Source organism: Benincasa hispida, chromosome 5 (assembly GCF_009727055.1).
Source record: "Benincasa hispida cultivar B227 chromosome 5, ASM972705v1, whole genome shotgun sequence".
Classification (NCBI taxonomy): Eukaryota; Viridiplantae; Streptophyta; class Magnoliopsida; order Cucurbitales; family Cucurbitaceae; genus Benincasa; species Benincasa hispida.
This window is the reverse complement of record NC_052353.1, coordinates 46,307,226-46,379,314: the sequence shown is the minus strand read 5'-3', so window position 1 is coordinate 46,379,314 and position 72,089 is coordinate 46,307,226. Positions and strand designations below refer to the sequence as shown.

Sequence of the window (72,089 nt, the reverse complement as noted above, 5' to 3'; positions counted from 1 at the left end):
TCTCCTTTCCCATCAAAATTTTCAATATCATAGCTTGCTACTGTCATTTCTTTTCCTTTTAATTTCGAAAAGTTCCAAGATTCACTTTCTTTTATGATTCTTTGAATAATCTTGAAGTTTTCTTGCAGGCTCTGATACCACTTGTTGCACTGATGGGCTTAGAAATGAAAACAAAGTAATTGATTTGGGCTTTTGCAAAATAATCAAGTCTAGCTCGAAGGGACAAATACCATTTACTGCTTTCTTCAGCTAGAAATTGATATTATGTGCTAAAAGCACAATCCACTTGAAGAGGAATCTTAACCATACACGTTGACGACCACAATTAATCTTTAGCATTCACAGAAATTGGAAGAATTTTGAAGACTAACAAAATTATTCATTTCTTACATAATCACACCGAGAGAGAAAAGAAGAACAATGGAGGTTCTACTGAAATGCTGCAAGAATGTCGATGGAGCTGAAGATTTTGAGCAAGAAGATAAAAAAGATGAAGATGAGAAGCAAGAACACCGAAGATTTACGTGGTTCGGCCCAAAATTAGTATACATCCACAGAGAGAAGCTGATCATTAAGAGATGGGGAGCTACTATTGTTTACAGAGATGAGTTTCTATCTACTTTTCTTCTGTTGTAATTTTTTCTCTTAAGTATACAAGTAAAAAATTACAAGTGTATTTATAGACAGTTCTGTGTTTAACTGAATCAACAACCTTTGAAGTTGATTTCACTACTTTTGATAACAATAATAGTATGTATTTGAGGTGTAAACTATTTTAGTTTGAGAAGGAAATAGTAAATACTATAGTAAAGAATAAAAAAAATGATGAATGTAAAATAGTAAAAATTGTAGCTACCGTGGGTTGTGAAATAGTTATGATAGTTTTTGCCCCGACGCCTCCTAAGTTTTTTCTTTCTTCAAATATTTGGTACATGAATTCTTTAAAAAAAAAAAAAAACAGAAAAAACCCTTACAAAATGGATTCATAATAGTTAGACATGTTCTTTGTGATTGACAGTCATACATGATCATAGACCATACTGTTTTTTAAACCATATGCTTGAAATGAGTCCGTTTATTTTTTGGGATGTTATATTGAAGCTTTTGGCGTCAAAGATGCCAATCAGACCTCTCATCTAATCCGTTGTTGTTAAGGGTATTCAAATGATTTGATAATTCGAATAATTTAGACTATCCAATCCAAATTATAAGAATTGGGTTAGGTTAGTTTTGTTTTTTAGTTGGATTGTATTGAGTTCTTTCTATTTTTATCAGGTTGGTTGTATCTTGGGTTGAATTTTTTTTTCCAGGTTAACTCAATCCAACCCAAATTACATATACATTAATTAAAAAAAATGTATATTTCTTTTAGAGTGGATGAATTTGTGAATTTTTAATGTTTTTCTTTTAGGAATGTTTTCTTTGTTTAAAGTTTATAATAGATATCATGCATATTTGGTACTAAACATTTAAATTTGATGAGATTTTAGTTATCAGACATTTGTTGTAGATAAATTTAAATATTTTAAATCAATAAGGAAAGAAACAATAACCCAACAACCCAGCCTAAATTTCGAGGGTTGGATTAGAGATCACGGGTTTTTTTAGATTGTCAATCCGATCAATCGAATTTTTACATTGATAAAAAAAAAAAAAAAAAAAAAAAAAAAAAAAAAAAAAAAAACTCTACAATCTAATTCAATCCATGTACATCCCAAGTGGTTGTTCTAAAACTTCATGGTGAAGCCCAAGTTAATGTAATGTTCCAAATTCATAAATTTGTGTCAATATGATATAATCAGAGAATTTCTTTCCTTTTTCCAGAATAAGACGAATCAGTCCTATGACTTTTTCTTTTTTCATAACAAAGATGTCATGTGATGGTGTTAAAGTAAAACTAGTAACATGCTTTTGCTTATTTTAACTTTTATTAATTCAATGAAATGACATCCATATGCATCATGTATGCTTTTTTAAAAAAAATAAAAAAATAAAAAACTTTTTTTTTTTAATTTTTTTTAAAAAGAGATAAATTACAATGTAGTCCTAAACTTCAAATTTGGTATATAATTGATTCTTAAAGCAATAAGCCTAAATACTATTTTATAAGTAATATGGTTTTAGCGGTTCTAGAAACATCAATGATTAATTTTTACAAGTGTCTACTATATTTCTAAACTTTCAAAAATTTGTGTATAATAAGCTATTAAGTATACATGAAGAATGACATATATGCTTTAATATAAATTTTTGAAAAATTCAAATATTTTACAAATTAATTGAACTATTAGATATAAATTCAAATTTTTGTATTCATTAATCTACCATTTGTATCATTTGTGAATTTTAAAAATTAGAATATTCGAAAACTAAATTTATAATTTTGAAAGTTTGGGCACTAAATAAACACAAATTTTAAAGTTGAGGTACTTTATCCGTAATTTAACCTTCTTTAAACTCCTTTTTTTAATTAAAATATTATATTTGATCCGTGTACTTTGAAGTTTGTTTAATTTTAGTTTATATACTTTCAATAAATTTTAAATTTATTCCCTATTAGTAATCTATAATTGATTTTTGTAAATTTTTTATATCTATTAACATTTTCACTATAAATTTTAAAAATATATTCATGCATGAAAATTATTATTATTATTTAGTTAATTTTGATAAAAACTAATTTTGAAGAACAAAATTTAAGATTCATTAAAAGTACACATACTAAAATCAAGGAAAATTGTTAGAAATAACCATTTTTAAGTTTCACTTTTCAAAACTAGCACACTTTTTAAAAAGTCGTTAAACTAATTTTTCTCTGTCCTTCCTAGCCGAACTCAACTATCGAGATTTAGTTTTAAAAAATTAACTTTTTCCTCTAATCGATGGTTTTGTGAAATCTAGCACGATATTAAATCGAAATTCTACTAATTTTCTCAAATATTATTTAATATTTCCAAATCTTATTATTTAATCATGCTTGAGATTTCACCGAGAAAGCCCAAGGATGAACACTGAGATCCACATAATTTTTTCAAATATTATGGAGTCTCCAAATCTTATACCAACTCTTACCTCTTCATAATTTTTCTTATATTATCTTGCAAACCTTAGATTCAATTTATGTTTCCACGAATTTTCAAATTGATTTACCAATATCTAAATGAATTTATCAATTATCTTTTGAAAAGATTAGATAAGATTTGGAAAAATGATGTGGATCTCAATTCTCATCCTAGTCGAGATTTCACTCAGAAAGCCTAAAAGAATCTATAATTTAAAAAAAAAAGTTAATTTTTTAATTAAATGCCTCTGATCGATATTGACCGAAATAGACTGAAAAAATTAGTTTAAAAATTAAAAAGAAAAAAAAAATGTGAAACTCAAAAATGGTTATATCTAACTAATAACCCTAAAATTAGACCCTCGAAATTAAAGAGACTAAGAAAATAATTTAGTCTTGATTTCTTTTTCAATTTAAATAGGAATTTGTCAGTAGATTAATGGCATTTCTGCCATTGACTTCATTTGACTAACAATGCATCAAAGTTCCGACGATAAAAATTTTCTAATGAACCACGTGTAACTTTTCATTTCTGTTTGCCATTTTTTTAAATAATGTCTTTTCCTTTTCCATGTCGTGCAAGTTGCGTATTCACTGTGACATGGGCAACCTTTATTCAATGCTCTCATTTCTTTAACAATTGGTTCCTGAATTCCACGCTTATTATCCCATTCTCAATCTAGGAAGTGGGCACCCAGTTCCCCTTAGATTGAAACACAACTAAGCTAATTATCCTGTACCAAATTTTTGGTCTTTTTTATTCAATATCATTCATTCACAAGAAACCCTTTATAGTTGAGGGCATCTTTGTGAATTATAGAGCTTGAATGGTTAATTTTGCCGCTCTGCCGCTGCTTTTGCATACTTTGATATGGCTGTTTCAGCTCACTGGTCCGATCTGCTGCCAAAAACCTACTGTGGTAAACGTTGGTGCGGTTTTCACTTTCAATTCCGTCATCGGCAGAGCAGCAAAGCCGGCGATGAAAGCAGCAATTTCCGACATAAACGCTGACCCCAACATCTTGAATGGCACAAAGCTTAACTTCTTCATGGAAGACTCTAATTGTAGTGGCTTCTTGGGCTCCGTTGAAGGTATATCCGCTTCTTTCTTCTTCTTTTGCTTCACTTTTCCTATTCAAACTCCCTTCAATGATTCTATGTCCTGTTCATTAGTACTACCTACCTCTAAATAGTTTCTTTTGCGATTTGGGTTGATCTAGTCTAACCCAAGCACGATGTTAAAATATTGATATCGTTAAATTTACTGTAACTCTATCTATTTACGTAAGCTTTTTGGTTGATCGGTGACTCAACATATCATCTTTCACATTTTCTTGGAGTTTCTGTAATCAGTACTCTTCAGAGTGGAGTCAAGGATAAAAAGTGGTCAACCTTCCATTTAGAAGCTTTTCCACTCAACTGTCCTCCTTTCATTTTTTATTTTTATAAGATTATATATATACAAAAAGTTAAAAACATAAAATTCTGCTTTCTCTCCATCCTGCTATTGTTTATTCAAAGTTTAGAAGTTATTGTTTGAGTTCGTCCTTGTTTCTTGTTAGAAATGTGATCAAAATTTCACGTTAGCTGGATAAGGAGAACAACGTAGGTATATAAACAAGGAACAATTTCAAAAGCAAAGTCAAGTAGGATTCTACCTAAAGTGAAAAATATCTTATATGTTTGTTTGTTGTCTCTAACAAGTGATATCGGATCTATGCCATTGACTTCATCCATGATAAGAAATTAACAAATAAAGAAAGCGAGAAAATGTAAATAATAAAGATCGACACATAGACTTACGTAATTTACTAATAGTGTGTTAGCTATGTTCACAAATAGAGAGAGATAAATTTATTATTAGAAAGAAATGTCAGATAATACAATACAGATTGAAGAGGTACTTCTAGGATTAGAGGGTTTATATATAACGCACCCTTCTATATCCACTTGTAAATCACACATAACAATCCACAACTCAAGCTGATCTACATATTGAAAATTTAGATGAAGACATATTTACACATTGGGATGTAAAGCATTTTAGTTAAAATTCTGCCTAAATCTTCATTTCATGATTGTCTCTCCTTGGGTGGTAGCTTTGCAGGTACTTGAGAAAGAAATTGTAGCCATGATTGGCCCACAATCCTCAGTAGTGGCTCATGTGATTTCTCAAATTGTTAATGGTTTACAAATTCCTCAAGTATCCTATGCTGCCACTGATCCAACATTATCCACTCTGCAACTCCCTTTTTTCCTCCGAACAACTGTAAGTGACTCTTACCAAATGGCTGCCATGGCTGACTTGATTGATTATTATGGCTGGAAAGAAGTCATTGCTATATTTTTGGATGATGATTATGGTAGAAATGGGATATCTTTTCTGGGTGATGAACTTCAGAAAAAAATGTGTCGTATTTCTCATGAATACCCTTTGCCTTCTCTGGCTAATCTTACTAAGATCACACAAATACTTAACAATTCTAAATTACTTGGTCCTCGTGTTTATGTAGTTCATGTAGGCCCTGATCCCCAATTGAGAATCTTCACCATTGCCCATAAACTTGGTATGCTTACAAGTAATTACATTTGGTTCGCAACCGATTGGCTTTCTACAACTCTTGATTCTTCTTCACCAATAACCAATGGTGCTTCGCTTGATATACTTAACGGAGTCGTGGGGCTGCGCCCTCATACTCCAGAGTCTAAAAGAAAGAGAGATTTGTGGGATCGGTTGAGAAAAACGCAGCCAAAAGGTTTAACAAATTCTGTGTTGAATGTTTATGGACTGTATGCTTATGATTCAGTATGGATTGTTGCAAAGGCAGTGGATAAGTTTATCAAAGAAAATGGGAATATTATCACATTTTCATCCACAGGGAAAGTTTTTGGCTCTAATGAAAGTGGAATTCAACTGGGTAAGCTTAAAGTGTTTGATGGAGGAAGTGATTTACTTAGAATTCTTATGCAAACAGATTACAATGGTTTAAGTGGGAGAATTCAGTTTGGTGAAGACAGAAATGTTGTTAATGGTAGCTACGATGTGATTAATATTGATCAAAGGAAAATTCGTTTGGTGGGTTATTGGTCTAATAACTCAAGATTTAAGCTTGAGAATGTTGTTTGGCCTGGTGGGAAGTCAGAAATACCAAGGGGTTGGGTGATTGCAGATGCTGGAAAACCTCTGAGAATTGCATTCCCAAAAAGAGCAAGCTTTGTTGATTTTGTTACTCAATTGAACAACACTAATATTGTTCGAGGATATGTTATTGATATATTCAAAGAAGCACTCAAGTTTGTTCCATATGAAGTTCCTTACAAACTTGTGCCTTTTGGGGATGGTCGAGTCAATCCCAGTTATGATGAACTTGTTCAATCGGTTGCAAATAATGTGAGTAGAACAATGTTGTTCATTTCAACTTATTGTATTTCTTTGTTAATTTTCAGGTAAATGGTAAAAACCACTCTTAAATGATGGTGGTAGTTACAATTACACCATCTAACTTTCGATTGTAAAAATTGGGCCTTTAAACTTCTAATTTAACTCTCAAACTTACAATAGTTGTAGAAATTAGACCCTCCAAATGATAAAATTTGAACCCTCAAACTTGTACAATTGTTACAATTCCTACACTTATCTAAGTTCAAAGGTCCAATTTCAATATTGTATAAGTATGAGAGCTCAATTTTGACAATTGAAAATTTAAAGGTCTAATTGTAACTACCACCATATTTTCGAGATAACTTTTGCAATTTGTCCTTAATTTTCTACGTGAGCAATACTTATCTGGACCCATTTTTTACAACTCAGTCCAGAATGCCAAAATATTAATTTAAAAAAAAAAAAAAAGAAAGAAAAGAGAAAAAGTTGTCGCATGGCAAGCTGTGGTTGGGTTACTAAGCTTAGCTCAACCCAGCTAGTTATAAAATATAAAGTATTTTTCATTCTATACTTTATGGCTACGAGAACATACATAGAACTTTCTCATTTGTTTAAAAAATGCTTATATTCATTCAGAAGTTTTCAGTATTTCTCTTTAACCTTTCATAAAGGTTTCAAGACTACCCTTGGAGTAAAAGTCTCAAACAAAAAATTGGATTCTAAAAAGGGCATGGTGTTGACCTAGAATGAAAATAAATATTCTAGATCTTTGCCACACCATTTTAGGGGACAATCATCTAACGTTTGAATGGATTTATACAGCAAGGATAGATTTGAAACATTCATGAAGACGATAAAGACGATATTGCAGGGTCTTTGTTTAAACAAAGTGATATATTTGATTAGTCTAACCTAGATTTATAATTCTGGAAAATGTTGGGTGGTGTGGTAGGTGTTTGATGCAGCAGTTGGGGACATTGCTATCGTCACGAACCGAACAAAGATAGTCGATTTTTCTCAACCATATACCACAACAGGGCTGATCATGGTTGCACCAGTTAAAGATTCAAAATCAAGTGCTTGGGTGTTTCTTAAACCATTTACAGTGGAGATGTGGTGTGCAACAGCAGGTTCATTTGTGGTAATTGGGATTGTTATTTGGATGTTGGAGCACAGAATCAACGACCATTTTCGAGGCCCTCCCAAAAGGCAGATTATCACAATGTGTTTGTAAGTAAGCCTTTTTATCATCATAATCCTGATTCCTTCCTTCCACTATTTCGCAACATTTACAACGTAATAAACCTTGTGTTTCTTTCTGTGTTGCAGGTTCAGCTTTTCAACTCTATTCAAGGCTAATCGTAAGTCCTTTACTTTACAGAGCTCCTTATATTTCTCTTTTCCTTTTTGTCAAAGAGTCATTCATGTGTTTCAAATCAAGTGCTTGAAACTCCCACCAAATTGTATTGAACATAAAATTCTCTTAACAGCATGTTATCAGCTGCATCATATCCAGCTTTTTTAATATACAAACTTTCTATCTACATCTGTTATACCCTAGAATAGTATGTGCACATTTGAGAGATTTTTAAAGCTACTCAGAAACACACATTCCATCACCCAAAATCAATTCAATATGGAATTTTACACGTTTAATCATATTTTTCATAGTACTAAAATTGATTTGAAAAGGATTAAGAGTCTTTTTCGAGTGATTTTGAAAATAAAAAAAAAAATGATTTTGACAATTTCAAAATCATTTCCAAACATGTCATAACACATTAATAAAGTAACGAGTACAAATTTTCTGGTTACATTATAAAACAACACTTCCAAACTTTCCCCATTGATTAAAAAATACTCTCTCATACATAAGTTGTAATATTATTCTTCATCTTCCATAAATGTTTCAAAACTATTAGGGTATATATCCTTCAGAATTTTAGACAACAATTGAGATATAGAATGGTGTATCGGTAGCCTAAAACAAAAGTCTTGATCGTCTCATCATTCTAGATCATTGTCATATTGTTCTGAGTCTCAATTTCCATATGAAATTTTAAAGGATTTTTATTTCAATGGTGGCCTTGAAACGTTTGTGGAATTTTTGAAACAAGTAGCAAAGTTAAGTATCTAATCAAAACGGACTTCAAAATGCCTCTATATTAGTTTGATTTTTCATATTCCAAAAACTTCATGGTGTTTTTTCAAATCTTTGGTCAAAGAAAGTGAAGAATGGAGTATATTATCCTTTTTTCTTTCTTCTTTGTTCAAGCATGGCAGCTGAAATTCCATTAAAATTGAACTGTTGTACCTTTTGATTGAACATAAACAGAAGAAGCAACAATTAGCCCACTTTCTCGACTGGTGATGTTGGTGTGGCTGTTCTTGTTATTGGTAATAACCTCAAGCTACACAGCAAGTTTGACATCAATCCTTACGCTTCAGCAACTTTGGTCTCCAATACGAGGAATTGATGACTTGGTTGCAAGTAACTTGCCAATTGGGTATCAGGTAGGATCCTTTGCTTATGACTATCTTACACAATCCCTTTTCATACCAAGTTCCAGATTGAAAAAGCTGGACTCCCCTGAAGACTACGAGAAAGCACTGCGCCTTGGCCCAAGAGGAGGTGGTGTGGCAGCCATCATTGATGAACTTCCATATTTGGAGTTGTTTCTGTCTAAGACTAAAGAATTTGGAATGATTGGTCAACCTTTTACAAGGAGCGGATGGGGATTTGTGAGTACATTTCTATCTTCTTCGAAAAAAAATACCATTTTGATCATTGAATTTTGCATACAGTTTTCATTTGGTGTGTAGGTCTCAAGATGTCAATATTTTACTTTTGAGTTGAGTTTAATATTCATCTGCTATCTAAATTTCAAAACATTACATTTTTACCTTTGAGTTTGGAGTTAGTTTCAATTTGATTTTAGGTTTCAAGATTTGTGTTAATATTAAAATTAGTTTTAAAACAATCCACTAGATGATTAATTTGAACTAGTGAATTTGAAATCTAGAGACTAAATGAAAACAATACTCAAAACGTAGAGAAAAATGTATTTTTTTCCCCTGATCTTTTATATACATAAATGCCTTTGTTTACTTATTCATAAATGTCACACCTTTCAATAACTGAATATGAATATAAACGACGGCTCATATGCAAGGTGCCATATTGTTTGAAATGTGATCTCCCATCTAACCTACTTATCCTTGTTATGAGTCCAGGCTTTTCAAAGAGGATCTCGACTTGCAGTTGATATGTCAACTGCAATTTTGAGACTCTCGGAGAGTGGAAAGCTCCAAGAAATACACAACTCGTGGTTCTGTAAGCTAGGTTGTCCGGGAAATCGGGGAGGAAAGTCAGAGCTAGACCAACTTCACTTGATCAGTTTCTGGGGTTTGTATTTGCTTTGTGGAATCATTTCCCTTGCTGCACTCTTCCTGTTTCTTTTAAAACTAATATGCCAGTATATCCGCTATAAACGGCACCATCGGCGTCGTCATTCAGAGGAAGTTACACCATTCCCTGTTCCATCCAACACTAGCTGTACTCAGACCATACAAAACTTTATAGGCTTTATTGACGAGAGGGAAGAAGCCATCAAGAGCTTCTTCCGAACATCACATGGTGCTCAAAATGGGAACCAACTCCCCATTCGTTCCCAAAAGGCCAAGGAGAAGGCTGATTCCGAGATAGAGGTAGGGACCTCGGGTATGAATCGGGGATAGACTTTTGCCTGCCATTTGGTTCTTCATAATTTCTTAGGTGGATTTCTTGGTGAAGCATGTACATTAAATCCCATAATATCGAACTAAAATTGTAGCATAGTAAATATCTTACCTTGTATCTAAATTGGTCAAAGCATCTCAGAAATTTAGATTCTATTAGATAACTATTTTTGAGCCATTACAATTTATAACCCTCCTTTTTATTCTCTTTCTAAGAACTACATATCTTTCTATATGTATACATACAAGAAGGGGGGGAGGAGAGAGATTTTTCCATCATTTAAAAAAAAAATCATCACAAAACTTTAGACACATAAAATGATATTTTGAAAATTATGACATCATTTGATAACCAAATTAATCTTTTATATCCTGTTTGATAGTGGATTCCATATTTAAAAAAAAAAAAAAAAAAAAATACTGGACTTTTTTTCTCTCAAACTTCTTTTACTATGACCTTCACCTCTAAAAAAAAACCAATTGAATTCTTAGCCAAATTTCAAAAACAACATTTTAAGAACTATGTTTTCTAATTTTGGCTTGGATTTTCAAATCAGGTAGAAGATAGATAAGAAAATAAAGAAACTCATGAATGAAAGTTGTATTGATATGCCTAATTTTCAAAATCATGCATGATTGGTAATATTTTTTGGTTTTAAACATTTTTAATAATTGTGTTTTCTTTTAGAAAGTTTAGGGGAAAAAACACAAAAGTGATGGAGATGGCTAGAAGATAAAGCCGGGAGGGAAGATGAAGTAAGAAATGGAGAGAGAGGGCGAGAGAGATTCAGGGTGAAGTAAGCTGGGGGAGAAATGTCAAAAAGTAAATGTCGATTAAAAAATATATATATATATATATATTAATTTTGATCTTTAAAATCAACTTACAATTTCAAGGTTTTTCAAACTTAACTTCACTCATCCTACTATCTATAAAGCTTTAGAAAAACCTTAATTAACTCATCCTACCATCTATAAAGCATTTCTCCCAACTTTTCTTTATCCATCACAAACTTATTGTCTATATAATTTGCTCTCCGTTTCTCTATCCCATATCACTCTCAAATATTTTTGTCCAATAAAGTTTGAAATCCATACTCATAAAATATGATTTTATTAGAAGATCTTCAAAAATAGAAAATATGAAAAACTATTTACACAAATAGCAAAATGTAATCTTATTTGATAAAGATAAATAGAAGTCTATTAGTATCTATCAATAATAAAAACCGAATTTCTATCAGTATGTGATAAACACTTATAGGAGTCTATTAGTGTCTATCAATATTTTTTTTTATTTCTATTTCTATAAAAATTTGACGTTCTATTTGTAAAAATTTTCCATTTTATTATTATTACAAAAGGCTAAATCACAATATATGATAATTATTGTACATTTGATGGTAAAAACATTATTAAACAAACTTTGGTTTCCTTAAAAAAAACAATATTAAATATGTTTTGCTTTATCCATCTTTAAAAAAAGAAAAAGAAAAGAATCTATCATCATTAGTTTTGTAAGAAAAAAAAAACTAAAACTAAGGTCCTTCGATTAACCATTTGAATTTTAAGAATCACTTATAAACACTACTTCTACCTAATAATTTCTTTGTTTGTATCAACTTTTTAGAAGTGCTTTAAAAACCAAGCCAATTTTTTAAAATCAAATGAAGTAGTTTTAGAAGTTTTTTTTTCCTTTTTTTTTTTTTGGAATTTGACTGTTAATTCAATTGTTTAATTGGGAAAGATAGGACTATTGTAAAAAAAATGGTAAAGAAACCAGCATAATTTTTAAAAACCAGATGGTTATTAAACATTGATTATCAAATGAGATATAAAAGAAAAAAAACGAAATTAAAAAAAGGGCTTTAATTTAAAGTTCTTAGGTCAAAAGCATATATGACTCGCAATTCGAGCATCACATCAAACATTTGCAAGCATGTTATTCAGAATTCAGAAAGTGGGTCTTTTCTTTATCTCTCTTTTTTTGGGAGGAGTTTCTTATTAATGTTACTGACTATTTACCATGCAAGCTGTAAAAGGCATCCGACATGAGAAGAAAATATACTGCAGCAACCACTAACCAATTCTATTCAATAAGGTCAAAAAGCATACAAGCTATTTCATTGTACTAATTATTACTGCTATCCTATCGACAATTTAACTGACCTATCAACCAAGTGCTCATTGAGAACTCGCAAGAGACAGTATCAAAGCGGAAATTTTAACACTTATGGATAGTATGCGTTCTAACATGGATTTTGAATTCTTACTCGAGTTTCACCTCTCTCTTTGGAGGATCCAAGTCCAAGTATGTAAATGGCTCCGTTGGTTCCTCCCTGCAAAACCAAAAAATCCCATGGTCCATAACTTACAAAAATACCATTTTGTTAATATTATTATCAGTGCCAAGGGATTTTTCTCCAACTTCCTTTGTTTATCAGGGTTAAAACAAAGGATCACTAGAAAATAGTCCTAACGATGGGAAAAGAAAACTATCATTTCTCGATAATATACAAGTGTCTTATCAGTCTATCACCATCATGCTTAAAGTGTTGTTTCTGTTTTCAATTTTATTAAACAAAATGGTTTCAGAAACTATTCTACAAATGTGATGAGTTCAAGACGGTTTTTAGACTTTTAAAGCTAACGTCAGAAAAGAGATGTTTGAATCAACAGCAATCCAGCAGCTGAAATATTTGATTCAGCTAAAACGACTAAGCGACTATAAGGAACCATCATTCTGCCAATTCCATTAGCGATATCTCTTGTAAAGTAAAGCTAACTCCACATACTGATGAATTAATGAATCTATCTTGCGCCTAAACAAAATAGAACTACAATAATTACAATCATACCCAGGTTTAGAACGCATGCATTGCCAGAACAGCTTGAATGGTCCTGGAACAGTCTTAAACGGGTTCCCTTCAAAACAAGCCTACACAAAAACAAAACCATATTCAGTTGTCACTCATGAAATTCAACCACCTTCACGCACTCTTCACCACCCAAAAAGAGTAATATTCTTTCTTGAAGAGGATACATTTTATTGGGATATAATCTATGGTTTGGGTCATTCTTGTACATACGCGATAATTTCACTGCACTTATTTACATCATATGTGCCTAGTTTGGCAGCCATTGGCCAAGCATCACATATGTGCAGTAGTGGGTACCAAAGGAAGATATGATTTGCCTTCAGAAATGCAAGCGGAAATAAACTATTCTTATTTCCATAATCTATTTAACAGGAGGAACCTTATTTTTCAAATTATCACCTTCGATGGATCTAATCTAGCCTTGTGATGAAGAGTGGAATTATCTATGAGGTTATCTCATTTGTGGGAGGCTACTCTCCTGTAAACAGGGTTCAGATTCATACCTGTTCGTTTAGCCCAGGGTTAGCTTAGCCATTATAGCGGCAGTCGAGCTCTCGCTTTGACAGACATTGATTAATATTACCTTCCTTTGAAGAGTAAGCTAGTGCTGCAGTTTCTTCTCTGGGTTCAAGCCTGTTGGTTTTTCAACTGAAGTCTGTAAAATGGGTGGAAGTGGAACATCTTCAAGCCTGAATTTGCGGAGTTCTTCCAAATGTTTGTTGTTGAGTGAGGGAATTGTTGATGTACACTTAACTCTATGAAACTTTTCCAATGAATTGTCGACAGAAGAGTAAATGGCATCCATATTACTATTGGCAACCTAATAAACCAACTTAACCATTTGAGTCGATGAATGTTGTTAAAGTTTTAAAAGAGAGATTGAAAGAAATCGCCACTTCCGTCAAGTAAATTACGCAATCAGCTTTTATAGGTGGGAAACAAATTGTCGACCACTATTCTTATAACTAACGAGGCTGTTGGCAAGAAAAGGTGACAAGAGAAAGGACTAGTAGTTTCCAATAATAAGCTGATTTCTATTTCGATTGAACCATTTTTGATAAATTTCTTAGGCTGAAATGTTCTGGCCCAAGGTGGAGACACGTTTCTTTCTAGTGCTAATTTCTACTTACTAATTTAATGGCAGATCTAAAGGTAAGATCAGCAAGATGATTTATTATATCCTTTAGAAGATAGATGGATAAAGGGGTCCAGCACAGGTTTATTGAAGGCTTCTTGGTCGAGAAAATGAAGTTATATTATTCCATCAACAATTTCTGATGCCATCCTCTTAAAATAATGCTAAAAGTGGAGAATCTTCTAAACCTACAGTCAAGCCTTTGGAACTCCCATCTGGTTTTCCAATCAGTCTTCCAATCAGAGTGGTCGTTGGGATCAACTCGTCTCCTAATGGAGCTGAAGATTGTGAATCTTTGGGGACGCAAAAGTGGTGTCTCACCTTTACAATATTTGTTCTCTCCTTAAGAGGTAAACTTATGAGCATCAAATTTTTAAAGCCTTTAACTGAAAAGGTGATGAGTTGTCAGAGGTAATGGAAGAAACAAATACCTTTTCTAGAGGTATTAAGTAGACTCTGGTCTTGCCAAAACATCCCAACCAGTTGGACTCCTAGGCCCTTATTTTCCCACTATTCCTCAAGAATGACTACAAACAGTGCGTTATGGAAACAACAAAAATTACCAACAGGAAAGAAAGGAAATTGAGGAAATACAACAATTAACGAACTTGCAATACAATTTTCCTCTTGAGAGTCTTTTTTTCTTTCTTTCTTTTGTTTCCTTCCAGCCCCTCTAATAAATAATTTAAGACAGACTTATTTACAGCCTATTCAAAACTAAAACGTATGAAATAATAATTTGCTTGGCAATATGATAGCCTATTGTAGCGACAATGATTAAATGCTAACGAAATTCCAGAGAACATTACAGTATTGGAGACCTTTCCTACCTAATATCTTTGTATGTATTGATGTTGGAGGAGAAAGCGCATTGATGAGGTGAACACGATTTCTATTTTCTCCGTTTCATCCAGAATATTGTTAATTGCAGGAAAATCTAATAGCAATAGTTCACTGAAAGCTTTACTTTGAAGAGTAAAATTCACTGAATGCTCAAATGATAAAGGAACCTCCAACAGAAAACTATTTCCAGTCAGTGCACAAGCTCCGATCTCCTTGGCCATTCAATTCGGTCAGAATTTCAACTAATTAACCTCACTGCTACTTAAAATACTGCAATTACCTTTCTAGTGATTTTTCTGTTAACTTAAACGAGATGTTAATAAGATCCGTAATAACTAGCGCCTAGCGGCCATAATTTGTAAGATTAAAATCAGAAAAATTCCATCCAGCTCGCTTCCAACTTCTCAAATTCACTCCTAAAGTTCTCAGCGATATGATGCACAACCAAAATCCACAGAAAAAGCACATAATAATCCAATTCCTTCAGGAAACTGAACACTGAAGAGAATGCTTAATGTCGACTCAAGAGATCATTGAAATAAATCTCATCCTACCTAGCGACGACAAACTCCGGAATCATTTCGACATCAATTTTTCAAATCAGTTCATTAGAAACAAATTGAAGTCAGAATAAACAGGAAGAAGAGTAGATGCAATAAGGTGGAGAAGGACGCGAACGATGCTGATAAACAGAGAAAAATTGAAGAAGTGAAAAGTTTACTTGGATGACATCCTCAGCTCTGTCATTGCATCTGTGAGGTTTAGGTTGGCGATCCTCTCCCTCCGGCATCCCCCATGGACTTTCTCTCCTTCTCACAGGACTTGCCTCGCTCATCTTCTCTCCCGAATTCGGCTAAATTATGAACAATGCAAACAGGCGGAGGTAAGGGAAATATAGCTTTTGCCTTGCGGGCATTGGCAATGGCAATGCTGTTTCATAAGCGTCAAGGTCAAGTTCCATTTCGTTGCGGACCTAAGCAAACGACGTCGTTTGGTCTTTTTAAATTGATTTGAAATTACGTCTCTCTATAACATTTGCTCATATCATTCTTTTTTGGGGAAATTTGGACCAATGATCTAAAATTTGGGTCCATAATGTCAGATGATCCATTTTTTTTTAAAGAAAATGGCAAAGGACCCTCCACTGAGGTCGTCACCATATCAAATTACAAAAATGTCTTCCTTTTTGTCTCTCATCTACAAAATATCATTTTCTTCAAACGTAATAGTATTCCCAGAAGGTGTTGCTCGATATTCTTGTGTGGAAGTGTCGCTCAATCTCGTTTTGTAAAATCATCGTCCATCTGTTGTAGCATTTGAAGCTCTTGGATAAGTAAATTTAATCTTCGTCGTGCATGTTGTGTCTGTTTAGGTTTCATTGGGTTGGAATCGATCAACATGTTTTGTGGGTTTTGGGGTTTAATAATCGATCATGTCTGTTTTTATTTTGGGTTTCAATGTGTTCTGTATGGGTTGAGGGTAAAGATGATATAGTTAAGGCCAAATAAGATGAGAGCGAGATTTGCGAGAGTGAGATGGGCGAGAGCATAATAGGCGAGAGCGAGATTGACGAGAGAATAATAGGCGAGAGCAAGACAAACTAGAGTGAGTATAGATAGACTTTAACAGTATGTATTGTTACTGATTCTTTTTAAGAACCTGTTAATTGATAGATTGAGTGTTCATTTCATGCAGGAGTAATTTAAGATGTCAAAAGCTTTGAAATACGTGAAGTTGATCAATTTCTCGAGCAAGTAACAAGTCTGGCCCGCATTGCGAATGCCAACAAGATTGTGAAAGAGAAGCTTACCTAAGGATAGTTAGAGATATTCAAGAGAACAATTTTTTGGTAATTTTTAGACATTGACCTCATATTCAACAACCCACTTATCCACCATATGTTGTTGAGTGAAAGACAGCGAATCTGAGGATGATATAAATATCCACCAGTCCACTTACACCCCAGTGAGGATATGTTTTGTGATGTACTAGTGGACCACATATATCCTGAGCCTAAGGAGGAACGTCCTGAGCCTGAGATTTCAGGCGTAGGGAGGGAGCCAATGTTGATCCTTCTGTATATTCATACTTGCAGAGTATTGTTATAGGATATACTAGCATGCAACGGAAGTAAACAAAATCAATAAGCACTCTAATTACTTTTAATTTAAGTCCTAAAGCATGCTTTTACAGAAAGTCACAAGTGGGTTTCAAGTTCAACATACCTTTGATGAATTCTCTCTAATCCAAGCTGCTCTTCACATCAATTCAGCTCCAAATTGTTAGTGAACCCCCAAGAGATCTTTTCTACTATTCTCAGTCTTGAATTTGAGTGGTGAAACTCGAATTTAAGTGAATTTATGAAGTTAGAAATGTGGGTTTTTGTGAGGAAGAGGATGAACTTAAAAAAACTATCTTCTTCAGCTTCAAAACTTTCTCTTTCTTCACAATTTAGGAGGTTTTAGTTACCATCGGCATGCAAGCACTTATGAAGCATCTGAATGTCAGCTTCCATTGCTAATTTAAGTGGGATTTGTATGTTCATATGGGAGGAACACCTCCTCCTTGGAGAAAATGTGGAAAAACCCCACTTTCTCCATTTTTCCAAATTTTCAATTTTCAATTTCAATTAATTCCAAATTAATTAAAACCTAATTTAATCAATTCATAATTTAATTAAATCAAAATTCAAATTTTCAAATTGAATTAAAATTGGAATTAATTTTGAATTTATAATTAATTAAACATATTTAATTAATTAATTAATTAATATCAAATATTAAATTAATCACACATCTAATTTTCAACATGAATCTTATTCATGTAATTAATATTTAAATCATTATTTAAATATTATAAACTCTCCAATTTCGTTTAATTTCAACAAATTAAATGTTTAATTATATCAAATATATAATTTATACATACTCTAATTCGAATTTGAACTTATTCAAATTCAAACCCTAATTTCAACTTGAACATTTTCAAATTGAAATTCAATTTGAACAATTCAAATTGATATCATTCCAAATTCACTCAATTTAGTAATGCAAGGTGTTCATATTTTACGAGCTAGTAGATGGACCTTATAAACCTATAGATCATGAGCTCTAACGATATAAAATTAATTGGTTAATACTCTTTAAACCAAATTAATCAGTATTCGTTAACTATCACGTCAGACCACTATAGCTTGATATATTTGTGTCCACATGATTTAACCATAACCAGTAAGTTGACCCTTCACAAGTTGTTCGTAATAACGGTTGAGTCAATATGCTGTTTTACCCTTGATATTATGTCTTGTTCCTTAAGTTCCCGTTGATCCTCTAATGAACAATTGGTTTATGATCCAATCACTAAACCAGATCCCTCTCGGGCCAATGAGAGGGTATGGCCCCTTGTTCAAGACTTGGATTTAGTACTTAAGAGAACAACCTTTCTCCTATCTCTAAATCGAGTAGGCATGAATTCTGTTTTGTATCCTATGTTTTCAGCTATTTACCCAGTCTTACCCCTGAAATGAGAGGCTTATTGAGTCGGTGTTGTTGAGCCAACCATCACCTATGCAAATCTAAGGATAATCTCAAATAAACAGAAGTACATAGTTAGCTCAGGATTAAGATCGAGTTACATAGGTCATCTAAGCGAAATAGTCAGTCTTAAACAGTAAACAACGTTATAAAGTAAGAGTGAATTATTTCTTGGTTCGATCTTGTGCAAACTCATTGCATAGAACGCCCTCACTCCTCATGTCAATACATAAATAAATCAGGATCACTTCGTTTGTAGCACATTTACAACAACTTGTAACCGTTACAAAGTAGGCTGCATCCAATAGTATTATCAGAATCAGGCACCCAACCTTATTCGCATACTATAGACCATTTTGACTATTTACTCGAACTTGATCCATTTTTATGTCTCTACATAAAGTTCAAGTATTCATGTAATAGCCATGGATCTTAGTTTATTGGATTTAGACTGTATGAATGCAATTTGAAGATTTAATAACAACTTTATTGAAGAAATATTGAATAACATCTTTATTGATAATATAATGTGTTTAATTTTACAAATTACGAGTTTTAGGACATACAACCCAACATATTGGCAGCTCAATATCGAGTTTAGATGGTCATGAATCGAATCTCAAGGGAGACGTGAGGGACATCAAAAAACAATTGTCAGTCATTATGTCTCTATTACAGCCTATGAAGGGTTCCGTGGTGTTTGAGACGACGAGGTCATCCACTCCACAAACAAACCACGATGCCACTAGGTCACCATCCCTCATCTTTCTCGGTCACCCACCTCACCTCTACCTAGGTCACCCACTTAACCTCTACCTAGGTCACCTATCTCACCCCTACCTTGGTCAGCCATCCAGCCTCTACCTAGGTCACCCACCCCACCTTTACCTCGGATTAGTGCCGACATTGTCTATTGATAATGTTGATGGCTGAGTGTTCATAGACAATGGATATCATCCTCTTCTCGATTAAGCTTCTATGATTCCTCTTATTGTCTGTCTGTTGGGGTTGATGCCATAAATCTTATAGGGTCTTATAGTTTATAAACATTATTGGACAAACTCATGATGTTTTAATAAAATATTTGATATTTTATTCATTGTCTATAAAATATATGATATTTTAGTTGCATTTACCACAAACCAACAAACTAACTGAAGGAAATCGAATACGAGGATTTCCATGAGCAGTGGAATGATCTTTTCAAATTTCATTCGTATATGAACATTACAATTACAATCACAAATAGAAACATTATACGAAATACAGAAATTACAAAATATTATACAACAAATCAAGGACAAGAGCAACATACTTTTGTAGACTCGTCTTTAAGCTCCTTGATCACGAATGCTCGATCATAGCAACACACAAACGTTTGCCCAACACGACCGCTACACTGCACGAACACCGCGCACTTGAACTAAGCGATCGTCAAGGTCATAAACACCACGAACAACCTCCACAGAACCTCGACAATGTCAAGATGAGTATGACACCACCAAGAAGGTTACCTTGGTATTCTCAGTGTGAGAATCTAGAGGGTGGGCTCTGTGTGAACTTGGTTTGAGGCAGAAATTTGGAGAAGAAAGAACCTATCGTATAGGTCGATGCCCAATCATTTAGGAAAAGCTAAGCGTCTAGCAGAAGTTATGCGATCGTTTAGCTCATCGCTTAGCTGAGTGTCTATCGCCTAAGAACACTCCACGATCATTTAGCTAACTTCAAGCTGTCACTTAGTAAATCTAATTTACTTGACAACTTCCCTGAGAATTTTCCCAAGATTGGAAATCTCAAAAACAACATTGTTACAAATCTTACTAAAATTAAGAAAACATTTTTCCTTTTATCTCACGGTTATCATGAAACCACCAATAACCTCCCACTCAATTGGTTATTGGAGAAAAAGAGATAATTATCTAATAATTAATATTATTATAAATATAAATGATAACTAACTTACCATAATATATTTATAACCTATAGTTTTAATATTTCATCTCATGAAACACATAAACCATAGCTCTTTTTCTATTCCATGGTACTAAATGTAAATCTCATTTACATTAATCCTCTATTAAATGTATCTCATACACCATACCGATCATAGCATATATAATCGAATTACCTTTTGTCAATTTGAACATTTCAAATCAGCACCAAGAACTGATCCTCAACTTGAATCTATTGAGCTACCAAGAGGACCTTATGAACCCGTAGTTCGAAGCTCTATCGACACGTGAATAACTGACTAAACTCTTTAGTCACGAGATCCACATCCATTAACTGTCAGGCACTCCACTAAAGACCGACAATTGAACTCTCCTTACCACAGATATATTATGTGTCCATCTTAACCAATCAACAGTTTGACAACCCTTCACAAATCGCTCGTAAGTATAGCTCGGTCAATAACCATTATGCCCTTGTAGTTACATCATGTAGTTACATCTAACTCCTTAAGTACCACTGATCCCTCTAATGAACATAATTCATAGTCTTACTATGACTGAGTCCTCTCTTCCAAAGAAGATGTGGCCACTATGTTCAAGCCACGGAATCAACCCTTAAGGGAGCAATCTCTTTACTTACCCCTACTTCGTGGAAGGAGTGAATTCCATCTTGTGTATTAAGTTCCCAACTTCCAAATTAAACAAGTCCTTAAAAAGGTAGGCATGTTGAGTTGGCAATCTGGCCACTCTCACGCATACTAATAAAAGAACCGCCTTTAAAGGCAGGAATTCCCAAAACACTCAGGATTGAGGTTGTGTCACCTATGGTCGTTTAGGTGAGATGCAAGTCTCTAATATCAACAGCATTATATACAGAGTCTAGTCATCTCGTGGTCCGGTCTTATAAAAATTCTTTGTATAGGACACCCCCGCTCGCATGTCTCCACATGAACGGTCAGGATCTACCATCTGTAGTAGTTTACAACACTTGCAAACCTCTACAAAGCAGGTCGTATTCGTAGTGTCACAAGGATCAGGTATCCCACCTTGATCCTTATACTACAAACCTATTTAGGTTATTACTTAAGGTATGATCCACTTGTATATGACATATACATGCTTAAGTTTACATAAGATAACCATGGAGCTTTGTTTATTGGATATAAGTAAATGCCAGAATGAAATAACAGTTATTTTATTCATAAAAAAATGTGTATAATTACAAATATTAAGTAAATGCCAGAATGAAATAGCAGTTATTTTATTCATAATTACAAACAACGAGACTCCGGGAGAATTAGGACACCAATCTCAACAATCTCCCACTTGTCCTAATGCCTCGGGAGACTAATGTACAATACAATATAACACATGTACAATATACAATAAACTAAGGCATACCCCAGTATCGTCTCCGACTTGCCCTAGACAAGATGTTGCATGTCCCGTAGACCTAGACTCTCTAGGTGACCTTCGAACAGTTTAGCCATGAGAGTCTTTGTAAAGGGATGAGCAACGTTGTACTCCGACGTGATCTTCGTGACTATCACATCACCGTGATGCATAATCTCCCTGATTAAGTGGTATTTTCGCTCTATATGCTTACCCCGATGATGACTCCAAGGCTCCTTTGAATTTGCCATAGCCCCACTGTTATCACAATACAGAGTGATAGACAAATCCATATTTGGAACAACTTCCAAATCGGAAAGGAATTTTCTTAGCCAAACAGCTTTCTTAGTTGCTTCACAAGCGGCTACATAGTCGACTTCCATAGTGGAGTTCGCGATGTATCCTTTCTTGATGCTTCGCCACACTACAACTCCTCCATTCAGAGTGAAAATTGACCTCGATGTTGATTTGCGAGAATATTTATTGGTTTGAAAGTCAGAGTCTGTGTATTCTATAAAGATCAGATCTTTATCTCCATACACGAGCATGTAGTCCCTCATTCTTCGAAGATACTTGAGGATCGTCTTGACTGCCGTCTAGTGATTAAATCCTGGATTGGACTGACACCGACTGACAATCCTTACTACATAGCAAATGTTGGGTCTGGTACACAACATTGCATAGATTAAGCTTCCTACAACTGAAGCATAGGGAATCCATCTCATTTTCTCAACTTCTTCGTAGAACATTGATCCTTAGACAAAACTATTCCATGCCTGAAGGGTAACAAACCCCTCTTGGAATCCTGCATCCTGTACCTGATCAACATTTGATCGATATATGATGCCTGAGATAGGGCTAACCATTTTTTCTTACGATCTCGAATAATCTGGATCCCTAAAACATACTGTGCCTCACCCAAATCTTTCATTTGGAACTAGCTAGCTAGCTATTTCTTAATGTCAGTCAAATACCCTACATCATTCTCAATGAGTAGGATATCATCCATATATAGTACCAGGAAAGCTATTGAGCTGTTGATGATTTTCTTGTAGCCATAAGGCTCATCAACGTCTTGATCAAAGCCAAACGACTTGACTACAGTGTCAAATTTGATGTTCCAAGATCTAGATGCTTGTTTCAGCCCATAAATGGACTTATTAAGCTTGCAAACTTTTTTCTCTTGATCTGGAACTATGAACCCCTCTGGTTGAGTCATATAGATGGTCTTCTCAACATTACCATTAAAAAAGGCAGTCTTGACGTCCATTTGCCATATTTCATAGTTATAAAATGTGGTTATGGACAGGAGAATCTGCATATACTTGAGCATGACAACAGGTGAGAAAGTTTCCTCATAGTCAACTCCCTCAACCTGGGTATAACCTTTTGCTATGAGTCGAACCTTAAAGGTTTGCACCTTTTCATCTACATCTCTCTTTCGCTTATAGATCCACTTACACCCAATAGGTCTTACCCCATCAGATAGATCAACAAGCTCCTAGACGTTATTGAAGTACATAGACTTCATTTCCTGGTTCATGGCTTTAATCCATTCATCCTTGTCAACATCCTCCATTGCTTTCTTAAAAGAAAACGTATCCTCGACCCCATCATTTGAAATGACGTTCTAGGCTTCAGTCAAACTCATGTAGCGATCCAATGGGTTCATAACTCTCCCACTACGTCGAGGCAGTCTCAACTCTTGAGCTGGTTGACTAGATGTTCCAACCTCAACAACTCTTATTAATCTGTCGGCTTGTTCAACAACTCTTGTTGAACCCTAAGAAGTCTCAGTCTCATTAGAAATCTCACGCAAAACGAGCTTACTTTGTGACTTATGATCCCAGATGTGGTCTTCTTCCAAGAAGATAGCATTTGTAGAAACAAATACTTTATTCTCACTCGAATCATAGAAGTACCCACCTCTCGTTTCCTTGGGGTAGCCTACAAAGAGGCAAACCTTCGAACGCGGTTCCAATTTCTTTGTGTTAGTCACAAGCACATGTGTCGGACAGCCCTAAATTCTGAAGTGGCGTAAACTACCTTTACCGCCTCTCAACAACTTAAAAGGTGTTTCAGAAACACTTTTTGAGGGAACATTGTTTAGGATATAGCATGCAGTCTCCACTGCAAAACCCCAAAATGAGTCTGGAAGATGAGCATAACTCATCATAGATCGAACCATGTCCAACAAGGTTCTGTTTCTCCTTTCTGATACACCATTCTGCTGAGGTGTACCAGGGGCTGAGAGTTGAGACGCAATCCTATGTTCTATCATATAGTTTTGGAATTGGAGGTCCATATACTCTCCACCATGATAAGATCGTAGTGTTTTTATCTTCTTACCTAACAAGTTTTCAACTTCAGCTTTATACTTCTTGAACTTATCAAGGGCTTCAGACTTACATTGCATTAGGTAGAGATACCCGTACCTTGAATAAACATCTATGAAAGAGATGAAATATTCATACCCACCTTGAGCTGTAATACTCATCGAATCATAGAGGTCTGAATATACAAGCTTCAAGGCTTCCTTAGCTCTGTAACCTTTTCTAGTAAAAGGTCGTTTGGTCATCTTGCCTTTAAGGCATGATTCACATACCGACAAGGAATTTTCCTCTAAACTCTTTAGAAGTCCACTTTTCACCAACTTTTCAATCCTATTGAGGTTGATGTGACCTAACCTTAGATGCCATAGATGGGCCTTTTTTTTAGGAAAAACCTTTGGTCTTGTAGCTGTTGTTGCCGTACTGAACATTTCAGTGTTAAATAAGGCTTTTATGACTAACGGCCTTAGTACATATAAGTTACTTTCCATTGAACCATAACCAATCTCCATTCCATTCTTGAAAATAAATACTTTATTCTCATAAAAAGAAACGGTATACCATTGTTCAATGAGACAAGAAATGGAGATTAAGTTCCTCTTAATATGAGGAACTATGAAAACATTATCTAGTAACAGATAACGTTTCTTGTCAACAAATTACTTCAGCCTGCCTACAACAACAGCTGAAAACCTCACCAGTACTGACTCATAGAGTCATCTTTCCTTGTGGCAATGTTTGCCAGGAACTGAATCCTCAGTAAGAGTAATTGACATGGTTGGTAGCACCCGAATCTAAGATCTAGGCTGAATCATCATTCTCTACCAAATACTTCTCCAAGACCAATAAATCAGATTTACTGTCTTGTCTCCTCTTTTGGAGAGTAGTGGGATCAGTGTCAGAATAACTGACACTACTGGTTTCGTCATCCATCCCTTTGTACTTGACAAGTAAGAACTGACGTTCAAACATGTCTTGCAACGAGTCCATGATCTCACGTGCAATGACCATGTTCTCAACCCTTTTGGCCAAAACATCAGGTATGTTAGCCAAAATGTGAAGTCTGGCCAATGAATTAGCCTTCATCCACACCTCATATGCATTGCGAGCACTTCGCGGTGTATCAAGAGTCGGGACTTGAGGACACTCCTCAACCATGACAAAATTGAGGTCGTTTGCCATGAAATACTTTTCACATGATTTTTTCCACTATATGTAATCGGTCATATTAAAAGCACTAAATGGAAATACTAATGAGTTGCTGAAAAGAAAAACACATTGACCTACATTAGGTTTTAAGAAAATACCCATTGTAAAACAAACAACATCCAATAAGGTTTTAGCAAAACTAATATGAACCCTGCGTGACATTTAGTTTCGCAATGATGCTTCAAAGGTTTAGGACAAAAGCCACCGAAGGGAGGTCAATTATCCCTCCTCTGAATTGAGAAGTTCTCAACCAGTCATTAATACCAGAACAACTCTTGCTCCTATAACGACTAGTCATCATTGATTTGGCCAAGAGATCATTAACTTACTTAATAATCTCTCGTAAGTGTGACCCGCCATTTTAGGCCCTAGAGATCCGCCCCAAGCAGCCAATTCGAAGGGAAAAAAACCGATTAGGGCAAAACCTAAAGCGACCCTATCCATTTCTAGAGTTCACCTTAATCTTGACCAACTGCATAAAATCCATCCGAAGAGGGACACTCCCAAGGCACCAGAGGGAGTACAAATTGATCTTACGGTGTGAACCAATGACAGAGACCATAGGACGTGTTGATACACACCCGTCACCCACTTACTATAAACACTCTCTTCGTCCATCTTGATATTGACTCATGCAAACACCATCCGAAGAGGGATGCTCCCAAGGCACCACGAGGCCCAACATGAATCTCACAGTGTGAATATATAGGGAGAAACGTGAGTGAAATCATAGACATATAAGATACATCTCTTCCTCCCACTGAGTATTTTATAACTTAGGGTTTAGTTTACTTAGAAAATCACAGCTAAGGATTTTAACTAAGTGATTTTTAGGTTTGCCCAAGAGTAACTTTTACTTTGGATAGTTAAACAACTTTTGATCATCATCCATTAAACTCTTTAATGGAGTCTTTAATCAATTGTCGCATACTTGTTGAAAATCTATCTAATTCACCTTTCTAGGTAGGTTATCAGGTAGGGGTGTTCTGTTTCCGTCAGTTAAAGAACCTCAGCCTAGTCAGAACCCGCCTTAGACAAAAGGTCCTAATAGAAAGATTTAAAACAAATTCAATCTTTTATGCAAATCAACTTAATCCTATTAAATCGATTTTAAAAGATTTATCTAGGTTACTAAACTCTTTAGAACCATTTGAACTTAGGTCTATCTCAATCCAATTTTAAAACCCTTTTAAAAAAAAATTTGAGTTCACCTTAAGTCCGCATGCAACTCTTTCTTATTGATTTTAGTTATAATTTCATTTATAACACTTATAAACGGAAACAACCAAAACTACAATGCAAAGCTAAGACATGCAAGACATTCATAACAATTATATACAGCCCATGTGTCATGTTCAATGCATTGTTCATTCATTGCAACTTCTTTTATATAACGCTTAAACAAAACAACAATGAAACAAGCACAACATGCTTCCATTCACCCTTAGACTATAACACTTATAATAAAAGGATGATGTATGACAATGCTCACTGCATGCAAAATATAATTCTTATATTTCATGATGCATGCACATGCTTTCATGTAATTTCTTCATGCTAGATTATAACATTTATAATACATGATGCATGAATGATTGCACAACCTAATGTGGGTTTTAAACTATATGTCAAATACTTTGGCATATAAACACCATACATCACATGTATAATTAACAAATGTTGATGAACCGGGTAGAATTACCTCAAATCCACAAAATTAAAGCTAACTATTACAAAGACAAGGAGTCTCTGGTTCAAATAGGCGAACCAGGTCTTGAACCGTCCAGGCGAAGCAACGTGTCTCCAACTATCATGTACCAAACTTCCCGCGATCGGCTACACGAAAAAACAAACAATTTGCTCTATCATTTACCAACGCTCTCAGAGCTAAACGATTGTTTAGCAACGATCTTGTACCCTTTTACTAAGTGATGAAGCCTGAGATATGCGATCGCTTAGTGTGCTCCGCACAATGCAAACCTTACACGATTGTCTAAACGACTATGATGTGGTAAAGCACCATTGCCTAAACGATCGCTTAGCGAATGCCTTAGTATCATATACCACTCGATTGTGTAGGTAAGAAGTAAGCGATGAAGCTAGCTAATTACACAATCATTTAGCGCGTCCTTTTACTAAATGATGAGCATCAAATGCTACCACTACGATCATCTACTTCCAGCACTACGCGATCCGGCAACCAACACTACACAATAGAGTAAACGATTTACCTCATCGTTTAGCATTAGCTAAATGTTCGTTTAGTAAATACTACACGATTGTATAGAAAAATCTACATGATCGTTTAAATAAATCCCAACGATCGTTTACCTTATGCTACACGATACGACCAACTCTTGGTCTTCTTCCTTGTTGAGAACTGCATCTCCATGCTTCAAAACTTCATCACGAACGACTCAACAAACTCAAACTCTTTGAACTACAGACTCGATAGCATGTTAATTATGACGAAAAACACACGGGCCCTTACAAATTAACACTTTGTAATTAAAGAAAGCTTTAAACAAAGGCAATTAAACCCATAAACATTCATCAACTCCATCCACAAATGCACTTAACAATTAAACACAAATACAGAAAACCCACCAAGCTGTAAAAGAAGTTCAAAACCGAATTGAGATTTGGAATATCAGAATAACCTGTCTCTGATACCAATTGAAGGAAATTGAATACGAGGATTTCCATGAGCAGCGAAATGATCTTTCCAAATTTCAATCGTATATGAACATTACAATTACAATCACAAATAGAAACATATGGTTATGCAAAATACAAAAATTACATGTTATACAACAGATCAAGGACAAGAGCAAACACTTTTGTAGACTCGTCTTCAAGCTCCTTGATCACGAACGCTCTATCATAACAACATAACAACACACGAACGTTTGTCCAACACGACTGCTACACTGCATGAACACCATGCACTCAAACTAAGTGATTTCCAAGGTCATGAACACCCCGAACAACCTCTACAGAACCTCGACAGTGTCGAGTTGAGTATGACACTACCAAGAAGGTTACCTTGGTATTCTCGGTGTGAGAATCTAGAGAGTGGGCTCTGTGTGAACTTGGTTTAAGGCAGAAAACTGGAGAAATCACAATCATGTAAACGATTAAGCAAGTGGGAGAAGGAAGAACCTATCATATAGGTCGATGCTCAATCGTTTAGGAAAATCTAAGCGATCGTCTAGAAAAAGCTAAGCGATCGTTTAGTTCATCGCTTAGCTAAGTGTCTGTCGCCTAAGAACACTCCACAATCATTTAGCTAACTCCAATCTGTCGCTTAGTAAATCTAATTTACTTGAACTTCCCGTGAGAATTTTCTCGAGATTGGAAATCTCAAAAACAACATTTTTACAAATCTTACTAAAATTAGGAAAACATTTTTCCTTTTATCTCACGGTTACCATGAAACCACCAATAACCTCCCATTCAATTGGTTATTAGAGAAAAAGAGATAATTATCCAATAATTAATATTATTGTAAATATAAATGATAACTAACTTACCATAATATATTTATAACCTATAGTTTTAATATTTCATCTCATGAAACATGTAAACCATAGCTCTTTTTCTATTCCATGGTACTAAATGCAAATCTCATTTATATTAATCCTCCACTAGATGTATCTCTTACGCCATATCGATCATATCATATATAATCGAATTACCTCTTGTCAATTTGAACATTTCAAATCAACACCAAGAACTGATCCTCAACTTGAATCTATTGAGCTACCAAGGGGACCTTATGTATGTAGTTCGAAGCTTCAACAATACGTGAATAACTGATTAAACTCTTTAGTCACGGGATCCACCATCTGTTAACTGCCAGGCACTCCACTAAAGACCAACAGCTGAACTCTCTTTACCACAGATATATTACGTGTCCATCTTAACCAATCAACAATGCGATAACCTTTCACAGATTGCTCATAAGTACAGCTCGGTCAATAACAGTTATGCCCCTGTAGTTATATCTAACTTCTTAAGTACCACTGATCCCTCTAATGAACATAAATCAAAGAAGTGAATTCCATCTTGTGTATTGAGTTCCCAACTCCCAAATCAAACAAGTCCCCAAAAAGGTAGGCATGTTGAGTTGGCAATATGGAAACTCTCATCCATACTAATCAAAGGACCGCCCTCAAAGGCAGAAGTTCCTAAAACACTCAAGATTGAGGTCGCGCCACCTATGGTCGTTTAAGTGAGATGTAAGTCTCTAGTATCAACGGTGTTATATATAGAGTCTAGTCATCTAATGGTCCAGTCTTATACAAACTCTTTGTATAGGACACCCCTGCTCGCATATCTCCACATGAACGATTAGGTTCTATCATCTATAGTAGTTTATAACACTTGCAAACCTCTACAAAGTGGGACGTATTCGTAGTATCACCAGAATCAGGTATCCCATCTTAATCCTTATACTACAGACCTACTTATGTTATCACTTAAGGCATGATCCACTTGTATATCACATATACATGCTTAAGTTTACATAAGATAACCATATAGCTTTGTTTATTGGATATGAGTAAATGCCAAAATGAAATAACAGTTATTTTATTAACAAAACAATACATATAATTACAAACAACGAGACTCCGGGAGAATTAGGACACCAATCCCAACACTAACATCTAAGGTTATCTTTGTAACTTAAACATGTATGTGGAGACATACGGGTGGATCATGTTTAAGTAATAACCTAAATGGTCTGTAGTAGATGGATAAAACTGGGTACCTTATCCTTGTGACACTACGAGTATGGCTCACTTTGTAGGTGTTACAATTGTTGTAAAGTGCTACAAATGATTTAATCCTTATCATTTATGTGTGGACATGCGAGCGGGGATATACTATACAAAGGAATTTGTATAAGATCGAATCACGAAATGTTTAGTCTCATTATATAATGTCGTTCATAATAAAGACTTACATTTCACCAAGATGACCATAGGTAACATGACTTGAATCTTGAGTGAGTTGTGAACTCCTGCCTATGATGGTAGTCCTTTGATTTGTACGGGTGAGAGTGGTCAGATCGCCGACTCAACAAGCCTACCATTTTGGGGATTCATCTAATTGGGGAGCTGGGAACACAGCTAAACAAGATGAAATTCACTTCTTCCCTAAGGCAGGGATAAGTAGATAAATTACTCCTTTAAGGGTTGATTCCGGGTCTTGAACAATGTGGCGCCACACCCTTTCCTAGCTTGAGAAGGGTTTAGTCATAGTTGTATTATGATCTATTGTTCATTAGAGGGATCAATGATACTTAAAGTATTAGATGTAACTATAGGGACAAAACGATAATTTGGCTCAATTGTACTTACGAGCAATTTGTGAAGCATCATCGTACTGTAAATTGGTTATATCCAATGAACACAAAAATATATCTATAGTGCGAAGAGTGCAGCTGTCGGTTTTTAGTGGAGTGTCCGACAATTAACGGATGATGAATAATGTAATTAAAGAGTTTAATTAATTATTCATGTACCGTTGGGGCTTCAAACTACAGGTTCATGAGGTCCATTGGTAGCTCAATAGGATTTAATTGAGAATAAGTTTATGGACTAATTTGAATTGTTCAAATTAATAGAGAGATTTAATTATATATGATCTAATTAAGTTGTTTCAATTATATGTGATATAATTGTCATAATGTATTTGATACATTATAGCTTAATAGGAGGAAATAAATATTTGAATGAGATTCAAATATAGTTTCTATGAATTGGATTCATAGTTGTTAAATTTAATATAAATATAATTTATATTAAATGTCATTTAATAGAGAAAAGAAACTATAGTTTATATATTTTATATAACATATAATATATATATATATATATATATATAATATTAATATAATATAATATAATAAGTTAGTTATATATATTTATATTTATATTATTATTATTATTTTGATAATAAGGAAGGTCTTTTCTTTCCACCCACATTAGTGGGTGGTGGTTATTTTGGCGAGGAGAATAAAAGAAAAATGTTTTCTACTTCTTGTCTTGGTTTGGTGAACATTCTCATCTTCCTCCTCTACCTTAAGTTTTCCTTCTTAACCAAAATAGTCAGAGCCCACCACTCCTGAGTTCTCACCCTGAGAATACCGAGGTAATTTTGTGGTAGTGTCCCAGTTTTGTTCGAAGTTAATCTTGAAGAATGTCTTCAAGTTGTTCGTGATTTGTTTGAAGGAAAAACACAAAGATAAGTATTCAAAGGTGACGTTTCTTGAAACCCTTTCTTTTAGAGCATATTGTAATTTAGAATTAAATGCATATCTTGTTGTTTGTTTAATGTAAACTTTATATTCAATAAAAATGGGATTTGGTCGATCCGCTTCCGCTCAAGGTTCTCTCTTGTTAGAGTTCCTTCACTGTCTACCCCTATATCATCATAATTCATATTCACATTTTCATCATGGTTCGATTTTAGTGTTACAAATAGTTGAACTCCACAAAGATCTTCCCAGAAAAGAAGGAAGCGAACATCACCGTCATTCCGTATATACTGTGGAGGGGCTTCATAGTCAAGATTATATTTAACTCTCATGATACCATCAAACTTTGAAGAACTTACATTTCTAACCCTGTAAGTGTGAGCTTTAAGTTATTCAGACTTCAATGTAATACACATAATAATTCCTGTTAGCTCACCTCCAATATACAAATTTTGGTTCTCATCCTAATCACCTCTGTATCGAATGAGTAGACACTTTTCTGTCATCCTATAAAGAAAAAGAACATTTTTCATTAAGTTGTACAAGAAGATGAATATCGTCTAATACACAATTTCAATTATGGATCTCTCTCGTTGTTACTCTCTCTTACTCTCGCGCTCTCTCACTGTCGCTCTCTCTCCTCTTGCGCTTTCTCATTGTCACTCTCTCTTGCTCTTTCTCTCAAAATCCTAAACCCTTGGTAATATCGCTCTTACTCACTCCCCCACTCCTTTTGTTATGCTATTTTCATATCTTTTTTTAGACCATGTTCCAATAAACACCAATGAAACCATGTTCTAGAAAAGTCTATTTCATTCTAAAAAACCCCGTTCTAGAACACCTTGTTGAATAAACTTCGCTCAACAAAATCACAGTTCAAATGAAGTTTAGATTTTCAAGAATTCACCATTGGTCCATTATATGTTTAGCGTATTAACGATTTGAGGTTTTAAACAGATGAATTCGTGAAAATTATCAAATCAATTGTATACTAACAAACAATCACATCACGATGGAAGAACGGCAACGAGAGCGAAACCAATATCGTGAGGGGGCAATTCCCATAATCTAATATGGTGATGCCAGAGGAGGGTCATTTGACTTTTTTTCTTTTCTTTTCTTTTCTTTTTTTTTTTTTTTATTTTATTTTAAGAAAAGGGGTTATTTAGCATTATTGGCCCAAATTTTTGGTCATTTGTCCAAATTTACCTTCTTTTTATGTGTGTGCGTGTGTGTTTTGCTATCATTATATTTTTGTCTTAAATTACAATTGTATATATATAGTCTCTAAATTTTTGTGTTTGTTTTATTTTCGTCAACTTTAAAAGTATCAATATGAATACTAATCTAGAATCTTTATCAAGTATCTAAAATATAGAATCTTTATCAAGTATCTTAAGGCTTGTTTGGTAGGAAATTTGGAAATAGAAATTGGAAAACAATGGATTCAATGAAAATAAAGTTGTATTTCATATTTTCATATTTATGTTTGGTAGTTGATTCAAAAAGGTTCCATCTCAAAACTGATTGGCAATGAGAGGAGTAGCTCATCTATCTTATTAAGAGTGTGAAACCCCTTGATTTTTCCAACGTGGGATCCTCAACATTGTCAACCAAACAGAATCGAAAAGATCCTTTTGCCAAGAATCCAAGGATCTTATGCTTATTAATAATAAGAGTTTTCATACTCACAAGTAAGAAAGAAGAAGTTAAAGAAACCTAGAGAAAGTTAGACAAATTTAGGAGTGAGAAAAAGTGAGCGGGTGAGTATTGAGAGAGTGAAAAAGTCTTACTCAGAAGTGTCCATATTTGTACTTTCTTGATAAAAATTTCTTGCTTCCAATTGATTATCTCTCATTCTTTTGTACCAATTTATTCAATAAATCTTATGCATAATGGAAATCCTTTAGAATTAAAAAATATAGCAATCTTTCAAAAAAAAAAAATTATTAAGTGCAATGTCGTTTTGAAGTGATAGAAAATCCAAACAATAAATGAAATAAAGGTTATTTGACACAAAACATAATACGTTACACGCAATGCTAAAGCAATTTCAAAGACATATATGATAACACATATGAAAATTACTAACAGACAAAACACAAGATTTGGTAACCCAATTCTGTACAATACCACCTACATTTGAGAGTAGTGTGTCCGAGAAAGATAATTTCACTAATATAAAATCAAGCGATTACATCGTTGTACTTATTTGTAAATAAATGATGAGTGACACATGTATAGCTTAACTTAGTGTATGATCACTTAGGCTCTCCCTAACTTAGGCTCTCTCTAAATATGAGTTTCGCTCTTAGTGACACTTAGGCTCCCCATTAAGTATGAGACTATTAATGAATGATCACTTAGGCTCCCCCTAAGTGTGAAACTCCCTCTCAACAAGAATGTTTGTCTTTCCACCTTTAAATGAGATCCCCTTAACTTGAATAACTTAGGCAGTCCCTAAGCATGAAAATCTCTTCTCAAGATGTAGTAAAATATTTTAAAGAGATCAAGAGACCACCTTAAGAGCAACAATAACAACCACTCCACGATCACAAGGATTGACATACACAGAAGACTTCCTGCAAACAACCTCACGAAGTGGCACATTGTTATTCAAAGGCATGACCCTATTACTTCAGCAAGAGAACCATATACATTTACAATCACAAATTAGAATATGCATTCTCCTTACTGAAAAGGAAAGAATCCTTGAGGAATAAAGTATCCAGTATTTTTTAGATAAGAAAAATGCATTATGTAAGATTAGCAATTCAAGAGACATTGTGAGGAACAATTCAAAGGACATAATGAAAAACATCCTAGAAGACAACTACCAAAACATCTCTAAAAACTATAGCCAATATTAAATCTCTAACAATAAAGGAAATGAATGGACCAAAATAGTAACTTTTTTAAAATTGTATGGATCAAGACAAAATATTTTGGAATACAAAGACTAAAATAGACCAAAGTTTAAGGAGAGACCAATTTGGGAGACATTTTTCATAATAGGTTTGAATCCTATTTGGGTCCTCAAAATCTCCATATTTGTTTTATTTTGATTCCAAACTTTCAAAAAATAACTATTTTTGTCATTTTCAACTTTCATAATTGTCTATATTAGTCTTGAACTTTTAAAAATGAATCATTTTGGTCCTTGGTACATTACTTTTTACTAAAATTTGCTTATTCAATACTTAGCTTTAAGGTATGTGGTTTGAATATATGTCCATGTTAACATGTTGGAGTATATATACTTTAAGTGATGTTCACAGGGTGTGAGTGGAGATGGTTTCCTTGACCCTGCCCTTGAGGATTTCATGTTTAATTTTATAATGGTCCGGTGCAAGGATTCTCCGTTGGAGATGGTTTTCCAAACCTGTCATTGCCCTTATTTAATTCCTCATCCTCATGAAATTTCATATTCAATTTTGTAAGGGTCCGGTGTAAGGATTCTCCATTGGAAACTAGGATCGGATTTTGGAGAACTATTTCTTTAGTTTTCAAATTTTGACTTGAATTTTAAGTATGCTTCTAAAATGTAGATAACAAAATAAAGAAATAAATGAGCGCAACTAGTGTTAAATTTTAGGGTAGGTATCAATTATGTTTCTAGACTTTTGAAATTATTAATTTTTATCCTTAATCCTTAAATTTTGTTCCAAAATATATTTCTCGAGAATTTTTTCATAAAAATATGATGTGATGAATAATGCATAAAAATGGATGACATATATAAGATCATTTACAATATCATTTGTGTTGTATTGTGATGTGTAAAAGTTGACTATATAGATGCGATATTTGAGATGAAATAAATAGCAATGACAGTCAACATTTTCTATAGAGTTGTAAATAATATCACATGTCTTCTAATTCTTACACATTAATTGTCACCTCAGATTTCATTTTTTATTTTAATTGAAAAGATATTGTTTGGAACAATTTCAAAGTTCAACTATATATATTTTTTTTGGAATAGAATTCAAAATTCTATGATCGATGAAAATGAGGTTTTTCAAAATTTAGAGACATAATGAAACCAAATTCACAAGTATTTTGTATAATTTATATCTCATTTGTTAACTATTTTGTTTTTAGTTTTTGGTTTTTGAAAATTGAGCATATTTTCTCGCTTTTTTCTTTAATAATTTGTATTTTTCTTGAGTAAAAATATTAAATTCTTAGCCAAATTCCAAACTTCAAAAACAAAAACAAATTCTTAGAAACTACCTTTTTTAGTTTTTAAATTTTGGCTTGTTTTTTTAAAATATAGGTAAAGATAAGAAAGTAAGAAATTTAGAGATGGAAGGGATGTTTGTAAGCTTACTTTTTAAAAACTAAAAACAAAATATCAAATGATTTAGAATGGGGCCTTAGTAATTGTTTGATAGGCAATTTGAATTTTGAATTATGTTTTTGAAATTTATTTTGGGTTCTTTTATCCAAATAATTTAAATTTTGAAAACAACATTTTCATGTTTTCAATGGATAAAAAAATTGAATTTGAAATTTCAAAATGTACAAGAATAAAAATATTAATAAATATTATATTTCATATTATAAATCCAATTTATATTCGTAAAATTAAAACATATAAAATGTATTATAAACTATATGATACTAAAAAATAATAATTATAAAAAGATTTAAAATAAAGCAAGTCTATGAATTAATTAATAATAATTTAGATTCAATTTAGTAATTACAACTAATTGTATGATTTGCAACCATTTGCTACCGAATACAATTATGGAAAACATTAATGAAAAACTTTATTTGTTTTCTTATTTTTGTTTTTCTATAAGCCATTTTTTAAAACTCACTCAAGTTTGATGAATGGGTAAGACAGAAGCTCAAGTGCTGAATTTTGAATCAGTTATTCTAGAAGAGGGAGGAATTTCCGCTGTCCTCATGGCACCACGTGGATCACGTGTCATTTTTATTAATGTAAATGTAAATGTTTTAAAACCCAAAAAAATCAATAATAATATAATTTGACCTAAGGATTAGTGATATTCAAATAACCCGATAACTCGAACAATTCGGATTATCCAACCCAAAATGTAAAAATTGGATTGAGTTAGTTTTGTTCTTGGATTGAGTTGGGTTGAATTTTTCTATTTTTATTGGGTTGGGTTGAGTCGTGTGTTGGCTAAAAAAAATGTGGATTGACCCAACCCAATCCGAATTATATATATATATTTATTATATATATATATATATATATATATTACTCTTTATTTAAAGTTTGATTTTATTAATTTATTAATTTTTAATATTTTTCTTTTAAAATTGTTATTATATTTGTCTTTGTTTAAAATTTACAATAAATATTATAGATATTTGGTATTTAACATATTAATTTTATGAAATTTTAGTTATTAGTCATGTGTTGTATATAAATTTACATATTTTTCATTAAAAATAAAATAATAAGTTCCAACCCGACAACAATCCAACCCAACACAACTCGAATTTTAGGGGTTGAGTTAGGTTGGGTTGGAAACTTTATTTGGGTCATTTGGATTGCCAATCAAACCAATCCGAATTTTTTGGTTGTCGAAAAAAATACTTTCAACCCAACCCAACTCATGTACACCCCTACTAAAGATTATGGATTGCCTAAAAATATTATTACTGGAAAATTCTCGTGTATTATATTATATCTCAAAATATTGTTAAAATAAGTATAGCTTAAGTGAGAGTTTCTAAGAGGTTTTGTTCAGTAAGTCCATATTATTGTCAAAAAAATATATATATTTTTAACAAATTTATAACAAATGATCACATATCTCAAATTTTAGTGATTAAATTTGTAATATAACGAGTCTTTTCTAAGATATCAACCCTAGATAGAAATAGAAAGCAAACTTTTTAGATCTTAATCTTGATCGATGTTATATGTCTTAATAAATGGTTTAGTAAGTCAATTTGTTTTTTTTAAAAAAAGAAATCCTTCAAAACCCATCATTTCTAATAATTTACTGAGAATTATTGGCATTAGCCAACTGTTCCTATTAAAGAAATCAGCTATGAGAACAGCCATGGAAATTCAACATCCGAACCCAAGAATCAAGATCCCCATCTCATCCAACAAATTCTCAATCACTCTTCTCGCAGACATTGTGAGAAGAAAGCTCTGTAGAAAACATGGGCGCTCTTCTCAAGCTCGTCGACGCCCTACTATTCCTCGTCTTCCTCCTACTCGCATTCATATCACCTCTAATCGATTTCCAGCTTATTTTCCCTCAAACCCTTTTCCCTGATTTTCTCATAGATCTTAAAGCCTCCTACATCCACCAATACGGGGACTATTTAATGGCAGAATCCCCTCCCTTCGTCGTTGGCCTCGTTTGGCTTGAGCTTCTCTTTCAATGGCCTCTTATGCTTCTCAATCTCTACGCCTTCTTGGCTTCCAAGCCATGGTACAACACCACTTGCTTGATCTATGGCGTTTCTGTTGTGGCTTCCATGGTAATTTTCTATTCCACCTCCTACCAATTTGGTTCCCCATCTGATCCATTGTTTCATTGAATTAACACTTTTTTTGCCCGAATATTGAATTTCTGTTAATTGCATAATGCCTCTGTTGTGTGTTTAATTTTGTAATCGTTGTATGTGGTTTGATGGTGTTGAACTTTGGACAAAGCCACTTGTTAGAAAGGTAGTGATTTGGGACAGCTTTGTGGTCTAGTTAGTTTATAAATGGTATTTTCAGTCCTTGAGGTTTTAAGATCGCGTCTATTTAGTTTATGTGCTTTAGGACGTTTATAGTGGTTATTTGAATTTTGTGTCCAATAAATATAATACTAAATTTACCTTCATCCATCAGTTTAAGCTTTTGAGTCAATCAGTGATTTAATATGATATCTGAGCAAGTGTTTCAGGAGGTTCAGTGTTTAAACCTCTACAATGTTCTTTCCTCTCCAATTAATTTGATTTTTAACTGTTGAATCTTCTACATATTTCAAACCCAAAGGGAGTGTTAGATGATATAATATTAAATTTACCTTCACTCATCAACTTAAATTTTTTAGTCAATATTTAACCAATAGATACATGTTTTAATTTGTGAGTGTCTTGGATTTATTGAGAGTCATGAGGGAAGATGATTTCAGACCGGTCTAAGAATTTAGTGGTACAGATGATAAATTGATGGACTTAATACCATTTTGAGACGAAACTTATCATTTAACCATTTATTTTCAAAAGAAAAGAATGGACTTTGTTTCCTCGGCTAATTTCCTTGTTGTTTTTCAGCAATTTAATAAAACTTTTCAATCATTTCTTGAGTCTCTCATGATCTGTACTTGATGGTGCTGATGACAATTAGTGATTTAAGACAGTTTGTATGATAATGTTTCTCATAAGGATAGTTCGAAACTAAACTAGAAACTGAATTATTGTCAATAAACTAAGGTTTTCAACTTTTAGGCAATCAGTTTGAACATCTTTTGAGTATACTTAGATATTTTAAACACTTGATATTATGCTTGAATACATGTTGCTAAGGATTTCTTCTGCTTCAATTGTTAACTATCTGTAGAGATCCACTGATTTCTGCTTGAATTGTTAAACACTGTTTCTTCTGACATTGCATTTCATTATTTGGCTGTGTAATTTCAAGTCTGCTATATTGGGTGAAATGGTTGGGTCGAACCGAGCATCAACTACTCTGTTGACAATATACTATCCTTTCTTGGGTTTTGGAGTTTTGGCCATGCTACGCGGGCTTGTGTCGTGCTCGAGCAAGGCTACGGTTACCGGCACCAGACCATCAAATGGCAGGAAAAAGAGGGCTTGAACAGCCATCCTCAATCGCCAAAGGAGTGCATGTATTGCCTTTTCTGCAGCCGATTCGGGTTCCTTTAGGTATTGGTACAACTCTGGCTATGGATCATTCAGCATTTGCCTCTTTAACATTCTATTAGTGTTTCATCGTATGAGTAGTAACGGTTCAAAGGGACCCTTTTGAATTTTGAATGAGAATAAGGCCAATGAGCTTAAGATTTGAGAATGGAGATGAAAGCTGACCAAAATTCTTGACTGGATTGAAATACTTATTGGTTTTAAACTTATGTTAAACCAAGTTGAAATACAACTTTTTTCCCCTTTTTAGTATAGCACGTAGGATACGAGAATTTGAAGCTTGAAATTCATATGGTACTTATAGCACATGAAATTGAATATATCCAGACTGTAAAATTTGACCAACATATTAACAAAATTATTTATTCTAAATGTTATGTCCAATGTCATGCAAATGTGTGCAAATATGCTAATGAAACAAGATTTTAATGAGACATAGGCTTTTGTTAACAAAATTTAACCTCTTTTTTTCAATGGTTTAATTAATAATTTTTAATGCAATTGAGAATTTTAAGAGATTAAAGATCAAAATAAGAATTACCTAAAACCTTATGAATTCTTTGGTGTAGTTAGCCTAAAAATGAAATGTTCATTATATGTTTGATTCTCTAATGTTCAAGAATTATTTTTCAATTTAGACTCCTAAAATTTTTAATCTAGTCTCTCAAAATAAACTTTTTTGTTTTTATCAATTTTAGAAATTTGGAGAACAAACTATAAACTTTTATCTCTAAAATGGCCCTGTTCCTTCTCGAAATTTTCTAAATATCATGTAAGTTTAACATTGGGAGATTTTATAGAAAAAATGTCAAACTATTTACAGAAATAACAAAAAAAAATTTGATTGACATTGATAGACTTCTATTAACCTCGATAAAAGAAGATTAAAATTGTGCTATTTTGTGTAAATAATTTCTCTTATTTTTCTATTTTTGAAAATCTCTCTTTAATATTTGTGACATTAAGATAAACAAAACTTTTAAATAGTAGAAACTGTTGGGATTGGTGTCCTAATTCTCCTGGAATCTCGTTGTTTTGTAAAGATACACATTGTTTAATGAATAAAATAAGTGTTATTTAATTATGGCATTTACTCATATCCAATAAACTAAGCTCCTTGATTATCTTATATGAACTTAAATATGTATATGTGATATACAAGTGGATCATGCCTTAAGTGATAACCTAAATAGTTCTGTAGTATAAGGATTAAGGTGGGATACCCGATCCTAGTGACACTACGGATACGACCCGTTTTGTAGAGGTTTGCAAGTATTGTAAACTACTATAGATGGTAGATCCTAACCATTCATGTGGAGACGTGCGAACGGGAGTGTCCTATACAAAGAGTATGTATAAGACCTGGACCACGAGATGACTAGACTCTGTATATAACGCTATTGATATTAGAGACTTGCATCTCACCTAAACGACCATAGGTGACACAATCTCAATCTTGAGTGTTTTGGGAACTACTGCCTTTGAGGACGGTCCTTTGATTAGTATGGGTGAGAGTAGCCAGATTGGCAACTCAACATACCTACCTTTTTGGGACTTGTCTGATCTGGGAGCTAGGAACTCAATCCACAAGATGAAATTCACTTCTTTCCCGAAGCAAGGATAAGTAGAGAGATTGCTCCCTTAAGAGCTGATTCTGGGGCTTGAATATAGTGGTCACAGATTCTCTTTGAAAGAGAAGACTCAGTCATAGTGGGACTATGACTTATGTTCATTAGAGAGATTAGTAGTACTTAAGGAGACAGATGTAACTACAGGGGCATAACAGTTATTGGCCCAGTTGTACTTATGAGCAATCTGTGAAGGGTTATCGCACTACTGATTGGTTAAGATGCTGTCTCTTATACACATCTAGATGTGTATAAGAGACAGACTCAGCTGTACTTATGAGCAATCTGTGAAGGGTTATCGCACTACTGATTGGTTAAGATGGACACATAATATATTTGTGGTAAGGAGAGTTCAGTTGTTGATCTTTAGTGGAGTGCCTGACAGTTAACAGATGGTGGATCCCGTGACTAAAGAGTTTAGTCAGTTATTCACGTACAGTTGGAGCTTCGAGCTACAGGTCCATGAGGTCCCCTTGGTAGGTCAATGGATTCAGTTGAGGATCAGTTCTTGGTGTTGATTTGAAATGTTCAAATTAATAAGAGATTTTGATTATATATGATATAATCGGTATGATGTATGAGATACATCTAGTGAAGGATTGATGTAAATGAGATTTACATTAAGTACCATGGAAAAGAAAAAGAACTATGGTTTATATGTTTCATAAGATGAAATATTAAAATTATAGGTTATAAATATAGTATGATAAGTTGGTTGTCATTTATATTTATAATAATATTAATTATTGGATAATTAATTCTTTTTTTTAAATAACCAATTGAGTGGGTGGTTATTAGATTCATGGTAACCGTGAGATAAAAGGAAAATGGTTTTCCTAATTTTAAAACTGTTTAAAAGTTTTCATAAATAGTTCTTGAGATTTCTCTTGGAAAGGGATCTCATGGTAGTCGTCAAGTAAATACAGATTTACTAAACGACGACTTGGGCAAGCTAAACGATCGCATAATTTTGCTAGATGATCGTTTGCCCAAAGTAAACGATCGTGTAGTGTCTGTAGGCGACAGACCGAGCTAAGCGATGTTCTAAACGATTGCATAGCTTTTGCTAGATGATCGCTTAGCTTTATCTAAACGATTAGGCATCGACCTATGGTCTCCGGTATCTCCCACTTGCCCAGTCGTGTACACGACCGGTGTTTCCTCCTTCGTCTGCCTCATACCAAGTCCGAACAGAGTCCACCCTCTCGATTCTCACACCGAGAATACCAAGGTAGCCTTGTTGGTGGTGTTATACTCAACTCGACACCTTCGAGGTTCTGTGGAGGCCGTTCGTGCTGTTGTTGAGGAGTTCGTGGCCGAGGCGATCATTGAGGACGAGCCCGAAGTGTTTGTGCTGTGTTGCGATCGTGTAGATCGAGCATTCGAGGTTGCTGTTGTTCGAGCGGTCGTGCGCAAAGGAGCGTGGAGACGCATCTTCAAATGTTCGTAACGTTTGCTCTTTGTTCATTTGAGTTATTCATATTGTAATTTCTGTACTGATTATATAACTGCTTGTTTGGAAATCGACTATAATACGTGATATTTATTCATGATTGTGATTTGGAATAATCTTATTTCCGCTGCTCATGAAAATCTCGAATTCGATTTTCTTCAATTGGTATCAAAGCCAGGTTCTTTGATATTCCAAATTACAGATCTGAATTGAACGAATTTTACAGTCGTGGTGGGTTTTTGCATTTGTAGTTAACCGTTTTCTGCATCTATGGTTGCGTTTGTGAATGTTTTGGGTTTAAATTTCCTTTTTGTCAAAGTTTTCGATATTACAAAGTGTTAATTATAAGGGCCCCTATGTTTTTGAGCGAAATTAACATCGCAATCGAGTCTGTAATTCAAAAGTTTTGAGTTCGTCGAGTCGTTCGTGATGAAGCTTCGATGCATGGTGATGCGGTTCTCAACAAAGAAGAAGACCAAGTATTGTCAGATCGTGTAGCCTCAGGTAAATGATCGTTGGGATTTAACTAAGCGATCGTTTAGATTATTCTAGACGATCGTATAGTATTTTCTAAACGATTGTTTAGCTAATGCTAAGCAATGGGGTAAATCGTTTACTCTATCGGATAGCGTTGGTTACGTGATTGCATAGACGTTGGAGGTAGACGATCATAGTGGTAGCATGTGATGCTCGTCGTTTAGTAAAAGGTGCACGCTAGATGATCGTGTAGTTAGCAAGCTTCATTGCTTAGTTACTACCTATGCAATCGCGTGTATGCGATACGGAGGCGCTAGCTAAGCGATCGCTTAGGTGATGGTGTTTCACGGCATTGTAGATGATCGCGGAAGGTGGGCGTTGTGCGGAGCACGCTAAGCGATCGTGTACTTCAGGCTTCATCGTTTAGTAAAGGTACACGATCGTGTAGTAACAGCTAAACGACTATTTAGATTTTTCTAGACGATCGTATAGTAAATGCTAAACGATCGTTTAGTTCTGGGAGTGCTAGTAAGCGATAGAGCAAAAAGTTTGTTTTATCGTGTAGACGATCGCGGGGCGCTTAGTACATGATGGTTGGAGAAGGGATGCTTTGTCCGAGCAACTGGAGACTCCTTGTCTTTGTAATAGTTAGCTTTCTTTTTGTGTTTTTAAGGCAATTTCACCCAGTTCATCAACTTTGGTTATTTATACATGTGATGTATGGTACTTATATGCCAAAGTATTTGTCATATAGTTAAAAACCCACCTTAGGTTGTGCAATTATCATGCATCATGTATTATAATTGTTATAATCGAGCATGAAAAAATTACTTTAAAACATGCGCATGCATCATGAAATATAAGAGTTATATTTTGCATGCATTGAGCATTATCATGCATCATCCTTTTATTATAAATATTATAGTTTAAGGGTGAATGGAAGCATGTTTTGCTTGTGTTCATTGTTGTTTTGTATAAGTGTTATATAAAAGAAATAGCAATGAACGGACAATGCATTGAGCATGACACTTAGGCTGTTTATAATCGTTATGAATGTCTTGTATGTGTTAGCTTCGCATTGTGGTGGTTGTTTCCGTTTATAAGTATTATAAAGGAAATTAGACCTAAAATCAATAATTCAGAGTTGCATGCAGATTTATGGTGAATTCAAGTTTTTTAAAAGGGTTTTAAAATTGGATTGAGATAGACCTAAGTTCAAGTGGTTCTAAAGAGTTTAGTAACCTAGATTAATCTTTTAAAATCGGTTTAATAGGATTAAATTGATTGGAATAAAAGATTAAATTTGTTGTAAACCTATCTATAAGGAACCTTTTGTCTAAGGTAGGTTCTGGCTAGGCTAGAGATCTTAAGCTGACGGAAACGTAACACCCCTACCTGGGAACCTACCTAGAAAGGTGAATTAGATAGATTTTCAACAAGCATACGACGATTTGATCAAATATTCCTTAAAGAGTTTAATGGATGATGATCAAAAGTTGTTTCAGTATCCAAGGTAAAAGTTACTCTTGGGAAAACCTAAAAGTCACTTAGTTAAAATCCTTAGCCATGTTTTTTTCTAAGTAAGCTAAACCCTAGGTTATAAAATAATCAATGGGAGGAAGAGGCGTATCAGATATGTCTATGATTTCACTCACGTTTCTCCCTGTATGTTCACACCGTGAGATTCATGCTTGGCCTCGTGGTGCCCAGGATGCATCCCCCTTCGGATGGTATTTGCATGAGTCAATATCAAAGTGGACGGAGAGAATGTTTATAGTAAGTGGGTGAAGGGTGTGTGTCAACACGTCCTATGGTCTCTGTCATTGGTTCACACCGTGAGATCATTCTATACTCCCTCGTGTCGTATTTGGTGTGTCCCCCTTCGGATGGGTTTTGTGCAGTTGGTCAATATCAATGTGCACTTTAGCAATGGATAGGGTCGCTTTAGGTTTTGCCCCAATCGAATTTTTTTCCTTCGGATTGGCCTTTTTTTTGGGGTGAACCTCTAAAGCTTAAAATGGCGGGTCACACTTACAAGAGATTGTTAAGAAGTTAATGATCTCTTGGCCAAATCAATTATGGCTAGTCGTTATAGGAGCAAGAGTTGTTCTAGTATTAATGACTGGTTGAGAACTTCTCAATTCAGAGGAGGGATAATTGACCTCCTTTCGGCAGCTTTTGTCCTAAACCTTTAAAGCGTCATTGTGAAACTAGATGTCACACGGGGTTCATGTTAGTTTTGCTAAAACCTTATTGGATGTTGTTTTGTTTTACAACGGGTATTTGCAAACCTAACGTAGGTCAATGTGTTTTTCTTTTCAGCAACTCGTTAGTATTTCCATCCAAAGCTTTTAAAATGACCGACTATTTACAGTGAAAAGAATCGTGTGAAACGAATTTCGTGGTAAACGACCTCCATCCCACTACTCTCCAAAAGAGGAGACAAGACATTAAATATGATTTATTGGTCTTGGAGACATGTCTGGTAGAGAATGATGATTCTGTCTGGATCCTCGATTCAGGTGCTACCAATCATGTCAGTTCCTCTTACCAAGGATTCAGTTCCTAGCAAACGTTGCCATAGAGAGAGATGAGATGACTCTTTGAGTCGGTACAGGTGAGGTTGTTTCAGTTCAGCTGTTGCTATAGGCAGGCTGAAGTTATTTGTTGACAAGAAACGTTATCTGTTACTGGATAATGTTTTTGTAGTTCCTCATATTAAGAGGAACTTAATCTCAGTTTCTTGTCTCATTGAACAAGGCTATAGCGTCTCCTTTTCTGAGAATAAAGTGTTTATTTTCAAGAATTGAATGAAAATTGGTTATGGTATGGAAAATAACTTATATGTACTAAGGTCGTTAGTCATAAAAGTCTTGTTTAACACTGAATGTTCAGTACGGTAACAACAGCTAAAAGACCAAAGGTTTCTCCTAAGGAAAATATTCATCTTTAGCATCTTAGGTCACATTAACCTCAATAGGATTGAAAAGGTGGTACAAAGTGGACTTCTAAAGAGTTTAGAAGAAAACTTCTTGCCAGTATGTGAATCATGCCTTGAAGGCAAGATGACCAAACGACCTTTGCTGGAAAAGGTTACAAAGCCAAAGAAGCCTTGGAGCTTATACATTCAGACCTTTGTGGTCCGGTGAATGTTAGAGCTCGAGGTGGGTATGAATATTTCATCTCTTTCATAGATGATTATTCAAGGTTTGGGTATCTCTTCCTAATGCAAAGTAAGTCTGAAGTCCTTGACAAGTTCAAGGAGTATAAGGCTGAAGTTGAAAACTTGTTAGGTAAGAAGATAAAAACACTACAATCTGATCGTGGTGGAAAGTATATGGACCTCAAATTCCAAAACTATATGATAAAACATGGGATTGAGTCCCAAATCTTGGCCCCTAGTACACCTCAGAAGAATGGTGTATCAGAAAGAAGAAATAGAACCTTGTTGGACATAGTTCGGTCTATGATGAATTATGCTCATCTTCCAGACTCGTTTTGGGGTTATGTAGTGCAGACCGCATGTTCCTGAACAACGTTCCCTCGAAAAGTGTTTCTGAAACACGTTTTAAGTTATGGAGCGGTCGTAAAGGTAGTTTACACCACTTCAGGATTTGGGCTGTCTGACACATGTGTTAGCGACTAACCCAAAGAAGTTAGAACCGTGTTCGAAGGTTTGCCTCTTTGTAGGCTACCCCAAGGAAACGAGAGGTGGATACTTCTATGATCCGAGTGTGAACAAAGTGTTTATTTCCACAAATGCTATTTTCTTGGAAAAAAATCACATGAGGTAGGGATGGTCATTCAAACCGTAAAAATCGAACTGTTTTTAAAAACTGAACCGAAAACTCAGTAAAACCGAAAAATTCGGTTCGATTCAGTTTCACTTTCAAAAACCGAATTTGAAATCGAACCAAACCATTTATATCTAATATATATATAAAGCTGTCTCTTATACACATCTAGATGTGTATAAGAGACAGATATAAAACCGAACCGCTTTTAATTTAAAGAACAAAACCGAATTTAAAACCGAACTGCTTTTAATTTAAAGAGAAAAATCGAATTTAAAACCGAACCGAACCATTTTTAATTAAAAAAAGAATATAACATGAATTTTTTAAAAATGCCAAAATCGAATTTGAAACCGTATATGTGGTTCGATTCGGTTCTGTTTGAACCAATAAATCGATTCGGTTTGGTTTGACCACCAAACCGAACCGAATCGAACCGTTTCCACCCTAACATGAAGGATCATAAACCACGAAGTAAGCTCGTTTTACGTGAGATCTCAAGTGAGATTGAGACTGCTAAGGGTTCAACAAGAGTTGTTAAACAACCCGCCAGATTAACAAGAGTTGTTGAGGTCTGAACGTCTAGTCAACCAACTCAAGAGTTGAGACTGCCTCGATGTAGTGGGAGGGTTATGAACCCACCGAATCGCTACATGGGTTGACTGAAGCCTAAAACGTCATTACGAATGATGAGGTCAAGGATCCGTTGTCTTTTAAGAAAACAATAGAGGATGTTGACAAAGATGAATGGGTTAATGCTACGAACCAAGAAATGAAGTCTATGTACTTCAATAACGTCTGGGATCTTGTTGATCTACCGGATGGGGTAAGACCTATTTGGTATAAGTGGATCTATAAGCGAAAGAGAGGTGTAGATGGAAATGTGCAAACCTTTAAGGCTAGACTCGTGGCAAAGGGTTATACCCAAATTGAGGGAGTTGACTATGAGGAAACTTTCTCACCTGTTGTCATGCTCAAGTTTATCCAGATTCTTCTGTCCATAGCTACATTTTATGATTATGAAATATGGCAAATGGACGTCAAGACTACCTTTCTTATCGGTAATCTTGAGGAGACCATCTATATGATTCAACCAGAAGGGTTCATAGTTCCAGATCAAGAGCAAAGAGTTTACAAGCTAGGTCCATTTATAGGCTGAAACAAGCATCTCGATCTTGGAACATCAAATTTGATACTGTTGTTAAGTCTTTTAGCTTTGACCAGAACGTTAATGAGCCTTGTGTTTATAAGAAGATCATCAATAGCTCAGTAGCTTTCTTGGTACTGTATGTGGATGATATCCTACTCATTGGGAATTATGTAGGGTATCTGACTGACATTAAGAGTTGGCTAGCTCCCCAGTTCCAAATGAAAGATTTGGGTGAGGCACAATATGTTCTCGGGATCCAGATCATTTGGGATCGTAAGAACAAACGGTTAGCCCTGTCTCAGGCATCATACATTGATCAAATGTTGATAGGTACCTGTCTCTTATACACATCTAGATGTGTATAAGAGACAGTCCTAAGACACCTCAAGAGGTTGAAGAGATGAGACGGATTCCCTATGCTTCTGCTGTAGGAAGCTTGATGTATGCAATGTTGTATACCAGACTCGACATTTACTATGTAGTAGGGATTTTTAGTCGATATCAATCCAAGGATTTGATCACTGGACGGTGGTCAAGATAATTCTCAATTATCTTCGGAGAACGAGGGACTACATGCTTGTGTATGGAGATAAGGATCTGATCCTTATCGGATACACGGACTCTGACTTTCAGACCGATCGAGATTCTCGCAAATCGACATCGGGGTCAGTGTTTACTCTGAATGGAGGGGCTGTAGTCTGGCGAAGCATCAAGCAAGGATGCATTACAGACTCCACTATGGATTGGTGTCCTAATTCTTCTGGAATCTCATTGTTTTGTAAAGATACACATTGTTTAATGAATAAAATAAGTGTTATTTAATTATGCCATTTACTCATATCCAATAAACTAAGCTCCTTGGTTATCTTATATGAACTTAAGCATGTATATGTGATATACAAGTGGATCATGCCTTAAGTGATAACCTAAATAGGTCTGTAGTATAAGGATTAAGGTGGTCTACCTGCTTCTGGTGACACTAGGATACGACCCGCTTTGTAGAGGTTTGCAAGTATTGTAAACTACTATAGATGGTAGATCCTAACCATTCATGTGAAGACGTGCGAGCAAGAGTGTTCTATACAAAGAGTTTGTATAAGACATAGACCACGAGATGACTAGACTCTGTAAATAACGCTGTTGATACTAGAGACTTGCATCTCACCTAAACGACCATAGGTGACACGACCTCAATCCTGAGTGTTTTGGGAACTCCTGCCTTTGAGGGCGGTCTAACATGCTTACCTTTTTGGGGACTTGTTTGATCTGAGAGTTGGGAACTCAATCCACAAGATGAAATTTACTCCTTTCCCGAAGCAGGGATAAATAGAGAAATTACTCCCTTAAGGGCTGATTCCGGGGCTTGAACATAGTGGCAACAACTTCTATTTGGAAGAGAAGACTCAGGCATAGTTATGTTCATTGAAGGGATCAGTGGTACTTAAGGAGACAGATGTAACAACAGGGGCATAACGGTTATTGGCCCAGCTGTACTTACGAGCGATCTGTGAAGGGTTGTCGCACTGCTGATTGGTTAAGATGAACACATAATATATCTGTGGTAAGGAGAGTTCAGCTGTCGGTCTTTAGTGGAGTGTCTGGTAGTTAACGGATGGTGGATCCTGTGACTAAAGAGTTTAGTCAGTTATTCACGTACCATTGAAGCTTCGAGCTACAGGTCCATGAAGTCCCCTTGGTAGCTCAATGGATTTAGTTGAGGATCAGTTTTTGGTGTTGATTTGAAATGTTCAAATTGACAAGAGGTATTTTGATTGAGATACATCTAGTGGAGGATTGATGTAAATGAGATTTACATTAAGTACTATGGAATAGAAAAATAACTATAGTTTATATGTTTCATGAGATGAAATATTAAAACTATAGGTTATAAATATAGTATGATAAGTTGGTTATCATTTATATTTATAATAATATTAATTATTGGATAATTAATTCTTTTTCTTTAAATAACCATTGAATGGGTGGTTATTGGATTCATGGTATAACTGCGAGATAAAAGGAAAATGGTTTTCTAATTTTAACGAAAAATTTTACAAACTGTAAGTTAAAAAGTTTTCATAAAACAGTTCTGAGATTTCTCTCAGCCAAAAAGGGATCTCACGGTAGCGTCAAGTAAATACAGATTTACTAAATGCGACTTGGGCAAGCTAAACGATCGTAACAAGTGGCGAGCTAACCGATTGTAAAATATTTACTAAACCATCGCATAGTTTTGCGCTAGGACCGGATTTGCTTTGCCCAAAGTAAAACGACATTGTATGTCTGTAGGCTGATAGACCGAGATAAGTGAGTGTCTAACGAGTCGCATAGCTTTTGCTAGACGATCGCTTGGCTTTATCTAAACGATTGGACATCGACCTATACGATAGGTCTCCGCTATTTCCTACTTGCCCAATTGTGTATACGATCGGTGTTTTCTCCTTCATCTGCCTCATACCAAGTCCGGATAGAGTCCACCATTTGGATTCTCACACCGAGAGTACCAAGGTAGCCTTGTTAGTGGTGTCATACACAACTCGACACCGTCGAGGTTCTGTAGAGGTCGTTCTTGCTATTGCTGAGGAGTTCGTGGTCGAGATGATCGTTGAAGACGAGCGCAAAGTGTTCGTGCTGTGTTGCGGTCGTGTAGATCGAGCATTCGAGGTTGTTGTTGTTCGAGCGGTCGTACGCAAAGAAGCGTGGAGACGCATCTTCAAATGTTCGTAGCATTTGCTCTTTGTTCATTTGAGTTATTCATGCTGTAATTTCTGTACTAATTGTATAACCGTTTGTTTGGTAGTCGACTGTAATATGTGATGTTTATTCATGATTGTGATTTAGATTAATCTTATTTTTGCTGCTCATGGAAATCTTGAATCCGATTTCCTTCAAAAACTACTTGGAGAAATATTCAAATATTGTCCAACTAATCACTCTAATGTTTCTTTTAAAAAAAAAACTTTTTAAATATGTTTTTCTTTTATTCTAATAATGACTAATTATCGAAATATAACTCAGCTAGTTACATACATCTTTCGATCAATTCCTCGGATCATAGAGTTCAAAAGTTCAAATCTCTACCTCTTTTCAAGTGAACTCAATTAAACATATATATTTATCATCTATATTTCTTCAAAATTTATCACAAATCCAATTAAAAATATATATTTATCCAATATAATACTAGTTTAAAATACAAGTTTAAACCCTAAACTTTTGTATTTATGTCTAATATAACATTAAACTAATGAATTCCCAAACTTTTGATTTTGGGTTTAATAGGTTCTAAAATTATAAGAATGTAAAATATATATGCCTATGAATTTTCAATATTGTATCTAATAGGTCATTAACATATTCAACCGTTTATAAAGTTAACAAGTCAAATAGACAAAAACCTGAATTCTTTGTATGGTAGACTATCAATTTTGTGTCCCTTATACTTTTTTAATATATTTTTAAAAAATATCTAAATGTATAAGATGCCAATAAAATAAATATAATTGAAAGTAGAATGACTATTTAGATTTTAAAAAAAAATTAAAAACTAAAAAACTAAAGTTTTTATTTTAATCCGTCAATGAAAGTAATGGAGGAAGACGTGAAATGAAATGCGGTGGATAAAGTCGAAAGTTTGGAAGGTGACTACGTCACAACAAAAACACAATACCCAAATCACACAAACAACCCAACGTTGACCCAGTTTTCTGCCTTTGACTCGGTAAAGAAACTAACCCCTTCACGCGCGTGTCTTCCACGACAAAACGACATCCATTTTATTTTATTTTATTTCCTACATTTTATCTCTAAATTTTTCTCAAGTTTTATTTATCCTTAAAATTCAAAATTTTACTGTAAAGTAAAATTTTGAATTTAATTTCTAGTTAGTTTATAATATATAGATTTTACCCTTTTACTCTTAAGTAACTAATGCTCCTTTTTTATTTTTGATACTGACTTTCATTTAATTAATTTAAAATAATATGAAGTTAATTTTGTAATAAATTTAATCGTGAGAGGAAATTAGTGAAAATTGATTTAATGATTTTAAATTAGTAGTAGAAAATTAACGCATATGATTAAAAGGTAGATATTAGTAAAAGGTTAAATTATAGATTTGATCCCTATACTTTACAAAAAAAATTATAATTTAGTATCTATAATTTTCAAAATTTCTAATTTAGTTCCGTAATTTGATAAAAGCTCACAAATAATTCTATTGGTTTGATAAAATTATCATAAATCATTGTTAAGGATTTTATCAAATTATAGGAATTAAATTTTAACTTTTTTTTAACCTATATGGACCAAATTCAAAATTTAGACCTAGTGAAGATTCAAGACTAAAAGTGTAAAATCTTGAACCTTATCAACTAAATGGAAACTAAACTCAAAATATAAGGGTAAACGTATAACATTCTGAAAGATATTGATTCAAACCGTTTACTTATTCATTTTCTTGGAAAAATTACTTTTTTAGTCCTCAAGTTTTGATGAATACACATGTTTAGTTCCTAATATTTCAAGAAAATAGCATTTTAGCCCTTGAATATTTAAGAATATGTACCATTTCTATAAGTGTTTGGGCCTCCAACTTCAAATGGGTGGGGTGGACTTTTATAGCCAATTTCATTTTTAAGGCTTTAATTATAATAATTGGTATTTTCCAATGGTTACAACACAATAAATTACAATATTACTATTTCAAACCCCTATTAATTACAATATTAATTTTCACCCAAATCAAAATAGTTTATACTCTAAACACAAACTATTATAACATAAATTAAAATAGTCAACACTCTAACACAGACTGTTATAACATATACACTATTACAAACACACAAACTCTAATAATCACTTACTATAATAACCAACTCAATTCAACAAAGATTCACTAAATTTTCTAAATATACAATTTTAGTCTCTAAATTATTAAAAATATATTTAAAAAGTCAATGTATTAACTTTTTATTATCTTAAATTAGAAAAAATAATTAATTTTTTTAACCTCCTCTTTATAATTATTTTTGTAATTTAAAATAATAATAATACTTTTAAATATATCCTCAAAAACTTGAAGCTAAAAATTGTATATTTAAAAATAATTTAAAAATTCAAAAACCAAAGTTGAACATTTTTCAAAATTCCATGACTAAAAGAAAAAAAAGAAAAAAAAAATGATTTTCTTATTTTTATTTGATGCAAGTGGAAAACGACCAGCGAAGTCCAGATCGAGGGGCAACAGTGAGCCAGCCAGAAGAAGAAGGAAGACCGCGATTGCAACAACTTGCCTTTACTTTTAGGCCTTTGCCTTTCAAGCCATGACAGCACGAATATGACCCAATAAAACCACGACAAATCAGCTTACATCATTCTCGGGCCCACATCCTCTTCCACGTGTCACATTTTGAGCCATTTTGCCTTTTTTCAAATGCTAAACCAAGAAGAATAACCACTCCTTTTTGTCTCCTCTCCAATTCAATGACGATGTCAATTTGGGAACATTAATTTCATTTCTCTATTTTTTTCCTTTCATTTCTTATGCATTTTTTGTCATGTCGGCCCCTTTATTCATCGACCCTGTTCGCACGTGGTTTTCCACTAAACTTATTTCGTAGAGTTGAACCTAAGTTTGTATTGGTATAAATGTTGATTTGATGCGTCGTAGTTAGATATTTAACACTTCATCTCCTTTGAATGTGTGCGCTTAACTTGAAGAAACAAATAGTGTGACGTTCTTGTCAAAGTCGAAGTATGCAACTAGAAGTCTTCTGGTTATTGGTGAATTCTCTTTAGGCTTTCTAGAATATAGAATTACTGCTCCCACAAATGAGGAGAGCTCTTCTATTTATAAAGTTCTCTGGTGGGTTTCGTAGACTTGGACTAGGTTGGTTCATGGGTCTGGCCCTTGGGCTTGATTCGTTGAATTTGAGATTGGTTGGTCCATGGGTCTAACCTTCAGACTCAATTAGTTGGATTTGGGTTTGATTTGACATTGGGTCAAATTCAACCATTTTTTTTAGCTTAATTATAACCCAAATAATAATATCAAATTGGGTCAAATTAATTTTATATGTATCAACCGTCATGATAAAATCACGTGGCGTTATTCAAATTTGTCTTTAACTTTAATTTGGGACACGTGTTAACTCTTAATTGATCTAAATTTAATGATTTGAAATTTCGTCATAATTTTGTGACAATTTATGATTGGGTCAAAATTTCTCGACCTTATTTCGATTGTTGAACTTTTAATATTGTTTTATAATGAGCAGTTAGCTAGAGGAACAACCCACGGAGAAACAAAAAAAGAAAAAAAAGAAAAAAAAAGAAAGAGAATAGAAAGGCCACGTGGGTAAAGGAATTGGAATCACAAGATGAGAATTTTGTATATTCATATAATATATATATATTCACGAATTTGATGATGAAATACAAATGAAAGTATTTAAAGACATTAAACAGCGAGAAATTTAATGTTGGAATAAGGTCGCGTGATTGAAGGGTATGTCCCATTTGTCAAAATCACAAAACTCAAATGGCTTATCCTCGTGAATAGTGTAAAGTCTTCTTGATTTCATACTTTTACACCAAAATTCAACCTTTTTTTTTTAATTAATTTTTTTTCTTTCTTTATTTAAATCAATCTCAAGTCAACTTGCATGGTCCCATAAAGACATTTAATCGGGTAAATATATATACATAGCATTCATTCTAATTTTTAATTCCCTTACTTGTTCATTTGTTTTGTCAAAAAAGAAAAGGTCAAATTCTTCTAGCATAAAAGATATATATTAGAACAAACATTACCATCTTTTGGATTATAATTGAATTTGTGTCTATTATAGAATTTTCATCGGACAAAATAAGAGATGTCCAACTTCTTCTTTGACTCTTGCTAATTCTATTTTAGGAAGTGCATGTACAAGTTTCTTTGTATTTGATTCAAGTTATATTGAAAAAGTACTATTTTTTCGGGTTGGATATGTTCTTCACTTTTATCAAATTCATAATATGTTAATTTTGTAGTCTATGCACTTTAAAATTTTTAATTTTGTCATGGTAACCTCCTCTTTTATATGATTTAATTATTATTTTGTAGTTAATGAGCCGATGAATAATTTATAAATATTCATTAATAACGAGAAACTATTAGAAATACCCATTTCGCATTTAATATTCTAACAAAAGAATGTATTAAATTAAAGCATAAGAACAGAGATTAGAATTCCATTATGATGACAAAATTAATAGAAATTAAATTTAAGTATCTTTAGATCATTAAAGTTGAAAAAAATATTAGAGCGAGTAAAACTTAACTGACATGCGGTGTATTGGCGATTAAGAGGTTTGTAGTTTGAGTTCTCCTACCTTTATTAAGTAAAAAAAAAAAAAAAAAAAAAATACATACATAAAAGTGTAGAAAATTCAACATTCAACATTTACCTTCCTTTCTCAAATACAAATTTCCCGTTGGCATTAAATTAAAGTTATAACACTTTACGTATCTAAATTTAGGCATTAATAGTTAGTACTAAAATAATAAATATTTGGATAGTCTCAATCCTAAAATATTATACGTTGCACATTTAACACATACGAGATATCAATCACTCTTGTTGCATGTATTTTTAAATTTCACCCGTTCATATAGTATTTTAAAAAAACATTTTAATCATTTTGGATGACCAGAAAATCTCCCTTTCGAATAGACAAAACATTTGGGGAAGGTTAGGTATTTGATGAAAACTTATAAAAGTTTAGTCTATAAAAACACGGGTACAACAAATATCTAATCGAATAGAATTTATTCCAACTTTTTATTTTTAGTTTTGGAGATGTTATTAACATTTTATTTAATATATAGAACAAAATTAATGGTGTAAGGTTTGACCTTTAATTTTTATAGAAAATAGTAAATATTTTCAAGTTATATATATATATGTGTTCATATTATCGAGATATTATATACTTTTAGAACATATTTCACAGAATTTACGTTGTTTGTTAGTATTTAGAATGTATTAATTGTCATTTTGATCGTCAATTTATCTCTCTTAAACTAGAAAATGACAAACCATCTTTTTCAATAATTCATTGGTGGTCATCACTTACAAATTGTCTTAGAAAGTTTCCACACTATATATTTTAAATCTCGTATATATCATCAACTGCGTTCCATTCCTTCATTATAGAATAAATGTTATTTTAAAGTGATTGACTTCATTAAAACTTAGTTATAAGATTTTTTTTTTCTAACCATAATATAACAATATGTTATTTACGATTTAGGGTTAGGGTTTAAGATAAGTGTAACATCCTGAATTTCAGGAAAATTTAAGTTAATTATCTAAAATTATTGAGTTTAAATTTCCCTTTCATTTGAAAAATTGGGATTAAATTGAAATAATTGAAAAACTTTTATTGGTTAAATTGAATTTAATTGATTAGATATTCGAATTGATTATCTTGAAAATATTGAATTTTGTTTTCCTTTGATATTGGATTTTAGAGCCAGCTTAAAAAAAAATAAAATTAAAGAGAGAATTAATTTCATGTGGTTTAATTGATTTAAATATTTGGAAGGATTTAATTTGTATCAGATTTTATGCCCTTTAATTTTGGTTTTTGAAGCTTAAATTAAGATAATTTGAAAAGTTATTTGATTTCTAAATTTAATAGAATCTTCGGAGATTTTGGAGATATTGTGGTAAAATATTTTTATTTATCTTTTCAAAATTTAAAAAAAATAAAAGAATTGAGATTTTTTTCGAAATTAAATTTGAGTGAAAAGAGGCAAAAAATTGGGAGAAAGTAATTCGGTTTTTAGCGACAATTTTCACAAAATTGTTGATTGTTGAAGTTTGAACCGTTGGATCGTGCTCAAATTTGGTCAATCTGTCTGAGACATATAGAGTTTCATTTTGAATGGCTGGATCGTTGTTTGATGCTCTGATTTGTTTGTAATCGTTGCTAAATAAAATCTGTAAAACTAGAAATTCCCCTTCTCTCCCACTCTCGCAAACCCTCCTCATGCAAGACCTTACTACCCGCCGCTAGCCTAAACAATTTATTCCGTCCGACAGCAACACCCGCTGCCTATCTATGGTAGCCACGAGCCATGCCACTTGTCCGATCTTTGCCGGAATCTTGAGAAAAACCTTGGTAAGACTTATTTTCCTTATAATTTGGGAGGTGAAATTTACCCATTTGATTTTGGATTAAATTAATAACCTCTATTTGGTGTGAAACTTAGATTCAAGATTTGGAAGTTTTGAGGTATTGACCATCAAGCTAGAGACCATTTTTTTCGTTTTGCATAAAATTGGTAAGATCGATAAGTTTTGGGTAAGTTGTTGGTTGGTTGTTCTTTTGGATTGAGAGTAATAGTGGAAAAATTAAGTTATTGATTTTGGATTTAATTCTTGATCAGATTGGCTAATTGAATCAATTTTTGGAATTTGTCTTGGACCAAGCCACAACTTTGGGTTGATTCAAGTTCTCCAAAACTTTTAAGGAATTATTTGCGTGGACTTTTGTGACCAAGTTGAGGTAAGTGGTACTATTATCGGTGCCTTTGTGCCAAGCAACCTAGTCTAGAATTATAAAGTTAATGGATGGACTCTTGAAGCATGATTTTGTCATTATGTTTTACTTGTTGCATGACAGTTATAAGTATTATGAGCATGTTCGAATTTATAATCAGTACTGATATTATGTATGTGATGCATGAATAGACCAGTAGAGCGGTTTATTGTCTCGCCTTGACGCATGTTTTATTTCAGAAGACCTACGAGTCTAGTTTCATATTTGACGGTGTGCCTACGGGCCACTAGACATGCGTGAACCGACAGGTGTACGTTCATGTTATTATTATGTTTGACGGTGTGTTTACGGGCCGCTAGAAATGCGAGAGCCGACAGGTTTATGTTCATGTTACTTTTATTTTCATGTTTCATATTTTGACAGCGAGCCTACGGGCCGCTAGACATGCGTGAACCGACAAGATAGTACGTCTTTTGGTTTTCCTTTCATATCAAAAACCGATGTAGCTGTATGAGCCACAAGCTATTTTTCTTTGCTGTGGATGCATAGCCTGATTCTGGTAATGGGATCACTTACTAAGTATTTTATACTCAACCTTTCTTAATTTATGTTTTTTAGGTAATGATAGGAACGGACCGACGGGTGACGAGAGGGATCTGTGATTGTGCCATATGGAACATGTAAATCGCTTATGCTCAGTTTATGTTTTTAAGCTATTTGAAAGTTTTGATTTGAAACTCAATGTTAGTCAAAATTTTATTGGTTTAAGTTATTTTTTTTTCTTCATTATTTTAGGGGTCCCGAACAAAGGTTTTACTTATTTGTTATTTATTTTGGAAAATTGTCTTTATTATTTTAATGAAATTTATTTTCCTCAATGGTCAAAATGTTTTGAATATAAATGTATAATTATGAGTAACGACCCATATCAGAGTACTCAAAAGGTCGGGTCGTTACAATAAGTGTTATATATAAACCTTCTAATCTTATTAGTGTATCCGTATATATGTGTATTATTTGATATTTCTCACTATCAATAAATTTGTTCTCTCATTCTACTTATGGATTACAACACACCGCACTATTAATGAACCACATAAATCTCTATTTCCAATTCATTCTGTTATAGACATCCTTAATTAAATTAGAACACTTTGTTCTATCTTCTCCTCTTCTCTCTCTCTCCAATATCTCTCTCAATAAATTAAAAAGGAAAAAAAAGGAATTTTCATGGTGAGTATAGTTTTTGGTTTAATTAAATAATAAGCAAAATAACATTTAATTTCTTTCAACTTCAAGACTTTATCTTAAACTTCACAAGTAACAACTCAGGTGAGGCTTTAATATATTCTAATTTCTCCAGAATCATTTCCCTTTCAATTTAATATAGTTTGATAATGATGATATTAAATCTCCATCAGTTTCATACCCAAAACTTTTATTAAAAGATTGGCAGTGCTTCCTTCATTTATTGCAATGATTTATAAAGATTACTTGTGTAGTTATTGAAGAATAAAACCTGCAACTCTACCATATACCACCTGAAAAAAAAAAATTCAATCAGTACAATTCATTAAGAATCTAAATGATGAAACTAAAATTTAATAAAGAATTAAAAACAGATTAAAAACGCTTGCATCCAAACAATTTATGGTATCTTATGCAATAAATGGAATGTTAATTCAGCTCCCTTATATATGTGTGTGTGTGTATGTGAGAGACCATTTTTCCTCTAATTTAGTTTTTTTTTTTTCTTAAAAGGGATTTGTGATAAACATTGTAAACAACATAAATTTATCATACTCGTTTTTACTTTACAATAATTTGACTATAAACAAATCTTTGATCATTTAAAAATAAAAAAAGAAAGCCATGTACTACTTTTTTTTCTCTCTCTTTTCTTTTTATATAGTTGAGCCATGTACTATTTTACACGATCAATATTACAAGAGAAAATTCATTACATATAAATTGAATCTTATGTATAGTCAAATCAAAAAAGTTTAATTTAATGTCTAGTTTATGTTCGTAAACTTTTTCTAAAAGTTCACGATTTATTAAACACAAATTGAAAATTTATATTCTTAGACATAAAATTGAAAGTTTTTAAGTATATATGTTAGATAGTGAAAAAAGAAGATGTATTAGATAGTATTTAAGCTACGAAAATATGTTAAATATAAAGTTAAATTATAAAGTTTAGTCCTTTTAACTTTCGAAATTACAAATTAAATAATTTTTTTATAAAAAAATTCACACATCTTCACTAGACATAAAATTTATAAATTTAGTAAAACAATTCAATTTTAAAAATTTCGCAATTTTCAACAATGACCCATTAAACATAAAATTGAAATCTTAGGCCTCATTTGATAACCATTTCATTTTAAGTTTTTTGTTTTTGAAAATTAAGCTTATTTTCTCCTCATTTTTTACAATAATTTGCATATTTCTTAATTAAAATGGTTGAATTCTTAGCCAAGTTTTAAAAATAAAACAAGTTTTTAAAAGCTACATTTTTTTAGTTTTCAAATTTTGGTTTTTTTTAACCATTGGTAAAAAATAAATAACAAATGAACAAAATTAGAGATGGAAGTAGTGTCTAATTTTCAAAAACAAAAAAAATTAAAAATCAAATGGTTATCAAACAGGACCTTAGAAATTTAATAAACACTTTTTTAGAAGTATAGAAACCAAATAATAATAATAATAAAAAAAAAACTCAAAGTTCAATACTAAACTTATAGTTTAACCTAAATACAAAATTTAAAATTTAAAATTGAGCAACGAAATAGAGAGAAACTTAAAAGTGAAATTAATAAACGGTGTGATTTAGGCCAGTCTGACTCATGGTGATCATTTATCAAAGAATGACTCTGGTTATTAAATGATTGAACAACAAGGAGTAATTTACTTACGATACTTAGTTGACATTCATTAAAAATATCAAATGAATAATGAGTTCAATACATCCTATTTAGCAGAAAGATGGACATTCTTTGCTCATTATTAGACAATCACTTATTCACAAACCTTGTGTGGTACTAATAGTTTTCATTTCCATCTATGGAAAACCCTTTTCACTCTGCTTAGCCATATCTCCCTCTAAGGGTATTTTAGTTGTTTGGTAAATATTTGGTTTTTTGTTTTTTGCTTTTGAAAGTAAAGCCTATTTCATCCACGTTTCTTACAATGATTCACATTTTTTTTAAGTACAATGGTTGAATTTTAGCCAAATTTCAAATTTCAAAAACTACTTTCTTAGTTATCAAAATTTAGCTTGATTTTTAAGCCATTAATGAAATGTAGATAACAAAAGAAAAAATTTGGAATGAAAAATAGTGTTCATAAGCTTAATTTTAAAAAATAAAATAAAAAATAAAATGATTAACCAACGGGTTAGTAATTAAAAAAAAAAAGAAAAAGAAGAAAAGAAAATATGGTTGGGAGGGTTTAGTTGAAAAAGGCAGGAGGTGGTTGTGGGGAGACTTTTTTTTTTTTTTTTTTTTTTTTTTTTTTTTTTTTTCGAAATTGGAATGTTAAAAAAGTTTCCAAAGAATAAAATAAAAAAAAAATAAAAATAAAAATAAAAATAGAGCGTTGTTTGGTAGCCGTCATTCATTGCACTAAAGCTCTCCTACTCCTAGGGCACAATTAAAACACCAAGAACAAATAAAAACAATAAATATTAAAAATAAATAAATAAATAAATAAAATTTCTCTTGGGTGTGTGTATAGCAATTACGCCATTTTCAGCCACCATTAAATGCAATCCCACCCTCTCACTACCCTCTGCAATTACTCTTCTCTCCCACTTTTTTTTCCCTCTCCACACCCACTTTCTCCTTCTCTCTTTCTCAACACATCAACACCACTCCACTCCCAATAACATAACCTTTTTCTTCTTCTTCTTCTTCTTTCTTCTTCACAATTTTGAGTCTTTGATCTTCATTTCTTCTTTCTCTTCTTGTTTTTTTGGTTTTCTTTCATGAATCCACAATTTGGTAATTTTGTGTGTGTTTTTGTTTTTGTGAAGTATTTATAGAGTTAGATTTCATCTCTTTTCCTTTTACAATTCTCTTTATCTTTTTCAACCATACACAGAGAAAAAGAAAGTGAATTATTTGTCCCCAAGAAAAAAAGTCCACTTTACTTTGAGAGAATCTCAAAAAAGTTGAAAGAAACATCTTTTTTTTTTGTTGTTGTTGTTTTTTTTTTTTTAAAAAAAAAATCTCTCTCCCACCATAAAAGAAAATGAAGTATTTTCTCTAGAAAAGAAAAAAAAAATTGTAATTTTTTTTTCCCTTGAGAAGAAAATGCCAGCCGGAATGATGATTCCAGCGAGAAACATGGCATCGTCGATGATCGGAAGGAATGGAAATGTTGGGATTTTTGGCTCTCCAGCCAGCCTTGTTCTTGGTCAGGTCAGTGTTTAATTTAATTCCCTGCATGATCTTTTTCAATTTTTTTTAAAGTAGTTATGTTTTTTCTAAGGTTTATGAAAAAACAATTTGAAATATTGGTAACATGAGCCTAACTCAATTCACATCAGATTTATCTCATGTTGTGATATGATGTTAAATTAGGAGTTTAATGATATACAATGATTGCAGGAGATAGGAGGAGTGGAAATGGGAGAAAATGAATATGGAAGAATGAGAGAAGCAGAAGAATTAGAGAGTGGCACAAAATCAAGCAGCGAGAACCACGAGGTCGGTTCTGGTGATGACCAACTCAACCAACGCCCCAAGAAGAAGCGTTACCACCGCCACACTCAGCATCAGATCCAACAAATGGAAGCGTACGTAGTAACCCCAATTTTCTTTTTCCTTACCATTTTTAACTTAACACATATATATATTCACTAAATATCTATACTCTCACTTTTATGTTTATAATGTTTGTGAATTTTGAGGTGAAAGTTTAAAGATATATCAAATATCAATAAAAAAAAATATAAATAGTAGAGAATTCGACACAGGGTATATAGATAGATGAGAGATTCGACTCTATTTGAGAAAATATTAGTAAACTAGAGAGGTTATATAGTTCCCCTTTCTATATTCTTAGAGCCTAACATTCAATAATATATTCAAGATATTTCAATAAGAACATTTTTAAAGACGTATTAGACATTAATTAAAATTTTAGAGACTTCTTATATACTTTTTAGTTCCAATAGATCTTTAACTAGCAATTCAAGAACTAACCTTGTAATTTAGTGACCATCTTTTTTTTTTTACTTACTTTACCATTTTTAAATCCAAATAAATTTTAAATTAAGTTGACGAAGGTCTCTCAATTTTTCTGGGATATTTGAGAATGATTCTAAAATGCTTAAGATAGTCATTTTCAAAATTCTTTTAAACTATACTTTTAATCCTTTCAATTCAATTTTCATAATTAAAAAGTTGCATTTAAAAGTATATAGTTAAATATAAAATTTTTTTTTTTTTTTTTTTTTTGTTTTAAAGAATGTTGAATTGATAAAAGATTTATGAGTAAAAAATAGAAAATTAGGTTTGAAAGTTTTAAAGATATATAAAACACTCATCAATTATTTTTCAAAAATGAGAAGCAATTAATGTTAAAAAGAGTGTAATTTTGTGGTAAAATAGGTTCTTCAAGGAATGTCCTCACCCAGATGACAAGCAAAGGAAGGAGCTGAGTAGAGAGTTGAATTTAGAGCCATTGCAAGTCAAGTTTTGGTTCCAAAACAAACGAACTCAGATGAAGGTACCAATACAATTATTTATTTATTTATTTATTCTTGTTAATTAATATAAAAAGAGATTTTCAAAAATAGAAAAATAAGGAATCAGAATTATTTATACAAAATAATAAAATTTTAATTTCATTGATAGAGGTTGATAGAATTTTATGAATGTCTATAAATGATAGAAATAGATAGACATTAATAGAGTCTATTAATAATTATCAATATATTTTTTTGTTATTTCTGTAAATCTTTTCACATTTTTTTTTTATTTATGAAAAATTTTCATTAATATATGTGTATATATATTATATTGTGTAATGTGTAATATATAGACCCATCATGAGCGACATGAAAACACCCAGCTACGAACAGAAAATGAGAAGCTACGAGCAGATAATATGAGATACAGAGAAGCTTTGGGTAATGCCACGTGTCCCAATTGTGGAGGTCCGACCGCCATTGGAGAGATGTCCTTTGACGAACATCATCTCAGGCTTGAAAATGCCCGCTTGAGAGAAGAGGTACCATTAAAGAGTATATATATGTTCTTAAAAAAGTATTATTACTATTATGTTTTTTGCGATGAGAATTCTACATTGAAAAAATCAAGGGACTCACATGAGTTACTCTTCTTATTGTTAATTGGTTTTGAGATGAAATCCTATACTATCTTAACTTGGTATCAGAACCCATAAAGTCCAAACGGGTGATGTCGGTCCAATAAGAAGAAATTGTAATCCGATCAAGATTAGTGAACTCAAAAGAGACACCATTGATTTTGAAATGAAACCCCATACTATCTTAACCAGAAGATTGACAATACAAAATTTTTGATAATATGATGGTTCTCCACTTATATAAAATGCCAAGAAAAGAGAATGGTTTTTATAATCAATAAGAAGAATACAGACTTGGTAACTCTCATGAAAATTATTACATATGGAAAATAATCTAAAACATGCCATATTGACATAAATCGAATCAAGAAGAATAAATACCATAATATTTATGTCTTAACAAATATCCTAAATTTGTGTTTAGCAGTGATTTAGTAAATGGAGCATTTTAACTTGAAATTCCATAAACAAAAAAAGCTTAGTTACTTCTCAAATTTATGCATCACAGATCGATCGAATTTCAGCCATAGCAGCAAAATACGTTGGAAAGCCAGTATCAAACTACCCTCTTCTTTCCACACCAATTCCTTCACGTCCTTTAGAAATTGGAATGGGAAGTTATGGAGGCCACGACGCCGGCCTCGGACCCGGAGGCGGGGACATGTACGGTGCAGCAGACCTTCTTCGGACCATAAGCGCGCCATCGGAGGCCGACAAGCCGATAATCATCGAGCTTGCGGTTGCAGCCATGGAGGAACTAGTCCGAATGGCTCAGATGGGTGAGCCATTATGGATGACAGGGCTTGATGGGTCAACGGCTGTGCTTAATGAAGAGGAATATGTTAGAAGCTTTCCTAGAGGAATTGGTCCTAAGCCTTCTGGGTTTAGCTGCGAAGCTTCTCGTGCTACTGCTGTTGTCATTATGAATCATATTAGCCTGGTTGAGATGCTCATGGATGTGGTAATTATTAACCTCTCCTCTTAATCCTTTTTTAACCACTCTCATTTTGAAATTTAGGCCCCCCTTCATAATGTCGTGGTAATTATTACATTTTTCTTTAATAAAAAGAGTTTTATTTATTTTCTCACACTTTTTCTTACTCGTGATTTATTTCCTAGCCAAGCATTCAATTTCTTAGCCAATTTTTAAAAATAAAAATAATAATTTGGAAACTGTCTCAGACTAACTTGGTAATCATTTAAGATCTTGTTTGGTAACTATTTGATTTTTAGTTTTTTATTTTAGAAAATTGAGCTTATAGACACTACTTCTACCATTAAATTTTTTCATTTGTTATCTATATTTTACCAATATTTAAAAAACCAAGCCAAATTTTGGAAAAAAAAAAGTAGCTTGTTTTTGTTTTTGAAATTTGGCTAAGAATTCAACCATGCAAATTATTGTAAGAAATGAGGAGGAAATAGACTTAATTTTTTTTAAAAAAAAAAAACCAAATAATTATCAAAAAATTTTTTTTTTTTTTTTTTTAATTTTTAAAATTTGGCTTTGAGTTTAAAAACACTCCTACATAGAAATTAATAGATTAAATGGGTGACTGTAGACTTATTTTTAAAAAACCAAAAATCAAATAATGATTATTGTGAAATCAAACCTTAGTTTTGAGTTAAATTTGACTCCATAGCCAAATTTCAGAAAAACTATATGTATGTATGTCTATATATATATATATATTAAAAAAAAAATAGTCTTACCTGGATGTTGAAAAGAACCCCTACAAAAAAGAAGAACAAAACAAACAATCTCATAATTGAGAGCAGTAGTGTTTATAACCTTTTGTACTTGTTTTGTGTTTGTCAGAATCAATGGTCAACAATATTCACTGGGATAGTGTCAAGAGCTATGACATTAGAAGTATTATCAACCGGCGTCGCTGGGAACTACAACGGAGCATTACAAGTGGTAATTAATATATATATATGTAACGAAAAGAATTTATGAGTGTATATCTTAAATTACATATATATGATATAGTTTCTTATTATATGTTTAAGTAGTTAGTTATATATGTTTATGAACATGATAATATATATTGAATTCAGATGACATCCGAATTGCAAGTGCCTTCGCCTCTTGTTCCAACTCGGGAGAGCTATTTCGTGAGATATTGTAAACAACATGGTGAGGGAACATGGGCTGTGGTTGACGTCTCCTTGGACAATTTACGCCCAGCTCCTGCACTTAGATGTAGAAGGCGGCCATCCGGCTGCTTAATCCAAGAAATGCCCAATGGCTATTCTAAGGTAAATTAGTTAGTTCAAATTGCCTTCCAAATCATTTAGAGGGTGAGTAGTTGAAGTTAGTTTGTATGGTAGTCATGTACTTATGCTTACTTGTCTTGTGTAAGAATAATTGAGATGTTCATGGATAGATCCCACCACTAATTTGTATGTGTTTTGAATCATAGGTTACATGGGTTGAGCATGTTGAGGTGGATGATCGTGGGGTCCACAGTTTATACAATCAGCTAGTTAGCTCTGGCCACGCGTTCGGTGCAAAGCGTTGGATTGCCACGTTGGATCGTCAGTGTGAACGACTCGCTAGTGCCATGGCCACAAGTATTCCTACCGGTGATGCTGGAGGTAGTTTCACATCATTTTGTTTTTCTCTTACATCTGATAACGCAAAACTGCCAACTACATTATACTAATTTAATACTATCCTATGAATTATCACTTTAAACTTTAATCTGTTTTGTTTCTATATGAAAGTAGTGTTTAATGAACCAAAATGACAAATTGATATAATCAGTGATAACAAATCAAGAAGGAAGAAAAAGCATGTTGAAGCTGGCTGAGAGAATGGTGATGAGCTTTTGCGGCGGAGTGAGTGCGTCGACCACACATACTTGGACGACTTTGTCTGGAACTGGAGCTGACGACGTTAGAGTTATGACGAGAAAGAGCATTGACGATCCCGGCAGACCTCCCGGCATTGTCCTTAGTGCCGCCACTTCCTTTTGGCTTCCTCTTCCTCCCAACAGAGTCTTCCATTTTCTCAGAGATGAAAATTCTCGTAATGAGGTATGTAATATGTATGTATTTAGTTCCTATGAAGAATGAGTTTATGTTTGTAGCGTGTATTATCGTGAAATAGAGTTATCACTGTTTAGAAATTCACCTAATTAAGCAAACTTTCAACCTTTCAAAAACACACTATGCAATATTATCCTAAACCAAAGTAGAAATCCATTAGATGTTGGAAATGAAATTGGAACTCAAAATAAGTGTGGTGGCTACCTGGAATAGTTTAGCAATGTCGGCGTCTTAATTTCTTCTCCAAGATTAGATTTGAAATAGTTATAACATGCTGGATAATATTGCAGCTTTTTAAAGAATTTAAATATTTTTTTAAAACAAAGATAAGGTTTAGTATTATATATATATATATAGTTTCGCATCCGTTTGGTATGAAATAAAAAATGCAAAACGATTTTAACATTATATTTGTTAGGCCCGAATAAAGTTTCACATTGCTTAGGAAATAGAGAGATCAATGTAAAAACCTTTTGAGTAGTTCCAAAGACGTCAGAGGATTTAAATTCAAAGTGGAAAATATGATATTACTATAAAGATAGATGAGTTATGATCCTTATGAATATGTGTATATATATTTTAACGGTATGTAGGATGGAAAGATGGAATCTTTGACTTCCAAGTGATAGTATTATTACTAAGCATTATGACAATTGAATTTGATTATTATAAACCACAAGTTTTTTTTTTTTTTTTTTGAATTAAATGTTATAGGTTTGTTTTGTGAAATTAATTGATGTGGGTTTATACTAATTAAATAGCTTGAAGAATATATATAATAGTATTTTGAAACGTATGTAAATTCAAATTAAATAAAATTACCTCATTGATTACAGTGGGATATTCTTTCAAATGGTGGAGTTGTTCAAGAAATGGCTCACATTGCCAATGGCCGCGACACAGGCAACTGTGTCTCGTTGCTACGAGTTAACGTAAGTTTTCCTTAACAAAATTCACATTCTTTTAAATTTAGACTCCATTTTAAAATCAAACATTTTACTAAATAATTACTTTTTCTCTTTTTATTTTAATTTAGAGTGCAAATTCAAGCCAAAGCAACATGTTAATACTACAAGAAAGCAGCACAGACCAAACAGCCTCGTTTGTGATCTACGCGCCGGTGGACATTGTGTCCATCAACGTCGTGCTAAACGGCGGCGATCCCGATTATGTGGCCCTTCTCCCTTCTGGATTTGCCATTCTCCCCGACGGAACCACCGCGTCAAGCAGCGGCGGCGTCAATGGCGTGGCGGAACATGGGTCCGGGGGGTCGCTTTTAACGGTGGCGTTTCAAATTTTGGTTGACTCGGTTCCTACAGCAAAACTGTCTCTTGGGTCAGTTGCAACGGTCAACAATCTCATTGCGTGTACGGTTGAAAGGATTAAAGCCTCTTTGTCATGCGATAATCCTTGAAGCCCTCACCCTCAATTTCGCAACCTCGTAAGTCATCAAAAATCTCTCTTTCAACCATTCCTTTTTATTTTTTCCTTTAAACAAAATTATAAATTTGGTTCTATGATCCGGAAAACCTATAACTTAGTCTCTAAAGTTAAAATTTCATAAATAGTTCATATAGTTTGATAATATTCTCAAAAATGTTTTAACAAACAATAACTAAATTTTAATTTTAAATTATAAAGACTATATTTTAACTTTCTCCAAATTATTGAAATCAAATTTACAATTCAACCTTTATTTTATTTTAGGGGTTGATTTCTTTTTTAATTTTATGCTTTAAGATTAATCTCTCTGTTTGTTTAATTTGTGTCTATTTTATTTTTAAAATTTTAAAATTTTAAACTTGTTGTTTTATTTTTTTAAAATTTTTGTCCTAGGTTCCTTACAAAATTTGAACTTTTAAAAGATTAATTAATATATAAATATAATTTTTTTAATGTATAATGAAAACTTAAATTCTTAATTTTGAGTGTAGTAAATCTGTGAATTTTATAAATATCGAAAAAAATTGTAAATTTGAAAATTTAGGACTCAATTCTTAATTTAACCATTTATAAAAAAAATAAAATAAAATAAACTTTAGATCTTAATACTATTTTGATTCATAATTTCAACTCTTTTTTTTTTTTTCACTCATTTTGGATTTTCTTCTTTCAAATAATTCATTTTTACAAACTACAGAAGCTTAGTTTTGGTTTTTTCTTGTAAACTGCCCTTCATTTACTTTTCAATCATAATACTACATTCACTAAAACTTTTGAAATTGGAGTTGTTAAGGATGGATGCTGAAAGTACAGATTTAAACCCATTTTTATAATTAAGAATAAGAACTGAAACTAATGTATTTAAAATATTTATTTTGAAGTTTTAGAATATATGGGGAAGGAAAATTAGAAATTTACTATATTACATATTATATTTAACTTTATCCTCTTAAATTCTATCAAATAATCCAACCATTTATTTACTTTACTCGTTTATTTATTTTTTATCAAATAATACTTTGGTTTTTATATTTTTTATATATATTCTTTCATTTTGGTCATTTTAAGGTTGATTTTGATTGCTATAATTTTAAAATATTCATTTTATTCCTTGTATTTTCATCTTTGATTCATTTGGTTACCAAAATTAATATCAAAGTAGTGTTTATTTTTTTAATTTTTTAATTTTTCAGTGATAATAATTGAGCTAGAGGTTTGAATGCATTTAATTTGCAGGGAAGGAAAAAGATGAGTGGAAGAAGTCAAGAACGCACCTCGAAATGTAGAAGGAAGAAATTATTTAAAGTTGGGTAAGCATTTAATGGTGGGGGGTTCGGGTATTGACTTTCTCCATTATTATTATTAATATTATTAATGTATCTAAAAGTTTATGGTAATTTTTCTTGCTTTAGAAAAAAAAAAGAAGTTTATGGTAATTTTAGGGTTTTGGGAGTATCAGTTTCTTCATGGCATAATTCTGTTGTGTTTTTAATTTATTTTATAGTTTTCCAATGTGTTCATTATTAGAGAGAGGGTGTGGGGAAGCCCTTACCCTAATGCCTCTCTATATATATAAGTATAATATAACATTTCCAAGTTGTTTTCCCCCCAAAATTTACCTTCATTAAATCAAGTTGATTGTGTATTATCTCATATTTATATCTAATGTATTTTCTCATGATTTTTTTTTTTTACTTTCCTTCTATTTTGTTTCATTGGAAAATCAAGAAATTTTATGTCACGCTACAGTCTTAATTAAATGCAGGTAGCTTATTGAGTAGTCATAATCTTAAAGTCTATGAGCTTATAAATTTAAATCAATTAAAATAGTTATTCACTTGCCTTAGTACAAATATGTTAGATACAGATGTCGAAAAATTGTTGCATCGTTTAAGAACTACTATCCTGAAAACAATTATGGTGCGACCTCGGTGCTAATGTTGTGTTGGTTGCTCCCTAAAGTTAACACAATTTCCTATTTCAGGCATGCACTTGTTAGAAAATGGATTTTAATCAATGAAAATTATAATGGTTTTCTAAAAACAATAGATCTAGAAGAAAAACATATGAAGAAAAGACAAAAATTGCTCTATCCCTTTCTTTTTAAAACTATGAGCTATTTAAAGGAAATGTAAGATTGGTTTCTAAAAACAAAAAACCTTTTTGAAATTAATTTTAAAAACAATTTTAGAATTAATTGAAATGAATTTTTAGGATTAGTCACCAACAATTAATTCGTGTATTTTCTTTTGTTATGTTAGTAATTCCCAACAATCCCTCATGAATGACTCGTATAGCAAATAGAATAAAAAAAAAAAACATTTTATAAAACCTGTTTAGTCATTCCCAACAATCCTTCACGAATGATTGATATAGCAAACAAAAAAAAAAAAAAAACATTTTATAAAACCTATTTTCTAAGTAAAGTTAAGAGATCAAACTTAAACATCAATATCTTGACGATATGAATTGATGCATAGTGAAATAGGGCAACAACTTTGTTAGAAAGGGTGAGTTACTTTTTGAACTTTCAATAACTATGGTTGAGACCCCCAACAACACGTTGCACTCTTTAAATTTCCATTGTTTCCACGACAAAAACATGCTATTTAAGGCTATGCATATAGAACCTTGGGTTAACGTGAAAGCTCTAGAAATAGACCTTTCAACTTTTTCTTAGAAAACGATCATACCTTCACTCACGTTAATTGCTTCATCAAGTTTATCGAAATAGACCATTGAAAAATTGAGCTATGAAGACTTCACATCTAGTCCATACCAAGACCAATTTTGTCAAGTCTGTCAAATACAAACTACTAAAAACTGAGCTATGAAGATTTTACAACTATCCATCAAGATCATATCAACACTATCCAGAGAAAGGGCTATGTAATTTAAAGTTTTAGTTCTATCCATCAAGTCCGTACTAGGACCACCTAAATAAAAGGCTATGCACCATCAAGTTTGTCGCAATAGACCACCCAGACAAAGGGCTATGGACCAGTATAAGGGTTTGAGTCCCATACTTATTGAAAAATCTAGAATTACTCTTCTTGTTAGGCCTTTGGTTAGAGGATTTGCCGAGTTCCTCCTCGAACTCACAAACTTCGAGAAGATAATTTCTTTTTTCAACAATTGCTCCACAACTCCATTTCTAAGGTGTTTTGTCATTATACACACTATTCTTGGTACTTAATATGGAAACCTATGAATCACAGTGCAAAGAGACTGGTACTGATGCCCTCCACAATGGCACATCTCCCAGTAGGCTTCTAAGCCACTCAAACTGATGCCCTCCTAATTCTAGAGCAATAAATTCTTCACACTTCCATGAAGTAGCTCCTCTACCCAATAAGAACACATACCCACTAGTAAAGCTTATTTCGTCATTCTAAGTTACCTAGTTTGCATACACTAAGTGATGTCCTAAAATTATAACACAATCTAAAAAATGCGATTGTCAACTTTGATTATCATATCTTGAATCATGAGATATACATATATCCATCAATCATCATCATCATCAAATGATCTACTATTTTTATGTTTATAATCTTTTAACATAAATAATAGGTTGTTTTCAAATATAGAAAAATGAACTAACTTATTTA

General features: G+C 33.1%; 4 protein-coding genes across 5 annotated transcripts; 3 read left to right on the top strand and 1 right to left on the bottom strand.

The window, feature by feature from the left end:
• Positions 1-3,651: 3,651 nt before the first annotated feature.
• LOC120077063 (glutamate receptor 3.7-like) lies at positions 3,652-10,367 on the top strand. 2 transcript variants are annotated; one of them, XM_039030914.1, is made up of 6 exons: positions 3,652-4,153; positions 5,161-6,452; positions 7,396-7,673; positions 7,773-7,804; positions 8,779-9,185; positions 9,678-10,367. In XM_039030914.1, exons 1-6 carry the CDS (start codon positions 3,889-3,891, stop codon positions 10,179-10,181), a joined length of 2,778 nt encoding a protein of 925 aa, XP_038886842.1. In that variant the 5' UTR covers positions 3,652-3,888; the 3' UTR covers positions 10,182-10,367. The 2 variants fall into 2 exon arrangements, with proteins under 2 accessions (XP_038886842.1, XP_038886843.1); XM_039030915.1 differs by having other exon boundaries at positions 3,948-4,153; positions 5,169-6,452.
• Positions 10,368-12,130: 1,763 nt separating this feature from the next.
• On the bottom strand, positions 12,131-15,969 carry LOC120077064. Its single transcript, XM_039030916.1, has 3 exons — positions 15,760-15,969; positions 13,040-13,119; positions 12,131-12,520 (listed from the first exon to the last, which is right to left on the bottom strand). The coding sequence occupies exons 1-3, from the start codon at positions 15,871-15,873 to the stop codon at positions 12,451-12,453; spliced, it is 264 nt and encodes an 87-aa protein (XP_038886844.1). The 5' UTR covers positions 15,874-15,969; the 3' UTR covers positions 12,131-12,450.
• Positions 15,970-37,748: 21,779 nt separating this feature from the next.
• LOC120077559 (sigma intracellular receptor 2) lies at positions 37,749-39,823 on the top strand. Its single transcript, XM_039031487.1, has 2 exons — positions 37,749-38,199; positions 39,353-39,823. The coding sequence occupies exons 1-2, from the start codon at positions 37,876-37,878 to the stop codon at positions 39,527-39,529; spliced, it is 501 nt and encodes a 166-aa protein (XP_038887415.1). The 5' UTR covers positions 37,749-37,875; the 3' UTR covers positions 39,530-39,823.
• A 21,595-nt stretch (positions 39,824-61,418) lies between these two features.
• On the top strand, positions 61,419-70,131 carry LOC120078492 (homeobox-leucine zipper protein HDG2-like). Its single transcript, XM_039032764.1, has 12 exons — positions 61,419-62,069; positions 62,259-62,446; positions 63,264-63,381; positions 63,697-63,885; positions 64,490-64,942; positions 65,801-65,902; positions 66,043-66,243; positions 66,408-66,582; positions 66,752-67,023; positions 67,872-67,967; positions 68,072-68,476; positions 69,715-70,131. Exons 1-11 carry the CDS (start codon positions 61,962-61,964, stop codon positions 68,447-68,449), a joined length of 2,280 nt encoding a protein of 759 aa, XP_038888692.1. The 5' UTR covers positions 61,419-61,961; the 3' UTR covers positions 68,450-68,476; positions 69,715-70,131.
• The last annotated feature ends 1,958 nt before the right edge of the window (positions 70,132-72,089 follow it).

What these genes read in the sequence shown, in the direction of transcription:
- LOC120077063 (XM_039030914.1), top strand. Translation starts at nt 3,889, where the DNA reads ATGGTTAATTTTGCCGCTCTGCCGCTGCTTTTGCATACTTTGATATGG. An exon ending in CTTCTTGGGCTCCGTTGAAG is followed by an intron (nt 4,154 to 5,160) that starts GTATATCCGCTT and finishes CTTGGGTGGTAG; the next exon opens with CTTTGCAGGTACTTGAGAAA. An exon ending in CAAGGAGCGGATGGGGATTT is followed by an intron (nt 9,186 to 9,677) that starts GTGAGTACATTT and finishes TTATGAGTCCAG; the next exon opens with GCTTTTCAAAGAGGATCTCG.
- LOC120077064 (XM_039030916.1), bottom strand. Translation starts at nt 15,873, where the DNA reads ATGAGCGAGGCAAGTCCTGTGAGAAGGAGAGAAAGTCCATGGGGGATG. An exon ending in GAGCTGAGGATGTCATCCAA is followed by an intron (nt 13,120 to 15,759) that starts GTAAACTTTTCA and finishes GTTTTTGTGTAG; the next exon opens with GCTTGTTTTGAAGGGAACCC. An exon ending in TGCATGCGTTCTAAACCTGG is followed by an intron (nt 12,521 to 13,039) that starts GTATGATTGTAA and finishes TTGGTTTTGCAG; the next exon opens with GGAGGAACCAACGGAGCCAT.
- LOC120077559 (XM_039031487.1), top strand. Translation starts at nt 37,876, where the DNA reads ATGGGCGCTCTTCTCAAGCTCGTCGACGCCCTACTATTCCTCGTCTTC. An exon ending in TTTCTGTTGTGGCTTCCATG is followed by an intron (nt 38,200 to 39,352) that starts GTAATTTTCTAT and finishes TGTAATTTCAAG; the next exon opens with TCTGCTATATTGGGTGAAAT.
- LOC120078492 (XM_039032764.1), top strand. Translation starts at nt 61,962, where the DNA reads ATGCCAGCCGGAATGATGATTCCAGCGAGAAACATGGCATCGTCGATG. An exon ending in ATGCCCGCTTGAGAGAAGAG is followed by an intron (nt 63,886 to 64,489) that starts GTACCATTAAAG and finishes TATGCATCACAG; the next exon opens with ATCGATCGAATTTCAGCCAT. An exon ending in TCTCGTTGCTACGAGTTAAC is followed by an intron (nt 67,968 to 68,071) that starts GTAAGTTTTCCT and finishes ATTTTAATTTAG; the next exon opens with AGTGCAAATTCAAGCCAAAG.